The 72,089-nt window shown below is 45.2% G+C and overlaps 1 protein-coding gene across 1 annotated transcript; it reads left to right on the top strand.

The window, feature by feature from the left end:
- The first annotated feature begins 15,475 nt into the window (after positions 1-15,475).
- Positions 15,476-51,036, top strand: PTCHD1 (patched domain containing 1). Its single transcript, XM_055702938.1, has 3 exons — positions 15,476-16,455; positions 29,802-30,462; positions 49,326-51,036. The coding sequence occupies exons 1-3, from the start codon at positions 16,027-16,029 to the stop codon at positions 50,978-50,980; spliced, it is 2,745 nt and encodes a 914-aa protein (XP_055558913.1). The 5' UTR covers positions 15,476-16,026; the 3' UTR covers positions 50,981-51,036.
- Positions 51,037-72,089: the final 21,053 nt, after the last annotated feature.

Raw genomic sequence — 72,089 nt, 5'->3', positions numbered from 1 at the left:
TCTGCAGTTTGCATACTCACTCACCTTGTAGGCACAGGTTCCCTTGTGCTTCTTTGTACAGCTAACATCAAGGGTTTTTACAAGCTGGTTTCTCTTCACAGTCAATAACACTAGTGCTTAGTGCAGCCCACATGCTAACATATTCTTACACATTTTTAAGAGCTGCTGTGGACTAAGATGTGTTTCATGAAAAGAAAGAGGAGGAAAATGGGGCTAACCAGGGCTGAAAGTGTTAGAATATCGATATGAAACCATATCTGTAAATGATGGCCTTTGCTATTTTTAGCTGTCATTACAGATACAATGATGGATACCACCTTCCTACCTCAGCTCCTTACTGGCAGCTGCATCCCTTGTCCTTGTGCCTTTACCACCGCTGCACTGCTGCACAAGTAGAAGATTCTCCCAAGCAGACAAGGAAAACAGCAGCTGTGCATGGGACTGTGCCCAGTGATGTAGCTGCAGAGCTGCCACTCATTTTGCTGTCTTGCTGTACAGAAGCTAATTAGGCCCATTGAGAGTCAAGCTTTATTAGCCGAAGTGCGTGTTTGTTAACCTTATCTTACCATCCAGGGACACTGCTTGGCCAGCACAGCACCGAGGGTCTTTGCACCAGACACCTGCCTGGACATAGACGTGTCACATGTGCTGGTCCGTCCCTGATGCAGTGTGCTGCCCCAGTTTCCCCAGTGCAGCGGCCAGCTGGGGGAATGAGGGGCATGACTGACTGTTCCCCATTTCTTTCCCACCACTCTCACATGCAGGTATGGGCGAAGGCACGCATGCACCAGTTCAGCAGAAACAACCTTCTGCCCTATAGCTGCTGCTCACTGTAAGAGTAACCATATACACTCCTACTACAGTAGTGGTGCTACTTCAGGTTTGGGACTAAGCAGAGGCTTACACACAGTAAACATTGTCACCACGTACTTTGCACCTACACTCCTGTTATTCCAACTACAGTTTAGACCGCAAGTGCCAACATCAGTTACTACAAACAAGACTTGGGATGACTGGTGATGGACCAACCATGCTTTGAGGCACCTTGCCTGGCACCTGCCTCTCCAAACAGGATGCAGGAGACTACAGGCCCATAGCAAGGCACCAAAGGCACTCAAGCTTGCTGAATTACTCAGGGGCTGCAATAGGCCTGTTCTGGAGCAAATGCGAAAGTGACTGACAGTATGTATGTGCATGGAGATTAGGCTGGATGATGGCCATAGGCTCCCACTTACCCTGCAAAGGGGTGAAAGAAAATAATACCCGTGTTCTGAAGAGAAGAAACTAAGGGAGACAATTTGGTCAGAACCACACAGAAACACTGGGCCAGAGGCAAGAATCAAGGCTGTCTTGAGTCCTTGCTTAGCTCTTGTATTACAAGCCCAGCCTTCCTGCTCTATGCAGCATTTTGGTTATTACTGAGAACATGAAATAATGCTGTGCATCATCTTTAACAGAAATAGTGTTAGACCATGGTTCAGATAACCCAGGGCATAGGGAAAGAGTTCCTTAAGCCTTTTGGCTGCATCTGCAGGGTCATTTCACCTACAGAGGATTTTTGGACCCTGTACTGAAACAGCTATGCAGATCAGCACCCAGCCACAAAATCCTCTCCACGGCACCTTAAGCCTACAGGTCTGCTCGTGGTCTGCCTTCTCCAGCCATCCCTGGGTTTGGGTGAGCACAACTCTGCTGTGTCTCTAATAGGCACACTCTGTCTCTATGGCAATGAGAGACAGGAAGCGCCCAAGAAAGATGCTGCAGAAAGGACTGTGTCTGGCACCAGGAGGAGACAGCAGAATGTGCAGAAGCCCAGAGGGAAATGTTCCCTACAGGTTTAAGAAAGTGATGTGGCCATAGGCTGACATAAATGACCTAGAGGAGGATAGCAGTATGTGCCTGTCTCCTTCAAGCCAGGCTTTTCTTCCCACTAATGTTTTCATTAGCTCTTATTTATAATGGATTAAATTTTAACTATGCAGTACTACAAAAAATGCTTACTGCACATCACCCAGCTCAATCTTCATCAGACTCCTGTAAACTAGGCGTTGCAACCTTTCCAGCTTTCTAGTGCGGAATTGCACAGCATGTTATGTACTTGTAGCGCAGGAAGGGGTGTTACGAAATGACAAGTACCGCATAAGAGTACTTTCAGGTGCTCTCTGTATTTGTGTCAGGCTTTTCCCACTCCAGAAGAACTGCAGTTAAAAGGCATCGCATCAGCATAAAACCCATATTTAACTAAAAACATACCTACTATTCTGGTTTATGACTGATGATTCAGAACTGGAAAGGAAAGAAAGTAAAACCTTCTAATTTGCCCTTCCCTGTTTATTGTTTCCTTCTTAGCACTTCATTCAGACAAGAACAATGAAATGGCCTTGTCAGGCTCAGCCTGTGTTTATGGCTATCTTTCACTTCTCAAATACTAGTGCCATCTCGCCTCATATACAGAAACAAGGGAAATATGTTTAAAAATGTACATGTTTTAATTTTGTGGGGATTTGACATGTCACTAGAGAAAGTGCAATAAAAGTCTCCAAGCTTCTGCTATAGACTAAACTACTGGTCATGATCAAGACAATATGACAGGGATTCTTAGTCATATTAATTGTAACAATCCATACTCACAAATTAATTGTAATCCTGCGTGTACCTATTTGCTTTCAAAAAACTACCAAGAACAGAAAGGCCACTTTTATATTCAAATCCCTAAAAAGAAGCTATCTACAAAAGCCACTGCATTCGCCTCTATAATTTCAGGGGGTAGATTAAGGAACAGTGCAAAATTTTACCTTATTTTTACTTGCTTACCAAATAAAGTAAGAAGCAATTCAGCATGCATTTGCAAGCTTATTCACCTGTGCTGTATTTCTACCATGTGCTCTTTCACAGCCACCTATTCTCCACAAGTGAGGAGGAGTGAGGGCGAAAGTGGGAATGATGAAATACTGGGATGAGAAAGAAGTATATAATCCTGAAGTCACTGGGAAAATCAATATATAGGTAATATATTCCAAGTTCCATATGTGTGTATAAACAAAAGATCAGGACTTAGACATAAATCTGCATATGGTATACGGAACTTTTTCTGGAATGACTCCCTGAGAACACAGACTGCTGCCCTGCTGCTGTGGTTTTCAAAACTGACATCTTTTCTAAAAGGGAAAATGCACCTAGCAGATTCTAACTTTGTGTGGGTGTGTAACCGATTTGGTTACCAAAGAAACTAGTTGATGTTCTACAGCACTTAAAACTACTAATACTATTAAGAATAAATAATTTGAAGGAGAGGAAAGGAGGAGAGGGGAAGGGAAAAAAAAAAAAAAAAAAAAGCCATGACTGCACTGCAGATTTGTAACAACCAATTAATGGCCAGAGAGAGAAATGCCATAGCCCCTGTCACAAAATTTTCAGCCTCCCTACACCGACCAAACAAGTCTTTGCTTTCGATGCAAATATTTCAAAACCTAGCCTACACTGCCGTGTTCACGCACCACTGCACTGCCTACATGACGTGTTTTCTGCATAAGTGAAGGAAAGTTGCAGACATCTTGTACTGTTGCCAAGACACTCTGACACTTGCTCAGAGACACTCGTCTGCTGCTGCTCAGAAATGCTTTGACTTCCTCCACCTCGGCGCCGTACCAGGGCTGCCCCTTGCTGCTTGCACCTTCAGTCTTGCTTTTCCATGGCATTGGATTTGCCTTTCTTCTCTGCAGCAGTATCCGCCTGTGTCTGGAAGGTGACAAAACCCAAACAAACAAACCCACGAAGAACAGAACCTGACCATTTCTTTTGGGCAGAAATACCGTATGCTTCGAATTCGATATGCCGGCTGGGTAACGCCCACACGCTTAGAGCAGCCTCACACCAGCCGCACCGGCCGGTTTTTCAGCTGGGGAGCTGAAGGGTCCGATTCACAGATCCTTCCTTGCCTTCCCCACACGGCAGCAGCAGCCCGCCCGCCCCGCTCCCCCGCCGCGGCCGCCCACGGGAGGCACCGCCCGGCAGCCGCCGCTCCTCCGCACCGCCCGGCGCGCCCACGGCCCTGGCTGCCGGGCGGGGCCGACAGCGGGAGCCCGGAGCAAGGCGCTCACGGCTGGCCCGGGCCGCCCGGCTTGGCGGAGCCGAGGCACCTCAGGGGCCAGCACCCGCGGCCACGAAATGGCGCCTCGGCCCCGTGAGGCGTCAAAGCGCCGGCGCCTCCGCGGAGCCGTCCCTCGGCGGGGCAAGGCGGGCGGCCAGGGCCCTCAGGGCCGGCCGCTGCGCCAGGCAGCACCAGCACCGGCCCCGGCCCGGCCCCGCTAGGCCCCGGGAGCGCTGCGCAACACCGCCGCCCCGCGGCCGCCCGCCCTCCCCGCCAGCCCTTCGGGGCCGCGGTATCTCCCCGCGGCGGGAAAGGCGCGGCGCTGCCGCTGCCCGTCGGGGAGGCCCCGCGGCGGCCCCGGGCGGCGGGAGCCCGCGGTGGTCTGAGGGGAGGAGGTGTGGGGAGGGGGAGAGGGAAACCGAGGGCGGACTAAAGGAGAACAAGGGAGAGCAGCAAGCTCGGGATCTGGTACGGAAGCAGGGCACGAGGACGCCCCGTGCACCGGGCAGAAGCGGGGATGTTGCCTGGCCCCGCGGCCGGGACTTGGCCGACCGTGCCATCACGGCGCCAGCAAGCTCCTTCGTGGGCTCTTTGCAAGAACTGGAGGCAAGGGGAAACCACAACATCGCAGCCAGTGTAAATGGAAGGCACTGTTCTCTTTAAAAGAACTGACTGACTTTTTTTCTGCGGGTAATCCTCTGTGTTGACAGTCCACTGCATCGGCGGGCTGGTGGCATCCCCAGTGACAGCTGAAAGCAGCACAGCCTCAGCAGTGGCAAATGGGAAGAAACTGCGAAGCTTCACCAAGAGACAGCAGAGTTTCACGATCTCTGTCAACCCTGAACTCCACCTTACTGAAGGTTTCCCTTTCTGGTTACCTTTTTTCTCACATCTGTGAGCTTGACTGTGCCAAAGCCTGACCACTCTTCACGCCCTGCTCCCTTTCCTCCTCTCTCCAGCTGCAGCCAATTTCACCTCAGTCCAGGCCATTCCAAGCCACCTGGACCTCTGGCTACAGATCAGTGACCCAGGAATTAGTGTCGCTTATCTTGATTTTCTGTTTCACTCAGAGGATATGCCAGGCCTGACAAGAAGACAGAAATTTCAGAAGCCAAGGCTGAGTTCACCCATCTTTCTGCAGCTCTCCCCCACTCAAGCCGTTTCCTCCCATACATTTACCCAGACAAAATCATGTGTCCCAGCTGTCAAGTATCGGAGTCCTCAGGCAGTCAGACACAGCAGTGAAAGGCAAGGACAAAATCTGATTTGCAGGAGGGTATACAGCTACATAACTCGTGAATCTTTCCTCTTCTTTTCCTCTTTCCTCTTCGTTCCAATCACAGCTTCCTTCGAGCACCTACAGCAAATGACGCAGGGTCTGGCCTCCAGGGAACAGACTCATTCCATATGCAACTCTGCTTCCTTAATTAATCCTAATCAATTAAAAAATCCTAATCCTAAAAAAACCTAATGCATTATCATGTAAGTAAAATCTGTGTGCACACTGAGGCCAAATTAAGGTCATACTGGCATCTCAAGTTAGGTGTTTCTGAACATTTCAGTGCTCTGCAACCTGAATGTTCCTCAGATATAAATCTGTATTCTGGAACAGGGGGGGCAGGGGGTGTGAAGGGGGGAAGCGATTTTAAAGCAAATGTCTTCCCCTCCCCCACATGAATTCCTGCATGCAGTATCATCTCAAAGGACTGATCCGAACTCTTAATATATAGACTTTGGCCTTACAAGCTGAGAGGGAAACAAACTTTCCAAGGGAGGATGAAACACCGTTAGCTGTGATTGTCACTGCTTTTGTCTGGCAGCAGAAGAGACCCAGGAATACAAACTGGGGAGGTGGATGGTGGTGGTTACAGACCCATCTCTGTGCTCATTTTCCACTCTTGTAAGTAATGTGTTCCCCAAGCCTGGGATACACTCCCTTACTGTTCTATCCCACCTGCTGACCCCACTTCCCCTCTGCACCATTATTCCCCATCAGCTTCCTAAGATTTCTGTATCTCCATGAACCTCTGTTCATCTCCATTCCACTCAGACTAATTCACTTTCCATGATATCAGAGGAGGATGCATTGGAAAAAAAACCCCAACCAACCGACCAAAAAAAACCACAACCAAACCAACCAAAAAAAAAAAACCCAACCAGGAAAACAATCTCCCTGAACTTAGCAGAATTGCCAGGGACCAGAGCAGCCCCTGGCTTCCAAAAAAAGCAATTGCAAAGCCCCAAACTGAGCATGTTAAATACAGAGTGGTTTAAGCAGCCATCTCTTAGGAACCATCTGCTTAAGCGTGTGCAAATACTGACTTTTGAGATTATTATGATTTAGTGAATTTGGGAAGAATTTTACAGGAACAGCAAGAGGAGGTTCTAAGTACTACTGTGACAGAAATATTACAGAATAATTAAATACTGGTTTTAGTCTCAGGAATAACATTCATCTCTCATGAACCAAAATGTAAGCTTGCAGCAGCCTGGAGGAAAAAAAAATACGCTTAATGATTTCCTAAAATGTAGAGTAAATTTCACTGAAATATAAAACAGTCGTTCCTCGTATGATAGTCCCATGCAGTCAAAATTAAGTGTGTGCTTTCAGGTGCAAAGCCAAACTCAATTAGTATTATACACAAACCAGAATATACCCTGAATTCTGATCAGAGGCAAGCTGATGATTCATACTGCCATGGTCTGCACATTCGTATTTGCTAGGAAAGCTAGAGTACAGCTTGATAAGGGGTTTTGATCCAAAAATAGGCACATATGTGATTTTAAACATTTGCCTTAGAAAATTAGGTTTTGACACTCTGCTTTAATTGTGTGTCATGTAATACTGATGGGCATTTACCCGGGTAGAACACCAGCTCCTCAATTAAAATGTAAAATAGTATGTTACATTTACAGTAATAAGATAATTCTATATTCATGAGCAGAAAGTACTGCTTGGAATGCAGTTTTCATAGAAAGTAAACCCAAAAACCCTATAAAGATCAAATGTACATCATACAGTAGGATAATTCCCTGCTTCTGTTTTTATCTTAGGAACATCAGGAACAATCGGAAAATCAAGCCACTCCTATGAAAAGCATGTAAGAGAAAAAGGAATCTGATGTTTTCTTACATTGAATACACACCTGCTTAAATATCTAATGCTTCCGAACTGAAAATGTACGCCTTAAGAATAACTGCTCTCTATCAAATGCTGTATGCATTTCACCTGCTCGTAAAATGTACACCTGTGACTTACTGCCGTGGGTTTCTTCCAGCACCATACAGTCCGTGTTTTGTCATGAGAGATTTTTAGTGCTTAAAAATAAAACCATGCAGACTGTTGTATTGCCCTAAACACAGTCCCCAAATAAATCTTCAGCTACTGTCCTGCATATTCTTTACATGGAGACGTGGGGTGAGCAAGTAACAGGGCATTTTTAAGGGCTATTCAAGTAAGGCTGTGGCACATTTTTAGTGATCACATACAAGGGATGTATGAATGGCAAATCCTCCGCTTTAAAATAATGTGGCTGGTTTGTTTCATTTGTTTGTTTTGCTACTTAAAGGTCCTCTTCTACTATTTCCTCCTGATTGTAGCCAGTCCCTGACTTCATTCATGGGTGCTTACAGCAATGCAGGGGAAAGACATGTTTGTGACAAACAGAAAGGACAGCAGCAGCTCAAGGCACAGCAGAAAACCAGCATGGAGGTACATCCAAACTCATCAAGCACGTACCTGGTGCAATTGCCTGGTGTATGTTGAGAAAGCACTGGAGCAGGGCTGTCACAATGGCCATACAGGATCCATATTTTTGTGGGAAGCTGAAAATGGGCTGGTTAAGGAGTAATTAAAACTCACTTCCCCTTTACTTTTTATTGTATTACTTGGCCCGTTTTGACATTTAATAACAGCCAATAAAGCATAACAAAGCATAACGTTAAGAATGATCTTACAAATAAGGGTTCTCTGGTCTGAATACTCTACAGGTCCATGCTGGTATATCATTCTGTATTTCCTAAGTGCTGTTAAATTGCTGATTATGCTCATTCTACTCCCTGTGCGAGGAAGACAACCTTTATCATCCCAGTTTTAAAGATGGGGAAACTGAGGCAAGAGGCAATTAACAGTGAATTGCCTGTGACCATACAGCAGTGGTAGAACCTGATTCCTGCAGCTTTCAGTCCTTGATCCATTGTCTGTGCTACGTCCTGTAAATGATGCAAAACCTCTGTGATACTGTTTAAAATCTAGTCAATCTGATATCAGTTCATGTACACATTCTGAAAGACTGCAGAAAAATTAAGTTTTTTTAAAAAATGTCCTTTACTGAAGGTCTTTTACTTTATAGCCAACTACACTGTCAATATGACTCAATATGCCATCTAGATGCAGGTGGAAGAACGTGACAGAGCAGTATGAAGACGATTCTGAGTCAGAGTGTGCTGTCCCAAAGTTGTACATCCGTAATTTATATTTAGATAATTGTCTTTACTAACAGCTTTAAAGACACAAAGCCTAGCCAAAGGCTATAAATGGGACATAAGTCACAATATGAAGCAGCAAAACGGTGGAGAAATAGGCTGATCAGCCCTGTCTATACAGCTTGGCTCCTCTGCCAGGGACTACTACTGAATCCGTGTTTTCTCTTCTTGTAGGTGAGCTAGAGAGGAGCTGTCCTCTGTGCTCAGTAACAAGTGTCTCTGCATCTGCAAATCACAGACTATTTTTCTTATACTTTGTCAGATGTGGATCTGTAACACCTAACCTATCCTTTGGCTATATCCTAGAGTCACACAGACTGCTGGCTGAGAAAGTCCTCAAAGACTCCTAGTCCATTCTTCTACCCCAAGGTGGGATTAGCAATACTTAGGTCACACCTTACACATTTATCCAGCTTGCTTTTAAAATCCTCCAATACTGGAAAGCCTACACCCTTCCCAGGTGACCCTAGTGCTCCACATTACTATAAGAAAGATGTTACTGTTAAAAAGCTTTTTTAGTATCTGACTTAAATGTCCCCTGCTTTCATTTAAGCCTGTTTGTAAATATATATAAATAAGCGTTTACAGATATGCCATATATATATATGCTGTACATATACCCATATATGGGTGCATATGTATTTATTTCTAAATCTGAAATCAGATGCTAACCTACTTCAGTAGCTCCATGTGTTTTATTTTGCTTTCTCTTGTAAGCTAATTGTTTTGCCCAGTTTTGTATGAAGGCACATAAACAGAAAAGAAACATTCACACTATTCTAGGAGGTACACTCTGCCGAAATCCCAGTGTCTCCAGACATTTACTAAACTCCCAGTTAATGTTTTGTTTTATACTGAAATTTGTTTGTCTCTTAAAGCAGTGTTTTACTCTTTAAGCAAAGAAGCCATATATTTTATACACTTAACTGTGATAGTTGGATTATTAATTCCTATTTTTCTAAAATACTTTATCCATAAATGATATCACTTTTTTCTTTTGGTCTCTTGAATTCTGAATAATATAATTGTTTTTCTAGTATCATCAAGGTTGTTTTAATAAGAACTTTGTACTATGTACACAGGTTTACATAAGTATGCTTCTTCATTGGGTCACAGACTTTTTTCCTAAAGGATATATTACTTAAGTCTGTCCTCTCCTTCTTTGGACAAATTCATGATCTTGACAAATTTTGTGCATTTCCAAGTTTTTTAGGAAGCTGCATCATTCAGTTATCTGATACAACTGCATTCAATTAACATCAACCACACAGGGACAGCAGGCAGATTTATTGTGCTGTCTTGTCTGCTTGTTTTGTTTCTTAACATGTAGTATGAAAGCTGTAAATTGACTCGTCTGCTTATATTAGCTGTAACATTTCAGCACATCAGGACCATTTAGACTGCATTTCAAAATAAGAACTTAATCCACCTTTCTGCAAGGAAGGGCTTTTTTTCAGGCCATTGTTTTTTATGGTGAAGAAAAGACCCTTTCCAAAGGCTGACAGAAGTGTCAGCAATCACTGTTTTAAAATAAACAGGTGAGAGGCCATGATTAATCATCTGGTCAATCACAAATATCAGATGGCCTAGCCAAAAATATATCCAGAGAGCAATGATCCAAAGGTTTCAGCCTAAGAAGTAAATCTAGATATAACATGATATGGGAGAACCCTAATAAAAGCAGAGCTGGTTTTGTGCAGCCTATGCCAATATGCAAGGGAACAGAACCACCCTTCCCCTCTACTGAGTTTTCATACAAGCAGAGAAAATAAAGCACAGGCTCCCTGTTAGATTCCAGTTTGTTTTTTCAATCTGTTCATGTTAATGGTACAATCGGGGATCTCCAATTTTTGTGTCATCACTGCCAGCAGCAGGCTAATGGAGCATCTCAGAGAAAGACCACAGAACTGCAGTTCCAGCCACACAGGGCACTTCCCTCTTTTTATTACACTGTAAAAGATGTCTCACATGCTTTCTCTTAGCAGTCCTCATGAATCAGCAAAGAGCTGCCGAAGAGTGACCATTAGGGCACTCGGGAAAGAATCAGGTGCCAGCTGTCAAAGTATTTCTGGGTGATTTACATTCTTTTTATATATCTCTGTATCCAGTAGGAGGAACAGGCCAGCAAGGAGCTTTTACGTATTCACATTTTACAGGACAGGCTGCAAAAAAAGAGATGTTGTCATGCAAGAGCAGGAGGGAGGATTTCTTTCCTGTTAGCTGATGCAAAAAGCTACTCCAGTTCCTGTGGCTTCTCCCAAGATCTGCATTAGCAAGTCCAATTAGAGTATGTATGTCCTGTCACGGGTGGCAGAACGTCAGGGCACTGGGGAGTGCAATGCCACAGTGCGTGCACAGCCATAGCTTTTCTTCATCTTTACCTCTCTCTTCCATTCCATTTGGTGAACATTAGGGACATACTGAAGGAAAAATTTCAACGTGATTGATTCTGTCAGTAGCCTGTTTCAGGAGGTAAGAAATCAGCCATCCTGAATTCTGGCAATGAAATCTGTAGATGCAGATCACAAAATGTATGGCCATCCCTTGGCACAGTATTGCTTCTTGGTTTGTATGTTGGGTTAAGAAGGCGGCTATTGTTCAGATATCTCCATCCTTCATGCCACAAAGGACTTGTTCAGAGAGAGATCACACATACTAAAAATACTGCTTTTATCCTCTATTTTGTTTCTGCTTTCTCTGGTGGCAGAGTTTAAAAAATCACCTCAGTTTTGGGGTTCTCAAACTGTGACCATGCTGTTCGTGTTCATGATGCCCCACTCTTCGGTGTCATCCGAAAGAAGGTGGGACTGAGGAGGCAAAAAGAGAAAAGTGAACAGTTTCATTGTTTAAATATAAACTATTAACTGCACAGAGACTGGCTTACAATTTCCAACGGTTGCTTCCAGGAAGCCCTTTTCAGTACAAGAAAATTGCCATCCTTGTAGAAGTGTTGCATGTATCAGTGAAAGGAGTGATACTTTTGGGTAATCTTCCTACTGGGATGGGACACAGGCTCGAAATAAGGAGGAGGCCTCCTCCTGCTTCACTTTTCTGCTAACTGAAAATGGACAAAAGCTACAAGTTGTGAGGTTCATTCACCAATCAGCAATGGGAGATTAACTTCATCATTAACCTTGTCTGTGCCCTCACCAATTTAATTGGCATTGGCCCAGGTCCCAGATGTAAGGCCAAGAAATACAGAGCAGAGCTCATTCGGGTGATTCAATAAGAGCTACCGCACTCCCCAGCCATCCTGGGCTGGCTACATGTTGTTTTGATCTCTTGGCACAAAGCACAGTGTCTTTGCACATCACCAGCCAGACTTTCAGCAGGTATAGATGAGCATAACACAGAGAAATTAAGTGAAAAATGTTTTGCATCCCTTAAGAATCTAGCCATAATTATTAAACTCTCCTTGAATTTTTTTTTTTACAGTTCCCTTTAAAAAAAGAAGGTCTTTGTTACCCATCTCCTCACTGTGGGTAACCTCATTCTCTCCAAGCTCCAGCTGGAACCTGCATCACATTGCTCAGTGCTCTGTTGCAAAAATCATTCCACATTTGCAGCACTAAATCCCCTGCACACACTCCTAAAATATCTTCTCTGGTTCCTCATGCCTAACTAAACAAGGCAAAATCCTGATTCTCTGCATACCTCCCACAGCCATCCCAGCTGCTCCTGCCACCTTTTCTTTCCCCTAGGCCCTCTTCACTCATCTGAGGTTACTCATTAGGAATCCCCTCCTCCTATCACTTCTCTCAGCTTTTTCTTTCATTGGACCCCTTTTAAGGAGGTAGGAGGAAGAGGTTATTTTAAATAAAACCTTGTCCACTTCTTCCTTTCACAGTAGCTTTAAAATTCATTACTGTAACAAAATTCGAGCAAATGCATAGGGAGATGCTTGTTTCTGGATGTTCAAGGCATCCTGCTCGTGCTCACAAAGAGCTAAAGCCCTGTGGCGCAGGCTGTGGGGTGCATGACCCACCCAGGCTTTGCAGACCCCAGGAATGACAGCATGGCCTCATGCTATGCCACCGGGCCTGTTTGGCCTTGAGAGGTCCTGAGCATGGGTCGAGACAGTCTCTTTGCACAGGTCTGAGAGTCAACAAATGTTTCACAGTGCCGAGCAGACTTGAACCCTGTGCAGATGCTGTCTTTATGAGTCACGTCTTCCTCATCTCCCTCTTACACTCTGTCCCCAAAAGTAGCTGCCCTGAGGCATTTGCTTTGAAAGGACATAATTGTATTGTCCTCCCCCTCAGTATCCCTCCTCCCAGCATCTGCACCTCATTGTATGGTCATCTCTTCCCATCGTTCTCTTCTTAATTTAGTTTGGAAACTCTCTAGAGCAATGAGACATCATTATCTATTTTGTAAAGCACCATTCGGAGCTGTAGCAGAGCAGCACATCTATGTGATAGAAATCCTACCCTTCCATTTCCTCCACAAGAGAGGCAGAGCTGGTTAATGCTTAGGAGGCCAATGTGCACTGCCAGGCACGTGCTAACAGCAAGAGCTCCAGTTACTGGAGCTTTCCCCTAGAAGAGAGGTGAGAGCTCAGCCATGCTCTGCTGTTCACAGAGTACTGGTGGGAGGCCTCGAGCTGCTCCACTCCCGACAACCATATCACACAGAACATATTTTGATGCCAATTTTTGGAGTACCAGAGCGCTGACGGTCAGTAACAAGGTGACTTCACTGCCTGCAGAGTCAGGAGTAAGGAGAAAGTTTCCCCTCCGGTTTGGTAACACCCACAGGACACGCTCATGGCGTTAGAACATTCTCACTCAGTGCGGTTACAGCACACACAGCTGAGCTGTGTTTCCAACAGCACGTGTCAAACTGCCTCACATCCCACCCCTGTATGTCCCACCCCTACGGGCAACCCCACTGTCAAAGGCAGGGCAATTCCCTGGGCCAAGGGGAGGCAGAACTTGGTGGGGTGAAACCCCACGACTACCTTTGGAAAGACATCATTTCCACTGCAGCTAACAGTGCAGTCCGATGCTGGTTACAACAAGCCATAAAACAGGCCCCGGTCTGGGAAGACAGAGGAACATCCAGCAGAAATGCCGGTACATCGGTTTTCTTCTCTGCCCCCGCAAAATGGATATATTCTTCCTGGAGTCAGCCTGTAGCTTACCCATTAACGTGCTGAGAACTGGGCTGGATGTCAGGCACTCAAACTAGTTTTCCTGAGGTGCCCCGGGGAACTGCGAATCAGCTACTGGATAGTTACTGAAATAATTAATAATCCCCTTCATTTTTAATAACGATAAAATACTTTTAATGAAGACCAAAAAAAAAAAAATGAAAATACCAGCACAGATGATACTGTCAGCAGCAATGACAAAAGCCCTTTACTTGTTGCTAATGTCACAAAGCACTAGGCACATCCCAGCATTTCCCCTCCATACACACTAATGAGACGGAGCCGTGCTGCGGGCTGTGCCCTGCCGGCACCGGGCAGCACGGGGCGAGCACTGGGCTGGGGGGTGAGAGGCCTGGGCTCCTAGGCCCGATCCTCTCCCGTGCCTCTGCTTCCGCTTCCATCTCCATCTTCGGGGTTTTCTTTGAGTTATATTCAAATCAAATACTTAAACTGATGTAGGGCCAACAAGAGCAGTGGGGGGTCACCTCTGTGGGGGTGGAACCGGGGCACAACTGTGCCACAAACCCCGCGCCCCTCGGCTGGGCACTCCCCGGACGGCGGGCACAGCAACTCCCGCAGCGTTCCTGGGCTTGGGCTCAGCACCCAGAAGCACCAGGGGACACGAGGACCTTGCTGGCAGTAACTCAGCACTGCTTGATCAAGCCATTCGCTCGCTCGCCACATTCAAAGCCGTGAGACATGGAAAAAAGAGTTTAGCATTCAAGCTGTGTGACCTCGCTGCAAGTGAGGAGATGGGAGTGATGTCAGGGAGGGTTTGTGCATGAAGCGTCCGTGACAAAACATTAGCTTAGGTCAGACACCACTGAAATGCAAAAGGGAGGATGACTGTCAGCCAGTCCATCAATAACCCAAACAGGGCGCTGCCGCTGTTTCATGCGGCAACACGTGTAACCGCTGTCAAACAGAAACTTCCTTTTCGCCGATTTGTAAAACCACCGGCCTGGGCAGTAGCCGGGCTCCCAATGCCAACCGGGCAGGGCCCGCTGCCAGCAGCAGGAACCGGGGCGCCCCACTACGCCGCAGCCTCAGCCGGCGCGCCCACACGGCCATTTCCGCTCGCCTCTGTAACCGCCGGCTGTTCCACGGCGACGGGCGCCGGCGGGGCCGGGCCGTACCTGCGCACAGGTGGGCAGCGCGCTCGGCCACACGCCTCCGGGGCGGCCCCCGGCCGGCGGCGAGGACAGCGGCAGCGCGCTCCCCCGGCGGGGGGCCGGCAGCGGCGGCGGGGCCGGCGAGCGGCCGGGGCTCCCCACGCCGGGCGCTGCCGCGGCCGGGGCCGGCGAGGCGGGCAGGGGCACCCCCGCCGCCGGCGCCCGGCTTCCCTAGTGGGCATGTGCAGGCGCCGCACATGCCCACTCGGGCCGCGCGGGGCCGGCGGGCTGTGCCGCGCTGGCGGCGCCGCCGCCGCGGTCCGCTGCGCGGCGGGAGCGCGGGGCGCGCCGTCGGGCACCCCCAGGACGCGGCCCGCCCCGCCGCCGGGGGGTGCGCTCAGACCTTTCTGGCTGCGGCCCCCGAGCCGAGCCCCCCCCGCACGAAGCACACCCGCGTCCCCCTCCGCGAGAGGCGGCGGCTCCGAGCCCCCCGCCGCCGCCCGCCCGCCCGTCGGGGCCGCGGGCAGCCTGCGCTACCCGCCCGTCCCGGCGGCAGGCGGGGCCGGCCGGCAGCCGGGCGGGGCGGGGCGGGGCGCGCCGCGGCGTCCCGAGCGCGGCCCGCGGGGCGGCCCCGGCGGGAGGCGCCGCGCTGCGCCCCGCCGCCCCGTGCTAGGCGCCGCCCGGCGTGGCCCCCGCGCCCCTGGGCGGAGGGCGGCGGCGGCGGCGGGGGCGCCGCGGAGGGCTTTCCGCGCCCGCCCCGCCTGCCGCGGCTGGGGGATTAGTCAGCAGTCTGCGGGCACCCCCGCTCCCGCGCAAACTCCGCGGCGGGGGCGGGGAGCGGCGAGCGACGCCTGCCCCTTCCCCTTCCCGCGGCGAGGGGCGGTGGGGCCGCGGCGGCGGCGGCGGGGCTGCCCCCCCCCCCCCCCCCCCCCCCCCCCGGCGGTCCGCGCCGCCGCTCCGCGGCCGCGGCGAGGGGCGGCGGGTTTGCAAGTCGGGCAACGAGGCGCCGGGAAACTCCTCTCGGGCACGGCGGCGTTGCGGGAGGACGGGCGCCCGAGCCGCCCCGCGCACGCACACGGGCGGGCGGGCGCGCACACACACCGCACACACACGCACAGGCGCGGCGGCGGCCCCCGGCCCCCCGCAGCCGCGGCCGGGGGGGAGGCGGCGCCCGGCGGGGCTGCCCCATGGTCTTGCGGGGGCCGTGGGGGAGCTGCGGGGGCCCCGGCGCGGCGCTCGCCCTCCTGCGCGCCCTCCGCACTAGGATGTTGCGGCAGGTCTTGCACAGGGGGCTGGGGACGTCCTTCTCCCGGCTCGGCCACTTCGTCGCCAGCCACCCGGTGTTCTTCGCCTCGGCGCCCGTGCTCATCTCCATCCTGCTGGGCGCCAGCTTCAGCCGCTACCAGGTGGAGGAGAGCGTGGAGCACCTCCTGGCCCCCACGCACAGCCTGGCCAAGATCGAGAGGAACCTGGTGGACAGCCTTTTCCCGGTGAACCGCTCCAAGCACCGGCTCTACTCCGACCTGCAGACGCCGGGGAGGTACGGCAGGGTGATCATCACCTCCTTCCGCAAGGCCAACATGCTGGACCAGCACCACACCGATCTCATCCTCAAGGTAACCGCGGCGGGTCCCCGGCCCCGGGCGCCGCCACCCCGCCTGGCCCGGCGGCCCGCATCCCGCCCCGAGCCCGGTCCCCGCACCTGCCCGCCCGCCCGGACCCGCCCGTGCGCGCCGGCCTCTGCCTGCCCGCCGCCGGCGCTGCCACCGCAGCTCCCCGGTCACCTCCCTGCAACAGTTGGGATGCCTGCCCGCCGCGGGGAGCCGGCACCGCGCTCCCTGCCAGCGCCGCGGGCTCCGCTGCCTTCCCCGCTTCTTTTTAATCCTTTTCTTTCTCCCCTGTCTTGGTTTCTGTCTGCTTTGGGCAAGCGAGAAGGGCAGGCTGCGCGCTGAAACGATTTTTCGGCGCCGCCGTACTCGCCTTGCAGCCGTGCTCCCGAGTTAAGGCGACTCGGGCTTTGGTAAACTCAAACTTCAAAAACAGTTAGGTGCCAAGCTGCCGAGAATGCTTTTGGGGGGCTGCTGCTGTGTCAGGGCTGCACTTCTGCCTGGAGAGGGGTGGCACAGAACACACAGCCTCTCTCTCGCTGCTCATGAAGGCAAGTGACATAACTCTGCTGATTATTTTTAGCGGGTAGTGGTTTTTTCCCCCCTCCACTCCCAACCCACCGCCACGGAAAATGCTGGTTTCATGGGTGAAGAGAGATCCAGCTCGGCTCTAGGTTGCAGGCATGGTGTAGCCTGTGCTGGCGGTTCAAGTTAGGGCGGGCAGCGCCTTTCCCTGTCACTTGAGCGGCACGGAGCGTGTGAGTCACTGACAGGACATCTCACCGTACTATATGTCATAACATGTCGGAAATGTACATTTGTGGGAGCTGGTACTCTAGTTTACACCCCAGTAGTTTCAGACAATCTTGGCAGGATAAACAGGGAGGGCAGACGCAAAACCTGTGCGTTAAGAGGGTCAGGTTCACCCATGAAAAAGGAAAGGGACATTTGCAGATCACCAGACGTGTGGCTAGCTCAGCCCTGCACGTTTTTGCTGTTGCCTTGTGGAAACACTGGAGACTCAGCATTGCTCCCCCACCCCCACCCCCCACCGAATGTCAGACTGTCAGCCCGTACAAAAGCCAATGTTAATTCTTTCTAAGCGCTTCAGGGAGTGTCTCTTCTAAAATGAAAAAATAGATGCAGATACCTATTGTAAGAGACTTTGGGGAGACCTCACTCTTTACTGAACAAGGAAATAACTGTTACAGTGGATTTATTTATGGTTTAGTTCCACTGTAGGCACATACAGAACTATAGTACAGAGCCACTCAGTATTTTATGTTTTCCTTTTTTCTTTTTTCTTTTTTTTTTTCTGTTGACATACTACCCAACGGTAATGAGCAAACAGATTTAATGAGCATCGACTCACTAAGTACAGTAACAGGAATGTTACTGGCAAATGAGAAAACTCCAGAGAGATGATTTTCATTCCTTCATTTTCTTGTAACATGAATTGCATTCGCATCCACTATGTGCACATTTACTCGGTCATAGGATAATAATGGATAATGGATTTTTTCTCTGTTCTGCTTTCTGTAGAGATCTGTAGTTTTATCAATAGCATAGTGGCACACAAATAAATGGCACTCAGAATCTTTCCGCAACCAAACTTCTGCAGAAGATTTATCGCATCAGCGAAACAGCTATAACTTAGAAAGTTCTGTCAGTATTTAACACTACCTCATTTTTAATAAACAGAATTTACTAACAAAATGATTATTTTTCATTTAGTGAGATAATGGACACGACTACATTCAACTGTGTACTCTTACTGTTAATGTGACATTGTCAGGCATATTTGATGCATTATTTCCAGCTCTTTACTTACCTAATTCATTCCAGTATGTCTTGTGTGGACTAGATTATGTCCTTTGTCCTAATTATTTTTCTGTTTGTGGGCAGAGCTAGGCTCAGGCAGCTGCCTATCCAGCCCTGTGGATGGCCGTGTGGGTCAAAGCGCAGCAGAACAGGAGGGAGGGCTCCTGGCTCCCAGTATTGTTGCAGCTGTGGTGATGCAGGGCTACATCAGTTTGTGTCAACAGGGCTCACCAAGGGAAGGAGAAAAGACAAGGTGGCCATCGAGGTTTTCTTACATACGTGCAGTTGCATGAAGGGGAGAAGGGAGCAAAGGCAGCCCCAGCCCCAGTCGAGAGCCCACCAACTCGGCGCTTGTAAATAAGCGTCCTGGGTGAAACTGTGGAGTCATCCCACCTACTTCCCTGAAAATGCTGCCATGTAGGCACCGTCAGGCCCGGGAGCTGATACAGCAGCACTGGCTTATCTTTTCTAGAGAAGGATGACCTCCCCAAGGGAGAGGTTTTGCTTTAGAAGAGGCGTCGGGTCGGACACTGGCTCCTTGCGCATGGTTGTTGCTGCACCTCCACCCACTGGCAGGAGGGTGGGAGACCCGGAAGGATGGTTGTCCCAGGCAGGTGCCAGCTGCTCTTGCAGCACCTTTTCTCCATTTCCTTACCTGCAGTATCCCACCTTATCAGCCAAGGAGGGAAGGCAACGAGCCTTGCTTGAACAGCTACAGCTACCCTAGTCACATGGCAAGCGAAGGAGATTCCTCTGGCTGCAGCAGAGGGAGAAGTCAGCTTCCATTATTGTCCCCCTAGTAAAGGGATACAGAGTTTTGGGGTCTGAGCAGTTGAAATTGAAACATAGCTGGTACCGTCAAAAGTTAATCACTCTAGCATCCTAATCAATTAGTCAGTTAATGGAATAACTTCTTTAGTGGCATCTCTAAAATACTCTGGTTAGCTTGTGCAGTTCCCTGTGGGCACATTACCAGCCCGAGAAAGTTGCTGTTAACGCTACTGCACGATACCCTCTTGGCTGACTGGGAGGAGATTCAGGGAAGGGCTCAGCCTCACGACTGTCTCGGGCCCAGATCGCGAGTGGAACTCCCAGAGCAGGAGCTGCTCTCGGACCCCCCGCTGACAGCATGCATCTGCCAGCGCAACACTGGCTGCTCACACAGCAGTGGCAGGTCTTGCTGAATGTACAAGCTGTTCCACACATTTCTCCTGCTCATCAGCAGGGAGACGTGTTGCTGCTTTATATAATAGTTTTGACTTGGAGATGATACCGAGTACCCCCTTTATTTTTTTAATTTTTTTTGCTTTTGTATAAATCTCCATCCATAGTTCTCATAACTCCCCATAAATGCCTAAACCATTCTAGGCCTGCCATCCCGATGTTGTGTTTCCAGCTGGCACAGTCACTTGCAGAAGAAAGCGAGAAACCTAAGCATATACTGAATCACTGGCCTTGAATAGATGATCCAAGAACAAGCCTCGGTGAAGTCCTGGATATGCAAGAGGTGCATCCTGAGGTTGAGATGCTGTGGGAGGGCAATAATGAAATTTTACTCGCAGCTGTACATGCTGTTTAGCTGAGCACAGGGCACTGGCATCCCGTGCTGTTGGTGTGTAGGACCTTTCTTCGTCAGGATTTCACCCTTTTGAGAGAGAGGTAGGAAGTCAGAACACCTAACTGAAGAAAGTGTGCTTTTACCCCTGCATTTCCAAGTGCTTGGAGAAACAAAAATAATTGGGTATCTGGTACGGACCAGCATGCAGAAGTTCAATGATTATATAGAGTCTGTAGAAATTGTCTAAGCCTAGAGTCCCACCTAAAAATAGTGTTAGAGCAGCCCCCTACCATTTCGTGTTGGTATTTCCACGTGCAACTAGAAACTTCATAGGTTGAAGGCATACACACTGACTGGAAATACAGACCTAGCCAGATTTTTGAACCCTAGAGAATATACTGGTGATTTTAGCCGGAATTTGAGACACCCATCCTTTTGAGCCTCTTCATTCCTCCATACTTAAAGTGAGTTAACTGCGCTATACTACAAAAGACTTTTTTTTTTTTTTCTAAATGGAAGCTTTCATTTTTTTGCAGAAGAATATCCTCTCTTCCGTTTACGTTATTGTGTTTATAACAATAACACAGTACTAATATTTTTTTGGCAAAAACTCCACTTAAGATGACAAGATGTAAAGATGAAAAGGGATTGAAATGTTAACATGCCTTACTGAAGGGGATTGTATTTGCCGTTTGCCTTTATGAAAATCTGTAGATGAGGGTTTATTTTTTTTTAAAGAAACCTCTCCTAACTACACATTTTCAGGCAGTGCTTATACATCACCCTTCTCATGTAAACTGGTCATTAGTAGATCTAGATAACTGATTAAGTATCTATTTGAACATGCAAGCAAATAGTAAAATTAGGTATTTCTGTTTAAAGGACAGGTTTATTTAAGAACTGCGTAACTTTTGATTACGGCAGAACAGAACAGTTTAACTTCAAAATTTTGTAGACCTCATATTTGTTGGGGTTTTATTTTGACTCTGTACGCCCTGGATGTTCTGTCTATGGTCTTTCCAGATTTCCTCACTTAGTTCCTATGCGTAAGTAAACTGGTGGAGGAAACAACCGTATATATGTTCCCGTGTCTGTGGTATTTCCAATTGCATTGCTGTACAAACATGGCACACAAGCCATTATTTTCAAAGCCAGTGGAAGAGGGTTCTGGTTGTTCAGCAGAGCCGAAAGCTGGGTCTGTCGCGATCCTGGCTAACGTAAGGTACCCTTTATTTTAAAACTTTGACTACTTCTGAATGCCTGGTCACAGGCAGTCAGCTGTGGATCTAGCAATCGATATAGTAGGTCTCTACCTTCTCTAGGTAGCTGTGGCACTAAAAACACTTCTAGGGAAACAGTCAACAGAACAAACAGTGAATTCTGCCAACAACAAAAAAAAAAGGATGAAGTCATGTCTTTAGAGGAAGGCTGTAAGATGAGGGGAAGAGTCCTAATACAAGAAAAACAAGGGTGTGAAAGCAGCAGAAGTGCAAGCCTGTTGTCATAGCAGCACAATGCTGCAGGGCTAAAATGTATCTTATGCGAAAACAGATGAGAATTAAGATACGCAGGTAAGATCTGGGCACAGCCAGGGAAGAGAGAAGATAAACAGCATGCTGCAAGGACAGCGTGGAAGCATGTGCAGACACCCCCTTGAGCTCCTGGTGTCAGCAGCAGCAGCTCCTCGGCATGGTTCCTGCGGGCCGGAGGGTTTGATCTCTCCCACAGGCACCAGTCAGCGGCTGGAGCAGAAGTCCTGAAGTTACCCATGCCTGAGAGGACGATGCCATCCCTCCGGTCCCTGCTGCCCCCCTGCCCTGCTCCAGCAGCACCAGCCTGGCCAGGACAGGGCCCCTCCACTCTCCCTCCTGCCTCATGCCCTGGAGTGATGCTCCCCTGCACCCCAAGCTGCAGCCAGCCAGGTAGCCCATGCCCAGAGCACCCTGAGCCCTGCATTGCATCGCCTTTCCTGCCTTGCAAGGTCAGACCTCACCTCCCATCTAACAAATAGAGCGCACGGGGGACAGATTTTCTCAATGCATGGCTGGACATGTGCGGCGGAGAGTGGCACGCCTCCAGGTGACCCTCTGGGAAAGCGCAGCAGGCGGGCAGGGCAGGGCAGGCATCAGAGGCTGGGGACCTCTGCATCCCAGCCACCGAGCCCAGGCCACTGGTGCCCCAGGCAGTGTCGTGAAGCTTGAGGAGAGCTGCCAAGGCTCCCCAGAAACCACGTTTGGGCTTCCTGAAAGCTGTGACTTGGAGCTGCTTTTAAGTTGGGGTTTACAGCAGGACAATCCCCTCTGTCCTGTTGGAAGGGAGAATGAGTACCCGAGTTGTTAATTAACGCAGTGGGCTGTGAACTTGCAGCTACCGAGGTTTTCCCTGCAGCGAGAAAGGGACTGTTCATCAAACTTCTGCTGGAGGAGCCCTTGGAAAAAGCTTGTACCATGTGCCCAGCCCCCTGGGAAGCATTGTAGGGGTGGAGGGGTGTTCATGGAGAGGTCTGGGGCACATGAAGAAAGCCATCAGTGGTACAGCTGATGCAAGATCAGCCGCAGGAGCAAAGTTTTCATTTTTTTTTTCCCACCATGAAAAATCTGTCGTAGTTACACACCACGCTGTGCAGAGGGGTTTCTGTTGTTCAGGCATCCTGTCCTCTGGAAGCATCAGACCAAAAACCAGAGTGGGCTTCTCTCAGTGGGACAAATTCAGGCAGAATTACCAGGGTGATTTGAGAATTAAGACAGTATTGATTACAAAAGCATCTCCACTTCAGGTTAGAAAAAGAAAATCGGATCTGGCCATTTTTTGTAGCTACGAAGACAGATGGAAATGTAAAAATGCACACACATCTGCCACTTTGAGCACTACTAGTTGTCCTTCAGTTGATGACTTGTAGTTTGAACAATTTTTAGACTTTATTTACATGAAAATTGTTTGGAGAAAATATATTTCACCACGGTTTAGACAGCTGAAAAAATTAGTTGCAAAAATACATAGCTTGCATAATTCATATCTTAGCGTCTCTTCAGGAAACCTGATTGTAGGACCTCTAGAAAAAGAGCCCAGCTACCCGGAGCAGTCCTCGCTGTGCACTCTCCAGCTGCAACTTCTGATGTTTATCCTGAGCCGTTGGGACGTGTTGGCTTCCTCCATCAGCTGTGCGCACACCCTCATCTCTCAGCCAGACTGGTTGGGTCAGGAGGCTGCTGTGCAGCAGCCCCCTTAGAACCTCTGCCCTGGACCCACGGTGTCAGGCTGGCAGCAGGGCACAAACCCACGCAGGGGCTCCCTTGCATTCCCACTCTGCACCTTCTTCCAGTGAAAATACACTCTTAATAATTTAATTCTGCCCATGTCTGCAGAGCCCACAGTGTTTTCTTTCATGGATTAAGCTGGGAGCTGTGCAAGTCTTTTCCCTCTCATAACCCTTTTACATTTTGACTGAGGCTGTCTCTTGAAGTGAATAAAAAAGCACTCTGCAAAGATATGAAATGCCAGAGATTACTGAAATCATAGAAAAAGTGGAGAAATTTATAGCTATCCATTAAAGGCTTTTTCTCCTCTTCATTTTCCTTGGCACAAGTTACCTGTAAAAATTACCAAGAGAGTAAACCAGCCTCATATGAAAATGAAGCCTATATTTAAAATCATTGTCTTCATCCTGCTTTCTAGTTTTTCAGTCTTGAACACAAAACAGTTATGAGATTTTAAGCAGTAATATATAATGAGTTCATTCTTCGGTTTATTTTTGAGCCTTCTCAGGGTTTTCTCCGTAACCATGAGATCAGACATTTCTTTTTTTTCTGTATTGAAAACTGAGATTAAAAAAAAAAAAATCCTAATACTTCAGGCTCCAGGGCTCAGAGAAAAACCTGACTTGGTGAAAATGACAGTAAAAAAAATTGTAAGAGTTGGCAACACTGTCTAGAGTGAAGCCCATTTTGAATTTGGACCATCAGATGTAGACTGAAAGACTAAATAGAGTCAAATAATAGCAACAACAACAAAAAAAGTAGTAGTTGCAAAGTTCTAACTCCTGTGAGTAAAACATGTCTAAAACATGCCAGATCACTCGCAGTACAGGAGGCTATCTGTGTATCTAGCTAGCTTTGTCTAGTTAGCCATTCAACTGTATGTGAAGCAACAAAGCACAGTCAAGTCCTTACAATGAGTGATGTCCCGGTGTGCTCAGCACCAAACCCAAGCGTATTGTTGTGGTGTGTATACATATATATGTGTATATATATATATATATATATATGCATATATGATAAGCAGGAGGTAGCTGTACACACCCTTAATATTAAAAATGGTGGCTTTGACTCTGATCCAGCTCCCACAGTAGTCAGGATGGCTTTCCATGAGCTGGGAATAGGAGCTTGGCAAGACTGCAGCGTCCCGTTGCATGTTGCTGGCGCTGTCACGATGGAGTTTCCTGGGGAGCAAAGCTGTGCCGCCAGCATGGCGAGACCTGTGTGGGACACCAGTGGCCGTCGCTGGGTCCTCGTGCCTCATCCCCTTTGCCCGTAGTTTTGATGGGGGTAGCAGGTTATGTAACATGGTCTTACTGCGATTGGACCATTTTGCAAATGAATCAGCAGTTTCTAACCCCTCCCTGCTGGGATGGGATCTGTTTACTTCACAGGGAGGCTGCAGACTTTTTTGTTACCTGATTAAATTGACAAAATTTTAGTAATACCTGCTCTCTTTTGAATTGAAGATAGGACTTCCCAACAAAGCAAAGGGGCTGGAGGTTTTCTTCACCCCTGTTTGTAGCTCCGTGTGTTTTTTGCATGGACTTAAAAACAAAACCAAGCTTTCCTTTCTATCCTGAATATACATCTCTAAGCACAACACCTTCGCCTTCAGGTTCAGCTTTGCTGCCACTGCTGAAAGTTGTGCCAAGCTCTGTACGGGGAAGAGCTGTCTCGTAGAGCCCGGTGTGGGGGCTTGGCCATCGAAGGCAGCCAAACAGAGCCTACCGGGGGCTCTGGCTCCCAGCACCAGCCTTCCAGTGCTGATGGCAGAGGTAGGGGGCCCAGCAGCCAAAAACAGCTTGAAGAAAGCTTTGCAGCCGCAGCTCTCTGAGGCCCGGGTTAAGTGAAAGGATTTTAGCTTCATGCTTCCTGGCATCGCCTCCTGAGCCCACGGGCAAAACCAGCCGGCAGGGCAGCGTGATTTCACCACCTCTCATCTGTCAGCTGTGCCACAGGCTGAAACGTGGCTTGGTGTGGAGGCATGAGACCAGTACAGCCCTCACCTGGAGGTATTTGCAGAAAGGGATTTGTCTCCCGGTTGAAGCCATCTTTCCTCTCTGTCTAAAATAAATAACCCAGTGAGCACAGGACTTAGAGTAAACAAAGATCAAGACCAAGATGTTACAAAATGCAAATGACTAAAGGCAGAAGGAAGAGAAAATGCTGTTCTAGAAATCTCTGGAGTGGTGTGGGACACACATGAACAGCATTTCCAGAAGGGAGAAGGGAATTGCAAGTGATGGTCGCTGTTTAAACAACAATGAAAGGGAGAGGTGGAAGTTATTACTTTGTGCCTGAGCGCTTTCAGGGACAGTGTGCCACCATGGCAAGGGAGCTTAGGTGATGCTGTGCAGTTCTCATGCTGCAGTGCTCTGGCATCTCAGCAGTAAACTGCTTTTTTGGTTCCTTGCACTGTTAGCTGGCTGAAAAAGCTGTAAGTGACGAGCAAGCAGGGCATGTCTCCCTCAAGAAAAAACATTTATTCAGCTTTTTTTATTCCTTTAAATCTCCCTTTCTCCTAATGGGAACGGTTAGGGTAAGAAAACAGATGAATAAATGAGAATCTGGTGGTCAGTCATTTGTCCCAGTACTAGTGCCAGGTTTATTCAGAATATGGTTACTTCCTATTAAAATTTGCTGCACCGAGGAGCACAACGTGCATTATGCATTAGCATATTGCTAATGTTGTCCCCAACGCACAACAGCCTTTACTATCTCCTGTTAACAAACTGAAGTTTCCTGGGGGATCTCCTGGTGTACCATAGGCAAGCCAAATTGCAGACTCTGTAATCCCTTGAAAACTTGTAGGACATACCCTTGTAAGCTCTTGGACCTTCTGTTCTCTGTGGAAGTCAGTGACCTCGGACAATGGGTCTGCACTCTGGATTCAACTGGAAAAATCTGCGTGGCCACAGTTGAGTGCCCAGCATGGCAGCAGAGAGGAGGGTGCTGTGGGACTGCAGCTCTCAGCAGGGAAGAGGTGGCAGCCTGTGCACCACAGTGGGCAAGCAGAGGGGGAGAGACAGCCTGCAGCCATTCTGCAGCGCACCCCTGCCCTGTGCTGAGGGATCAGAGGGGTTTTTTTCTAGGATCTAGTCTGAAAAAGCAAAGTGCAGGTGAAGTGCTGTGTTTCTTTTAAGGATGAATCTTGAGTCAGGCTTTCCACAATCCTTGGGTGCGCTGGGGCAGTGCTGGGCATACTTAGCTGGGATGGATGGAATGGCAGGTTTTCCTCCTCTTTGGCTGTTTGCCTCCAATTCAAGACCAAACGTTGTGGCCACTGGCAAAGCTCGGAGTATGTCTCATAGCTGCTCTAAACTGCTGGAGCTTGCAGCCAGCTCTGGGGCATGCTCGGCTGCTGTGATGTGCCAGGACGCAGAGCTGCCTACCTGCTCCCCTCTCTTTCCCAAACCCCATCACTGGGAGGTGCGATGAGCAGGTCCCCCCACATGGTGCCTGGCCCAGCCCAGCACAGCATTGCAGGAAGCACTGGGCCACCACTGCAGGATGGGCTCCTCAGTCTGAAATGATCATTTCCAAGAAGAAATCAGTGTTTTAGGCATGACATTTAGCTTCTAGCCTTTCGCTAAAGATGAAGTAACAGCTGTGACAGATGCAGTTATTTTATAACCTAAATATTAAAAGAAAGTGCTTAAGGTGTAGAAGGAAGCAAATGCAGCAGTGAGGCAGGGTAGGAAATTAGCAACACACGTTGTTTGGCAAAAGTTGCATCACAGTTTAGTTTCTCCTGCATTGTGTCACTCGATGGATCCTCTCTGAATGAGTTGTATTGTGAATCTAATACAGGCAGGAGATTCCTTCTATTGCTCCTAATTGTCCTCAGCTGCACTTCTTTATATGGCATCTGATTTTACAACTGTTGTCAATGCAAACCATACAGCTGCAATTGTAAAAAATTTAAAATCAAATATCTGTCTTTGATTCAGTAAATCAGGCCATTTTCCCCAAACTGTAGCGATAAACATTTGAATTTGTACCCCGTAAGAGCTCTTGCAAAGTGGAGCTTTGCAGACACAAACTGCAAAGAAGAATTCGCCGTACAGGTTCATTCCTTTAGCACATTCCTGCAAATCTTTTAATTTGTTTTGTTTTAGAAGAAAGTTGTGCAAAAGCCCCTGATCTGTTGCACAGACACTTATTTGTTCTCCCACCACAACAGAGAATTTTGCTTCTCACCGTAGCCACGTATTGTGTTCTCACAGTCCTGTGAAAAGATTTGTTAGTTCAGTTCATTTCTCAAACCTATCTTTCTAATGTCAATATTGAACTGTTGGTCTATCAAAAATAAAAACTACTCAGATGCTCAAATGTGGAAAAATACAACCCCAAGCTGCTGGAGGAACAAGTTGATAATATAGGAATTTTGTAATCTTTGCCTATATGATGTCATATCATCCTGAGGAACGGAGGCAACATAACTAAATTTATACCCAGCACAAATTATGCAATGTAATCACAAACCAGTCATATTCATAGTATCATATAAATGTGGGGTTTTTCCTGCAAATAGGTCTGAAATACCACACAGAAGTCATTATGACTTTAATTTCAACAGACGCGGGATTTTAGCCATGTTTATTAGACATTTTGTCCATTGCCACCATTGCCACCAAAGAAGTATATAAGCTCTGCTGCTGGCATCTACCCTATCTTCTATTTCTTAAATCTGTTTTGTCTTCAGAAAGGAGCTAATTCCATTAAATATCACCTGATCCCAGCCTCTTTACTGGGCATAAGAGCCTCCTGCCCAGTTTGAATTACAGCAGAAACCAGCACATGCAAGTAGAAAAAAAAAGGGATCGTGTCCCCATAGCCAGTTCTCTGTGTGTTGCTTCAAAACGTGAAGGCAGAAAATAAATATTCCCCCTTTTAAGAAAAGGTGTTGGGAGTCATCATTAATTTGGGCCTTTGGCTTTCTGGAAGAGCTGTGCTCTCCTGCTTTGCAGGTGAAGGAGGCTTCTCCTTCTCTTTTATCAACCCTGCTTTTCTCACACCTTTGCAATGCATCTATGACCATTTCCCTTGGTATAAAAGGGACCAAAGGATAAATCCATGCAGTTCCTCAAAGCAGATCGGGTGATTTGCTCCCCCAGTGGCAGCAGACCTGGCCACCCAAGTGACCAGGCTGCACAGACTGCCACATCCACAGGCTCATTGGGACCAGGCAGCACAAAAGGTGCAGGCCCCTCTGTTTTTTCCCTGCTCACACCTCGAGAGAATCCTGTACCTCACTGAGCCATGTACAAAGCATGTACGGAGTGGTGTGCAGGGACACCCAGCTTCTGGGATATTGGGTACCCCCTGTGCCACCTAGAAAATAGCAGAGGGAGCCCCTTCCTGAACTCTGTGGCTACCTGCTGTGAAGAACATCACAGCTGCAGGAAAAGTCTGCTCAGGCTTCTGGCATTGGGTAACATAGTCTTGGCCTCAGCAGCATCCTTACAGAAGGTCTTGGTACTCTCTACACAGCTAGGGCGGCACAGAAGGAGTTAAATGGTGATGGCGGGGGGGGGGGGGGGGGGGGAGGCCTGCATGTTTTGCAAGGAAAATGTGCAAAAAACCCAGCTTGCTCTTTGCTAAGGCTCCCAACACTGGCAAACTCAGTATTTTACTTTTGAAAAATACTGCAACCCTAGCCTGTTAGGGCTATTCCCTTTCCATCTTTTAGATTTCTTGCTTCTTATGTGTTGACTAAAACAGATTTAGAAAATGTTGCAAAAGTTTTCTGTGATTTTTCAGGAAGAGAGGGTAATTCCTTGCTTCTTATGTGTTGACTAAAACAGATTTAGAAAAAGTTGCAAAAGTTTTCTGTGATTTTTCAGGAAGAGAGGGTAATTCTTCTGACTTTCTGATGGTCAAAAATAACTGAATGCACATTGGGCCAGAACTCAGGCATGTCAAATTTCAGAAGATGCAAAACAACTTAACAAAGGAGACTGCACTAAGATCTGCTAGACCAAGCAATAAGTAGTAATAACCCACAGGCCCTAAAATTAGGCGGCTTTACTGATTAACAGAACGTCTCGGAGAGAGAAAGAGAAAACCCGTGGCAGTCTCTGCCATTGCTTCCCACTCTTAGACTTGCTGAGGATGTGATGGGGGAAAAAAGGAAGGGAAAAGAGGAAAAAATTAATTATTGCCAGCTATCTTATTCCTGCTATGCTGACAGCCTTTGCACTTAAGACGTGCAGCTGTGGTTGGCCCTTTACTCCAAGTGAGTGCTAGTCCCCAGGCTGCCTGCACATCCTGCACAGGTGGCACCCCTGGTCACGTTGCTCTTCTTCCTCCTTTACCTGAAGTCTGTCTGTCGAGAGAGTAATTCTGCAAACCCGAGCACAACAGTGTCCCCAGACACTGTCAGGCAGTAGTTCTCCCTTTTATGTTCGCCCAGATCACTTGAAAGTGGAGGTCTGGGCCTTTTGAGTTTTGTTTATTTTAGAGAGGCCAAACGGCATATGCACATGGCATGGATGCGAGTTACTGGCAAAGGGCGTAGGGGAATAATACTGCTGTTTTAATGCATGTTTCCTTTTTTTGCAATTATTCTGCTGTTAACACTGCAGTCACCAGAAATTTTGTTGTTGTTATTTACATCAAATAGGAAAGGGACCAAGGTGAGGAGCCGCTGTTGTTCTGGCTGCTACTGTGCAAGATGAACTGATGAATAACGTGTGTGATTTCTCTTTCCCTTGTAGTTGCACTCTGCTGTGACCAGGATCCAAGTTCAAAGACCTGGTTTCAATTACACGTTTGCCCATATATGTATCCTGAACAATGACAAGACATGCATAGTGGACGACATAGTGCATGTACTGGAGGAATTAAAGGCTGCTCGTTCTTCTAATCGAACTAATTTTGCAATCACTTATCCGATTACTCACTTAAAGGATGGCAGGGAAGTGTATAATGGGCATCAGCTTGGTGGGGTTACTGTGCACAGCAAAGACCGGGTGAAGTCTGCAGAAGCCATTCAGCTCACCTACTACTTGCAGGCAATCAACTCCTTGAATGACATGGTGGCAGAGAAATGGGAATCCATTTTTTGTGACACTGTTGAACTTTTCCAGAAATCCAACAGGAAAGTCAAAATGTATCCTTTCACTTCTTCTTCGCTGAAGGAGGATTTCCAGAAGACGAGCAGGGTGTCAGAACGCTACCTGATCACAAGCTTGGTCCTTGTGGTCACCTTGGCCATTCTTTGCTGCTCCATGCAGGATTGTGTCCGCAGCAAACCCTGGCTTGGCCTGCTGGGATTGCTGACCGTGACCCTTGCCACCCTGACTGCAGCTGGGATCATCAATCTCACTGGTGGGAAATACAATTCCACCTTCCTGGGAATCCCCTTCGTCATGTTAGGTAACTATCTCCTATCTCCTCTCTCTTTTGTGTGTTTGTGCCTCCCTGACGCATTTCCCAGCAGGCAGAGAACCATCACTGCATGGCTCCCAGTGCCTCCTCCCTGCAATGCTGCCCTGTGCCAAATCCACACAGCCTCTTCTCCTAAACTGTTTGTACCGTGCCAGGACATTAAAATCATGCCTGGGGCTCTGGTGTGGTGTAGCACCCTGCCATAGGATGTGGTGCCTGCTCGGTAGCAAGGAACAAGGATGTGCAAATGCCATGCCTTGTGCAGAGGGGGAGCCCAGCTGCTGCTTTTCTGTGGATGTTTGATTCTGGTTTTGGTGTCCAGCCTGAAGGGAACCCTTTGCAGAGGTCCCCATGAAGCAGTGCCAGCGTCAGCTGTGCCAGCAAGTCAAAGGGGCTGCGTGCTTTGGGCATTTGGAGAGTGCTGGTTCCTTCAGAGAGCAGAGCGGTGCTGTCCTGGCTTGGCAGATGTCTGTCCATGGGATAAGGGCAGTGGTCAGTTCTGGGTTGTGTTTCTGTTGAAGCCCCTGTGTTGGCTGAGTAAGCGTAGGTAGGGTTTCACAGCCCTGGAATGGATAGATTTGCCTCCCCCGGTGAGGAATGGACCTGTCCGGTTAGCACCAGCGCATCCTGCAGCGGAGGGCTGCAGAGGGAAGTGGCATCAGCTGGTCCCAGGCTCTGGTGCCAGCAGAGGCGTCTTCATCTCTCTGGTTTTCATACCGCCTTCACTCACTGTGGGGTACAGGTACAGGGTAGTTTTGTTTTATTTTCCTCAAGAGTAGGAAAGAGGAAGAGAGAAGGGCGGTCAGCTTGCTCCCGACCGAAATCAGTGCCTTCTCATGCTGGCACCAGGAAGTTTGTGGGGATGCCGTGCATTGTATCCAAACAGGCAGGACTTCATGGAGACAAAATGAGAGCTCTGGAGAGTTCACAGCCTGTTTGTTTGTGTTTGGTTCATAACCAGTGTGAAAAGCTTTGTGCGCTGTAGGTGTTTAATATGTCCTCATTCACACCATTATTCATTTGTGGAGAAGAATACATGCATTGATTTGATCACAGCTTCCCCTGCTGAAAATCAGTGCTCAGTAATACTTCAGGTTTCAAGTGTAAGATTGTCTCCCCTGACTTGGTAACATCGTGTAGTGATATGACATGTTTCAGCACAGCTATTTTTACATCCAGCACCGGGTTCCTACGCCATGCGCGTACTGTAGCTGTGGTATTGTGGCACTTTAATTAAAGACTATGCTTCAGTGCATCGCACTACCAGTTAACATACAGAATATATTCAGTGACAAAGAGAATTCAGCTACATTACTTCGGCTCTCATTTTCAGATGACATCCATGAAAATTAAACTGTATCATAATCTAGAGGAAATGCAGCACAAGAAAGTCAGAGTCAAAAGAAGGCTAGCTTTCTGACTTGAGTCTTTGGTTTCTTTTGTTGGTTTTTATGCCTGTGCATGTGTTATAAAATGTAATTCCTCACACTAAGTAGTGTATATTACATACAGTATTACATAGGAGGGTATTTCCAGGTGTGTTGTAGGAGTAGTTGAAAATCAGTCTAAAGTCCAGTCATATGAAATGAAAGTACCTGGGGAGAGCGACTCAAAAATATGAAATGTCAGCTGTGTTTAGGGATCAAAGCATCTGCTCACTGGGACAACCTTTCAGATCTTTAATTCACTAATAGTGACTACGCTGAGACTTGAAATCCTTGAAAACTCACGGATAACTGTGAAGAGTTTAGTGCTTCTTTAACTGCTGAGCTGTATGGCCAACTCTGCTTTTCTTTGCCTTTTTTATTCTGGGGTTTTTTTTGGTCTTGCTTAGTTGAAGTATTCCCCTCTTAAATGGAGTAAATTTCAAATATGCAGCTCAGCTCTCACTGTGAACAAGTCAAGACAGCAGCCAAGTTCATGTGAATCTAGCCTGCTTCCCCAGCTGCATAAAATCTCTCCCGAGGGACAGGAATATCAACAGGTGATACAGGTGAACAGCAGGCACTAAAGACATTCTGTAGTTTCTGATGAGAACTGTTTTAAACCGGCAGATAGCTAGAAAGGCAGGGTTTCCTTTTTTTCCCTGCAGTATAACAGAAAGATTCAGCATGCATTTCAAAATTTATTTCATGCCTACATGCTGTTTTGCTTATAAAGGGTCGTTTAACTCAAGGTATCTGAAGGCTAGAGACACAAACCACTCTCCATTATAGCCTGCTGAACTGCTTCCACTTAATTTCAGTGACCATCAGATTAGATCATAGATTAACTGACCTTTAGAAAGCTAAAGGATTTCTGGCTAACAGTGTAGCCCGGTAGCTATTACTCATAATCTCATGGCTAAAAGCAAAAATTAGGAAAAATGATTGCACTGGACACATTTCAGGCAAGGCCCCTTTACTGGTATAAATCATTAATGAAGTTCCCCAGTTTATAACAGCTGAGGATTTTTAGCCTGTTGTCAGCATTACAGAGCCGGGGGGACACAGTCTCCAGACATCATCTGCCCTCTGCGGCAGGGCAAGGTTATGTCTTTCTTAACAGATACTTCTCACCATGCACTTTGTCTCCTCCTTGGGCCACTTCCCCCTGCGTTTCGCTGCACTACCACTACGGCATCTGCATTTTGTCTAACCTGAATTCCCCTTCTGCAACTCAGCAGTCCTCCTTGTTTATCCACTGCATCTGGAAAGCAATTTATTTTCTTTTTCTTTGCATGTTTGGGACCATTCTCTCTTGCCTATCATCCCAGGTCTCCTCATACTGTGCTTACCAGACTTCCAGCAGTCTTCTTGCTTTTAGCCGCTCCACATCTTCTGTGGAGTGCAGTGCCTAAATCCGGGTGCAGGATACAGGCTGAGGCTTTCAGCAGCCAGTAGAGTACGAGGATGATTTCACACGTCTTACATATGGCAATCCTGTTCATACATCCCCATATGACATTCATTTTTTTCTCAGTAGTATGAAATGGTTGGCATTTGATTGGTGGCATGTGGTAATTCACAGATCCTTCATGTCACTTTCTACCCTGTTTGCACAATCAGTTATTCCAACCAGCATGTAGAAGTTTGCCCTTGTCCTTGCTGAAATATAGCTTGTTTATCTCACACCATTTCTCCTCTTCTTTAAGTTCATCCTGAGACCATCACTGCCCTTCCAAGGTGCAATAACTGAAGTTGGTCAGCCATGTTTTGCGATTACCCACTTTTTCATATTTTCAGGAATTACTTTCTGAGTAGTTCAGTTTATCCAGTCAGAAGCCCATTCTAATGATTTAGACAGTGTGTCTGCAAAATACTCCGTTCAACATGCTCTGTAATACTGGATTTCATTCATCCCATTTTCTGTGATATCCCTTCTGCATCAGCCATTTCCAAGAACAAACAAGCTATAGTGAAGGGTACCAGCCTCTGTAGGTGTTGAATCCTTAGCTTTTGCGTCAATAGGACAATCTGAAGTTAGTAAATTACCGTGGCTTTCCAAGTTGCACTCTTAAGCTCAGGTTGCGTAAGTGTAGGCAGGAACATCTTTTGCCTACCCCACCTGTTAAAATATGACATTCTGTTTTAACCACATTGTGCTTTGGTTTTAATCACCTTCATGGTAGTTTATTCTAATTTGTTTTATTCTTTAATTAAGGCAGGTTACTGTAACCTAGCTCGTGAAAGGTAACTCATTAAGTCAGAATAACTCAGTCATTGATGACTATACACATACAGTCTGAAGTATGTTACTACCGTGATGGTTTTTATGTTGCGGCAGGTTTCCTTTTAGCCCTCCCTGGCAAAAACTGAATGCCAAAAACTGAAGCCAGGAGAGATGTTCCCAGAGACCTCCTGCCCCAGCAGGAACCAAAAGAGCAGAGGTCCCCTTCGGTGCCCAGAGGTCCAGCTGTGAGTGCACAGCAGCGGGGCATGCGTGGCGATGGCTGGAGCCCCTGCAGAGGGGCTGCACGGGGACAAGCTAGCAAAGAAGGGCAAGCTGGCTGCAGCTGCTCTTTTCTCTAGGGATATCGTGTCATGTCAAACTGGTAATTTTTTTTCTTCAGCTCTGGATTTATGCAGGTACTTCTAATGTGAAAGTGAAGCCTAAAACCTATGAAACTTGGCAGGCTCCCACCGTTCATCTGGGCATATTTTGAATTAGCATATGCCTCCGTGGCTGTTGAAAACTATCATCCACATTTATCAGTGTGTAAACAGGTAATTTAAGGACAAGATTATTCACATGTCTAGTTCATGTGGAACACTTTGCTGAACTAAGGATATTCATTTTTGACCCTAAGAACCAAAAAATTAAATTCTCCAGTTTGGTTGAATTTAAAATAGCTGACTTACAGTGTCAGCTGAAAATCAGAATTAAAATTCTGATTTTCTATTGCCTGCTCCATTAAAACCTACAGATGTTTGGTCTGGCACAGATGCTAACATATCCATCATAAGTTTCCCTTATGCATTAAATGCTGTTTAATAACTGCCAATCCTTCAAAAATACCAGTTTCCTCAAAAAGCCTGGAGTGTTACAAAACAAATCACTGGACAATAAGCAGCACTGGCTGAAGAAGTTTTTGGCATGACTTTTTTTATTTCCCAGACGTGGAGCACAACATTTAACTTAGGGACCTAAAAGGAAATTGCAACATTGCCCTTTGCACTGAAGAGAAAACTAGCAATCTGTTTCCTATTCCTTCAGAAACTCCTACAGTTTATGTGGGGAGAGGCAGCTCTCTTCAGCTGCCAAGTTCGTGAAAAGCATCGGCTCTGTGAAATCATGGTTGAATGCCAGGCACTGCCAGATACGGGCAGGGATGCAGGGCCAGCTCCACGGGCTTATATTTAGCCTCTGATGCTGGCAGGGGAAAACCAGTTAGCAGTTACAGGAGTGGCTTGAGCTTGCAGTGTGCTGTAAATGGAAATGATAGCCAGGCTTGTGTGAAACTCAGCAAAACAGGGATGACTGCAAACAGCTCTTCTTACCGCCTCCCTCTGTCCTCCCATCATGTCCCTCCCTGTTAGTATGCCCTTTCTGGGAAGAGAGAAGGGGAAAATGGTCAACAGAGCACGTCCACACAGGGATGACTGGGAAGGAGCAGGTGGAAGTGTTGGGTAGGACTCAGGCAGGGTCCCCCTGAGGTTCAGTCACGGGTGGGGGGAGAGTCAGGGGGAGAAGCAGACTGCATAGGGCTGTGCCTGGCAGGAGGGGGCACAGGAGCAGAAGAGGTGCAGAACGCTTTGGGAGGTACCTGCAGGTACCCGAACTCTCAGGAGCACCTCACAGATGCAGAGAAGTGCCAGTCGCTTCTCAGAAACATAAATTTGTTGGATGTGCACACCTACCACATGGCTTGCCTGGTGGAGAGTTGCAGTAGGGGGAGAAGTGAGCTATCTGTACAAGGGCTTTATAGATGCAGAAAGTTGGAGCAGCAAAACTGGGATCTGAGATCAGAGACAGTTGGGAAAGAGACAGAAAGAAGACATTAGGAAACAGAAGAAGAGGGGAGGTCAATGTGTTTGATGATGGAAGTGAAAAGCACAGGATGGCAAGTGAGAGAATTGCTGAAGGTTAGCGACCATGAAGGCAATGGGTAGCTAAACCAAGCAGAGCAGCTGACAACTGGCACGAAAACCATGAGAGGATGAGGGTGCGCAGGTCAGGACCTGCCAGCACACGGGGCTCCCTGGGTGCATCTCAGTGCCAGTAAGGTGCCCGGCTCAGCTCCTTCTTCAGTTTTCTGGAAGAATGTGCTGGTAGGGAATTGCAACATAAGCCAGTTTTGGATGCCCTAAAAGCCTTCATTATCCTCCCTGTCAAGCACCCAAGTATTTGCTATATTCAATAAAACTGAAGTGTCAACTTTGGTTACGTACAGAAAGTTTCAAAGAGAGAGAACCAGTCCTTCCACAGGTCTCGCCGGTGCCCTTCAGTCCACACACAAAGGTAACACATACACACACAAATGTTTGACTTTGTAAAGTACTTTCCCACCAATTTTCCTGTTGTCAGTTAACAGAAATGTGAAGTTTACTGAGTCTCTCTTGTATTCCCTGAGCTAAGCTTTCTTCTTCCCCCTGTCCAGCTGCCCCTCTGCTGCCTCTTTGTGCCAGGAAGCAGCATGCCTTCCCTCAGCTGGCTGCCCCAGCTTGCTGCCCCCCTGCCCCTTTCTCCCCTCTCATCCATCTCATGTGCAGGCTCTGGCAGCCTCCTCCAGCAGGTCTCACCTGTCACCCTGCTCCAGGCCACAGCATCACCTTCCTGATGCCTGCACAGCTCTCAGCATCTTTTGGTCTCCCAAATCTTCATCTTGTATCCTGTTTTCCCCACTCCTGGCAGTGTGTCCCCTTTGCCATTTCGGTTGTTGTTGTTTTTTTTTTTAATTTCTCTCCCGTCCTCCCCTCTCCTCAGCCACAACTGGGCCCATTGCTCCTACCCTTTTCCCTATGTTCTTCAATAACTTCCTTGGCTCCCAAACAGGTCCTCACCATACCCTGCAGTTGTATCTCAGGTGCTTCAGGTTTCCCAGTGATTTCCACCATTCATCCTTTGCTTTTTTCACACTGCCAAGTGACTCCAAGACTGTCCTGGAAGTACACGGTTTTTTTGTCACTCCATCTGCTCAGCTGTCCCAGTTCAACCTTGCGCAGCTCAGTCATAGTCTTGAAACTTTTTGTGTTTTGTTCCTTTCATTCCCCTTCTAAGAAATAAATAAAACTACATGATTTTATCTAACCTGAGCAGAATCCCAGATATGTCACTTCCCTCATCGTTCCTTTTTTCCTCTCTTTTTTCTCCCCTCAGTCCCTCAGTCTCTCCCTGAGCAATCTCCACAGCCATGCATCTTCTGCAGTCCCTCAAGCATCACCTGGCATTTCTGTTCCTCACAGGGATGAGCAGAAGGGGGCCCTCAGGCCCCTCTCCTCACTCAGTGTACCAATGAGTCCTCACCAAAGTCAGTGGTTTCTGCCCAAAGGTGAGGTAACTAACCACCTCCTCCACCTGCTGGTCTCCTTCTCTCCAGTTCTCCTGAAGCCCCTGGAGGAACCCAAACACCAAGAAGCCACTAATGCATGGGAAGCAAATAGACTTAAAACACAAGTGGTGGCAGAATATTTTAGACACTTGTGCCAGCCCTTTCCCGTGCAGTACAAAAGCAGCAAGTAGAGCTTGCAGCCGGCCAGCATGTGATGGCAACACAGGCAATGTGTGTCCACGTTCCCCCCTCACCACCACAAACACCAGTGAAATCCTTGCATGCGTACATGCTTCTTGGCTTCAGAAGAGCGGGATGACTCAGTAAATATAATGCTTTTTGGAAAAGAGGAGCTGTATCTGTAGGAAGTCAGTCCAGAAAACAGTTTAATATTGAAACCAAGTGTTGTATAGTCATTGAGAAAGGTCAGGCATTTCCTCTTGACTGGTGGCGCTCCAATGTACACTTGTTTCATATGAAAAGTGTGCTACAGGTGATGCAGCACATTTATTGAGCATGCATTTATGCAAAAAGTAGCAGAAGGACTGTTACTGTCTGCATTCTTTTTGCTGCAGAGGAGTCAGCATGTGTGATGGTTTAATGGAGGGCCTTGCCCAAGGAGGCCCAGACTGTCAAAGGGACTGAGAGTTTGGCTCTGACATCCCAATTTTCTTCAAGTAGTGAAGTCCCTCAAAAGAAACTTCCACATATATGAAAATATATTGGAAGTTCAGAAATTAGAGAAAAGAAACCTTTTGCTACCTCTGTATATACAGGTAGGAAAAATAAATGTCTGTGGTATGCTTTGCATACAGGACCTGGGTGGTCAGTGAAGACCTGGGGAAGGGCAGCAGGAACTGACATGACTTGTCATTTTAGGTCTTTCTGTGAGAGAGACGATGCACGTTTGGGGCTTCTAAGAAATGACATGCCCCACGTAGGCAATAGCTGAGAGGCACGGGCGGCAGGGAGGGGACCTGCCATTTTCAGGTCATGAGACCTCTGCATTATGGCAGAGGACACTGGCAGAGATGGATTAAGTTAAATTGGAATAAGTTAAGTCTGGGTGCTTGGTGGAAAGCCCAAGCTGAGTTCCAAACTCATAAATATTTTTTTTTTAATCATTAAAAAGAATTGGTCTTACATGCTTTAACTGAAGTTTTGCAACTTTTTAAACATTGTGTTTCATGTATGGATGACCTATGTATTATGAGTGAGGGTAATAACAAACATTGCTTAAACAGGACAATTTAAGGGTATGTCAGATATTTTGGTTGCAGCTTTCTCACCAGAAAAGGGGAATTTGAAGTGTGGTAAACCAATCCATATTCTGTGGGCCCATATTCCACTAGGACAACACTCCTAGAAGCAAATGGTATTTGCTTGTGGTGTTAGAAATTTAAAATAGATTTAAAACATGTTTTTGCCCTATATATAGTCACTGTGCCTTGGTCTTCAGGAGCTGTCATGTACTGTGTGTCACTTGGCTGTTCTGTAACACGGTAAACATTAGCCTTCCACAGGTGACTGCACATGGCTTTCATTTACCTCAAAGTAGTTTTTTTATGCAGCATGCGTAAAATCTGTCAAAAACTTACTTTGTGGAGAAAATCAGTTTGCAATTTTGTCTGCTGATACAAATCTAAGCATGTCATATGTAAGACAAGCCCGCTGGTCCTTAACATGTTAACTCTGCATCAAACCACCTCCTTGACTAGTGATATGTGGGGTATGTGCGCTGGAGGGGAAATTCATCTTGCCAGCCACATCTGTCATTCCTTTACTATCCTGGCATCAGGCTGTCCCACCCTGTGCAGCTCCCCTGGTGCAGAGGGTGGTCCTGGCTCCCCCCGCACACCCTGCAGTCTATAGCCCATGCCAGCAGCGGTAGCGGGAAGCCACAGCCCTGTGCCCTCCTCTTCTTGGCATCCTCCATGCGGCAAAACTAAACCCTTCTCCCTGTCTCATCAAATAACAGCTTAGTCAGAGTGCTGTGCTTCCTGGGGGATGTTCTGATGTTTCTGAGTTAAAGACAACTAAGAGGCATCCCCGGGAGGAGCAGGGGACTCTCAGGCAGGGAGACCCTTTGAAGACAAGTGGGAGTTTGGTGCTCCCCTGCTGTTTGCCCCAGAACCACAGGCTTGCATGTATGGCACAGGTTAGGCTCAAATGCTTTTGGTTTGGATCTGCACAAGGGCTGGGTAGTCGGTAGATGAGCGCGCTGTGCAGGCATAAATATTCCAGCAGCTAAAACCAGGTTTCACTAACGCTCAGCTCCTTCTGTCATACTGAACGAAATACGACTTTTAACTTTTGCCAGGTCTTTCATGAAAACAGAGGAGAGCAAGTCAACATGTTTAAACAGAGCTGACAGCCTGCTATTTAAACACCAAAACAAGCCTTTACCGATTCTTAAGTGGAATTAGATATTCACTTTATACATAAAAGTAGATTTTGAACTATAACTTGCTTTGCTTATCTTCCTTTCTCCAAATAAAGGAGCCACTCAGGTTTTCTCTCAAATGTATTTCTGTTTTTAAAATGTGCTTATCTGACATTTTTGCTATCACTATAACAACAAAACCTCAAATATTACATTGGTTCAATAGTAAAAAAGGGTGATCCAAGGAAAAACTGCATTTTCCCAAAGCCTGAATCAGTAGTTTTTACTCTATTGAAATCAATGGGACTATTCAAGGTTAACCACGTATGTGCTAAATTATCCATATAATCATTATCATAAAATGCTATTGATTTGAATTGAATTTGGTATGAGTTAAAAAAATAATTTGGAAATGCAATATCAAGTGAGATGATGATTTTTTTATAATGAATAGCTTTAAAATACACAGACTCCAAAAATAAAAAGTGGTGAACCATGTTACTGCCACAGCTGATTAGGGATCACGGTGAGGACTAGGACTATGAATACTGAGGCATTGTTTAATCCTACTTATTTAAAATACTTCTTCTCCTTTCTTTTCCCCTTAGATAGGTAGAAAAATGACAGGAGTGTCTACATGTGTCTTGCATATTTGTGTGTGTTTCTTCAGAGCTAGGGATTTATATGTAGAATGATTTTCATTGAAATAGTGATATGTAGTTCATGCTCTTAAAACTAGCTTGTGATTCGTACCGTTTTCTAAAACATTGGCTTGTTGTTGCTTGTTTGCCATGAGGAAAGGTTGTACTGGGGAGTTTATGATTGGGATGAATCATGTACCCCGAGCATCGCTGACTGTGTCCCGACCACTTAGGGTGAGACCAAGAGCATGAGGGTGATTCCTTTTTCTCAGTGCATTCACTGTGCAAATGTGTACTTTTAACTCAGAAGGGACTACGCCTGACCAAAACAGACTAACAGGAGAACAGAGAGCTAGTCCTGTGCTGCATTTCCAAAAGTTAAGTTTAGGAACATAAAAAATGTAGGATATTATGGCAGACATCCATTGCCAGAAGACTGGGATCAAAATGACTGTGGTGCAGCAGATCCATATGAGTCTTAGGAGGAACCTAGCCCCCTTTTAAACTGTGCTTGGCAGCGCTACACGAGACATAAATGAGACATCAACCTTGTACAGATTTCCAGGCGCACCCTGTTCTCCTGTCTGTGCATTAAGCAGCGTGAGCACAGGCTTCACTGCCCAGAGAGTCTTTCTGAAGGATCTCTAACTAAAAATAACATTGTGGTCTCATAGCATGAAGCTCTGAGCACCAGTTGAAAATTTCTTCTGTGCAGGCACCAACCGATACAGTGTGTTGTATGGGGACACTTTCTCTTCAGCGGTGTGTGTCTGTGGGCACAGCCACCCACAGCTGTGAAACACAGCAGATACTGGGAGCGTATTATTAAACATTGCGGTTTCTCTTATTTTGTTGCCAAGCAGATACAACACAAAACACAACTCTCTCTCTGGAGACTGTGGCAGATTTTTATTTGTTGTGAATGCGCCAGGATGCTTGTGGTTTTGATCCTGGCAGCAAGTTGAGGAATACATGGGCATGCCTGGGGCTTTCTGACTGGGATGGCCGGTGCTGTTGTAAGCGTGGTTGTAGAGATCAGCCTTACAATTGAGTGTGAATAGCTAATATTCAAATGTAAAGCAATCCCAGAGATTAATCTGCTGGTATAATGCCTAGATGCCTAACACGCTGACATATCTAATTTCAGTATGTTTCTCTGTTGGGAAGATCCCAAGTCGGATGTTAATATCTGCTGGCATAGTACACCTTAGTGATATATGTGTAATATTTAGTAGTCTTTAAAACAATAATTGCAAATACTGAACCTACCTGACAGCATTGTTGTCATATTTAAGAGGTATATTGTCATGCCTGTAGTTCAGTTACGATACAGACATGTAGAGTCTGTGTTACAGGAGGTAAAGAAAGTGTTGCAATATGTGCAGCCTGTGCTTACACCAGTACATCCCATCCTGTATCACTCTTTGTGTGTTCTTCTTAAACCAGGTACCACACCTGCATGGAGCATTAAGGCTTTCTTGAACCTGTGCTTGGAGGTATGAAATGAAGTCAGACTGTGCTTGGGCACTTCACTCACTTTAAAAATGAGGATGCATTTAAGACTAATCAATGGTCTACAGCCCTCAGTCCCCTTGACACTGTTCCCCTGAGACAAACACTGCTGCCTGGAAACACAGTTGAGAACAGATAAGTACCTTATAGGGTATTAGTATCCTATAGGATTTTACCCTACACTGTGAACTGGGCTCCCAGAAATACTCAGGCAAGTGTAGGAAAAGCAAGTAGGGTTTGCAGTGCATTTTCTTTGCTCAACAGAAATGTTTGGGACAGGCAAGACTGCCTGTGGGATGCCCAATCATACACACGCTCTCTGAGATCTGACATTCACGCAGCAAAACTGTAGTATTCCAGGGCCCTTTTTATGGACTACGAAGATGCACAGCGGTTAGAGTAACCCACAGTGTGTTGCAACAGCATGCTAATGATGATTTAACTGTTTGGCACAATGCATGCCACTAAATTGCTATAAACTCAGTGAAAACTGTGTCAGTTAGGCTTGGTGCTAGTTCTGTCTGCATGCTGAAGGATCTTGGCTTGCTGCAGTATTTTATTATTTTAGTGAGAATGGGGTATGAAGCCAGATGTTTGCTTCAACTGGATACAAATTCTCTTGCTTTGCCTGTGTATTCAGTAGCACTTTGAACCTGCTATACATTACAAGTTAAAATCGTGCCTGCTGGGAGAGGCCACATGGGTCAGGTCACGTATTTAGCCAACAACTGGTTGATTGCAACTCCTGTGACAAAGGGAGTCCGGATTAGCAGTTTCACTTGGCTTTTCAGAAGATGGGAGCTGATGAGCTCATTGGTCTAGCTGGAAAAAATAAGTCAGCAGGGGGAAATTATCTCAGCCTCTTTGTTGACATTACTGTTGAGTTGGGCAGTGTACATTGTTATTTTTAATACTGTCTGTTAGGAAAATTCATTGCACCTTCATTATATCATATGTTATTACAGGTATCATTTTGGAAAGTGCAATTCCTGCGGTATGATTCTGATCTCCCATGTACTAATTTTGTGCAAGTGCAGTTCTTGAGACATTGCCTGCATTGGCAGCAAGCTGGGATATGAATTTATGTTATCCTAGCTATTTCATGTTAATTCATCCAGTGTTTGTCTCTGTGGATGATATTTCACTCCACTTTGAATGAGAATCAAGCTGTCCTTCACAGATTTCCACAAAGAAAGCTGGTGCAACATAGCTAGGCCCTCTGTAAATTCACACACTTTTTCACAGCACACACAGTTCCTCTTGCAGGCAAGTGCTCCTATTCAGTGGGATGATTCCAGGCTTAAATCAACCTAACTGAGACAGCATTTACCCAGCTGAGCTGATAGTATTACAAGGATGCAGCCATTACAATACAAGCAAAAACCTTAAATCAAAATCCAGACTTAACCTCAGTAACTCTGTCAGAGCATGCTTCCACTTCACCCAGTTTACAAGGCTCCCTACCATGACTCATTACCAGTTTCAGCCAATCTTTTGTGCCATCAGTGTCAGGAAAAGGTTTCAGATTAAAAAGTAACCCTCAAAAAAAAAAAAAAAAAAGGTTGGTGATGTTCCTAATCCCAGCCATTCCTGTAGTAGGCGAATTAGTAGCGATGAGAGAGCAACAAACTTTAGTAAGGGAGGGGAACCAGTGTCTGAGAAGGGGGAAACACCCCTTATCCCAGCTTTGTTGCTAGAGAAGTCTGCCCCCCTTTGGAAGGCAGTTTAGTACTTTATTAGTCTTAATTCCAGCAGTTAATGGGCAACATATGCACTGGTGCAGCATTCAGCTTCATTGAGGTGGAGATCAATCATTATTAGTAGTGTCTTGTGTGCCACTGCATTGAAATAGGATGAATAAAATTAATTACCCTGAAAATGTGACCTTCCACACAGAATGCTCTAACTTCCAACGTGTAAGTGGTACTTTATTCAGAGACATTTTACTCAAGCATCAAACACACGCAGAGACATACAACCTTCAAAACAGAAGAACAAAAAAATGAGACCCACGGTGTATTCTCTACTTTCATAGATGGGTAAAACTGCAAGAAGATGAACCAAAACCATGTTCTCAGTCATTCCCCTTACTTTCTCTTACAGAAGAAGTCTATTTGAATACCCAAACCTCATCTTATCACGATAAAATCAGAACCTCACATGATTTTAGTGGAAAATTCAACATATCTCTCAATCTTTACAAAACAAAAGCAGAGAGCAGCCTTTGTTTTAGGGAAACAGTTAAGCTAAGCTATTAGAGAACTGATCTGTGATTCCAGTGACCTCAAGGTCACTTCACTGCCCTCTCACAGGCTCTGGGGCTGCTTTAAATCCCTTCACCCCTCTCTGCTTCGGTCTCGCTGTTTGGCAGGCAGGAGCAGAGCCAACTTTAAGCCTAGGCTGACAATGCCCATTCGTAAAGGCCTCTTGCTTGAACAACCACTTAGCAGGGGAAAGGATGCTTTTTTTTTAGAGGTTTAAAAATGGTACTAAAGAGAACAGTTTATGTGCCTGCACATAAGTAGTGTCTAAAATGAGGTAAGTAATTTGATAATTTTAAACAGAAAAATTTCCCTTAGTTTTTATAACTTCCTACAAGTGCTTTTTTCTCTCATGCATGCTCTGCATGGATTTTGCAAAGCATGTGTAATTGCAAGACTTGATCCTGAAGGAGGCAAATGAAACTTTTGATAGCATTTTCAGGCTACTCATAAAAGCACTGTATTTAAGCTAGGCATAATATATAGGGTTTTTTTCTTGGTATCGTTGCTAGCTTCTAAAATTAAAGATAGCCCACCTCAGCCTGGTAAAAATTTAAGCTCCTCAATTAACAGTGACTGTCTCCTTCATTTTCTTTGGCTACAAAAGTCAGAATTTCTTTCCCATCATCCAAGACATGTAGGAGTATCTCCTACAAAGCAAAGTAGTAGAAAAAGAGAATAAGGAAAAAAAGAGTTTGGTCCCCATTTTGTCCAAAACTTTCCTCCTATTCCTCTAACGTTTTCCTTTGCCCTTTCAGAACCTCTTTTCTGTAAAAAAAATCCCATCTTCTTCTCAGCTCATGGTTGTACAGCCTGACTGTAGGGCACAACCAGTGAATCATAATAGCAAATGTCAACAGGAAAAAATCTCCAGTAGCCCATTAGCTGTTCGAGTTCATATTTATTATTTACTGAATGACTGTGAATAATGAACAAATTGCTCTAAATCATGACAGATTTGTGGCTAAATCTCTATTAAAAAGGGAAAATTGGTTAAAGCAATTACAGAATTTATTTGCAAGGAAAAATTTGCTGCCTTCTTGTTAATATTACATAGAGTAGACATAGCACCAGCCAGAGGAATAGAGGTAATTGATGCAAATCAGTTAGGAATGCAAAAAATGGAAACTCTGAAATGACAGAAAAGTAAAAGAAATTCTCACAAAATGCTTCCATGGAGCTATCTGCCCTAATGTCTGTGGGTTAGACTTATATGAGCATCAGTGAGTTAGAAAATATTGGAGATTGTCACCCTAAGTTGTTCTTGTAGTGAGTATTTAAGTATTGAGAGCAGTCCTGTGGAGCAGGACTTGGGGGTTCTGGTGGACGAGAAGCCCAACATGACCCAGCAATGTGTGCTCACAGCCCAGAAAGCCAGCCCTGTCCTGGGCTGCATCAAAAGAAGCATGGCCTGCAGGTCAGCGGAGGTGATTCTCCCTCTGTACTCTGCTCTCATGAGACCCCACCTGTAGTACCGTATTCAGCTCTGGGGCCTCCAACATAAGAAGGACATGGACCTGTTGGAGCGAGTCCAAGGGAAGCCACAAAGATGATCAGAGGGCTGGAGCACCTCTGCTATGAAGACAGGCTGAGAAAGCTGGGGTTGTTCAACCTGGAGAAGAGAAGGCTCCATGGAAACCTTCTAGCAGCCTTCCAGTGCCTAAAGGATGCCTGCATGAAAGCTGGAGAGGGACTTTTTACAAGGTCATGTAGTGATAGGACAAGGGGGAATGGCTTTAAACTGAAAGAGGGTAGGTTTAGATTAGATATTAAGAAGTTCCTTACTGTGAGGAAGGTGAGACACTGGAACAGGCTGCTCAGAGGAGCTGTGGATGCCCCATCCCTGGAAGTGCTCAAGGCCAGGTTGGATGGGGCTTGGGGCAACCTGGTCTAGTGGAAGGTGTCCCTGCCCAGGGCAGGGCGGTTGGAGCCAGATGATCTTTAAGGTCCCTTCCAACACAAACCATTCTGTGATTCTATGATTCTGCAATTGAGAGGACTAAATTTGGTTAGGTAAATCTCATTCTGGCTAAATAAGGCTGATCTTTGGACTGCCGTGCTTAATTTGTGCATGAGTTTGGGCTTAATCTTTTCCTCAGAGGATACTGGATCAGGTCAGTAGTACCACTGATGCAAAAAAAGTGCAAGTTTGTCGTTTGGGGTTGTCTTCCTAAAGGTAAATGAGAAATTTTTAGCTGTTATACAAATGGACAGAGAAATCACAAATTGTACAACTAAAGGAAGATATGAATTCCTACCATGAAGATTGTGTAGCAAACAACTAAAGGAACATATCTTAAAAATAGGAGAGTATCTAAATTTTTTTCTGTTGGCTTTGTGCAGCACATGCGGTGATGCCTCTTCATGCATTTACTTGAGCAGTTCTCTAAATTGGATTCCTTTTTAGGGTAGTCTCAAAGATTATGTAAGGGCAAATCATGGTTTTATGTTTCCTGCTTAAAGAAAATATGTGATATAAGGAGTCATGTTATCAGATATTATCCAAGATCTTATACCTGTTAAAAAGCCATCTCAGCATCATATTTAACTAGCTCTAAATTCTTCTCTTCATCGCGAAGTCAGGCTTTCCAAATTAATGTGGCTATTTGAGTACTTTTAGGCAAGAGCCTATTAACGTGGAAATGTTTTTTTACAAAAACATGGTATAGCTAAAGCTCACAATGGAAGTAATTTGTAATATTCAATGACCTCATTTTATTCTGTTTTGCTCATTCCAAGCTAATGCATATGATGCCATGTGAAATTCTCAGACGAGCCTGTCTGCAGGACTTATGGGAGCCATAAATGGATTAAACCTCTCACTCCCTGCTTTGGCAAGTGATCAGTTACATTTAAATAAAGGTCAGTCTGTCTTTACAAAGAACACACTGAAAGCAAGCTTAATAGCTTTCCCTACTGAGCCTAGAACATAACTATTTGAAGCATAATTAGCAATAGGGTGCCAGTCACTGACTGCGCTTTTTGCTTGATTTTACATCTGGGGAGTTCCAGCATTCCCCATAAGCTTTAAGCAGGGGCACAGTGCTAGTTACTAAATTGACAGTCTTGACCTGGCCTCTGAAAGCAGCTGTAAAATATTGTTTGGGAAAATTAAGATGAATGCCAAATGCTATACCAAACCCAGGACTGTAATATTGCTACAAATTGGACATTCGTGGCTCATGCCATGACTCCAAATAACAACACAGGTAAGATAATCTGATAAACATGAGAGCGTGGACTTTAAATACCAGATGACCATGATAAGGAAATACACCAGCTGTCCTATTGTCTCATATTATGAGCTCTGTATTTTGAACTCTTTATAAAATACCCCATACCTACTCGTTTCAGCAATAACAGTGACCAGCTCTGCAATCTGTTAAAATAGGGTGGAGTGAATCAGCTACAGCTGCCCCTACAGTAAAAAGTACTGACCCCAAAAGGGGTGTTTTGTCAGAGTAATTAAATATTTAGCCTCCATGATGCTTTAAAAGTAAGCATGATCATCGAATCATGGAATCGTAGAATGGTTTGTGTTGGAAGGGACCCTAAAGATTGGCTAGTTTCAACCTCCCTGGTATATTTTCTGGTTTTAGGGTTTTCTGGTCCTTCAGAATGCCTCATTTGTTTGGGGGTTTCTTCACTGATGCTCATAGCCCTTGTGGCAAAAGTGATAATCATCTACAGGTGGAGAGAACAGAGCCAATACAGCAATTTTGGTACTCTGCAGACAGCCTGAAATTCTAACAGAGATCTGTGAATTAGTTTGACCAGCCTGACTGGTCAGTGTCATCAGCAACTAATTCAGCACTGATCATTTTATCTAATGTTATTAGGGAATGGGTAAGAGCAAAACACCGTGGACTGGCCTTTGGGAATTTCTGAAGATAATGCAAGAGCAGACCAGAGAGGCAGGCATGGGACAACAAAAGCAGCAGCAGCAGAAGTAATTAAAAGGCAGCAAAGCGGGGGGGATTCAATGGAAAGGATCTACTAAGTTAAGAACATGATATGAATTATTATGATAAAATATTACAGTCTTACATTTTAGGTGCGATACAAAGACTATATTTTCCTGTTCATCTCTGTAAAACATCAACCTTCTTTTATCTCAGCCACTCTCACCTGATAGATGGTTGAATGGCTGCATTCCCAGCTTGGGTCCACCATGAGAGAGCAGAGGTCTGTGTCCTCCAAATGTGCCTTCATTATTATTCACAAAATAGAAACCGTAAGAGGAAGATGACCAACCACGAATTAAAATAAAACCATGTACTTTTCCCAATTTATCTGCACTTTGGGGTTAAACAGATGATTTTAGGTCTGCAGGTCTTTGTCTCCTTTCATGAATGCTGAGTCCATTGTAAGAGTTAATTAATACATTACAAAATGTAGGAACTGCCAAGAAAAATAGAGATGTATTTGGGTTTACAAGCCCTTAGATACATTAAAGTAAGGAGACCAATGCCTTAAGCAGTTCCATACCAGTTCTAATATTCTATATCGCTAAGATTTATTTGTGCTTTTTTTGTTTGTTCCATTTCTAGGATTTCTTTTTCCTGATGGAAAACTTGTGTAGGAAGTGGAGAAATCAGTGACTGATTTAACTGACAATTTTCAGCTTATATGAAAGTTTCATTTTTTACAGATTTTCTACAAAGCATTCAACTAATGCTCTTCTTCCAGCATAGGCACTTCAAGGTCATATTTCTTTGTTTTTGCCACAGGTCAGATCCCGTCACCAGGAAAAACTAATCTCAAAGCATCTTCCATCACAGGCACTCTGAAATAATGAAACGAAATAGCCAACCAGAAAAAAAATCCTTTTTTCTTGACCCACCAACCCTGCGCCAGCAGTATGGAACTCTCCTCAAGCTCTGGCAGTAAGGTTTGCTAGTCAGGTAGCGAATGTGCTCCTGGGGCTTAGGCCCCAATAATAATTTCTTTCTTCTGCAGGACATTTACTTGAAGCATTGGTAATGGCCAGCTGTGTCTCCTTTGAGTCTTTTAGCATGTCCACATTACGTTTTTCCACACATTGATTCGAGTACTTTAAACGATCGCTTTGTTCTCTATTGTAGGTCATGGGTTGTATGGGACTTTTGAAATGTTGTCCTCCTGGAGAAAAACTAGAGAAGACCAACACGTTAAAGAGAGGACTGCAGCTGTATTTGCAGACTCCATGCTTTCGTTTTCTCTGACCACTGCCATGTACCTGGTCACTTTTGGAATAGGTGCCAGTCCCTTCACTAACATTGAAGCAGCCAGGATTTTCTGCTGCAATTCCTGTATTGCAATTTTCTTCAACTACCTCTATGTACTCTCCTTTTATGGTTCCAGCCTGGTGTTTACTGGCTACATAGAAAACAACTACCAGCATAGTATCTTCTGCAGAAAGGTACCAAAGCCAGAGGTATTGCAAGAGAAGCCTGCATGGTATAGGTTTCTTCTGACAGCCAAATTCAGCGAGGACACGGCGGATTCTGAGGAAACGAACACTTACGAGAGTCATCTTTTGGTGTGGTTCCTGAAACGCTATTATTGTGACTGGATAACAAACACTTACGTCAAGCCTTTTGTAGTTCTCTTTTACCTTGTTTATATTTCCTTTGCCTTAATGGGCTACCTGCAGGTCAGTGAAGGGTCAGACCTGAGCAACATCGTAGCGACTGCAACACGGACTATTGAATATACGACTGCCCAGCAGAAGTATTTCAGTAACTACAGCCCGGTGATTGGGTTCTACATCTACGAGTCGATCGAGTACTGGAACACCAGTGTCCAGGAAGATGTGCTGGAGTATACCAAGGGCTTTGTGAGGATATCTTGGTTTGAAAGCTACTTAAATTACCTTAGGAAACTCAACATATCTACTGGATTGCCCAAGAAGAACTTCACTGATATGTTGAGGAACTCCTTCCTGAAGACCCCTCAGTTTGCCCATTTTTCAGAGGATATCATCTTTTCCAAGAAATACAACAACGAAGTCGATGTTGTGGCCTCCAGGATGTTCTTGGTGGCCAAGACAATGGAAACCAAGAGGGAAGAACTTTATGATCTCCTGGAGACCCTGAGGAAGCTCTCTCTCACCTCCAAGGTGAAATTCATTGTTTTCAATCCATCGTTTGTGTACATGGATCGTTATGCCTCTTCAGTGGGAGCCCCCTTACAAAACTCCTGCATTAGTGCTTTATTTCTGCTCTTCTTCTCTGCATTCCTGGTGGCAGACTCTCTGATCAACGTGTGGCTCACTCTAACTGTTGCCTCAGTTGAATTTGGAGTTATAGGTTTTATGACCTTGTGGAAAGTGGAACTAGATTGTATTTCTGTGTTGTGCTTAATTTACGGAATTAATTATACAATTGACAACTGTGCTCCACTGTTATCAACCTTTGTCCTGGGCAAAGAGTTCACAAGAACTAAATGGGTGAAAAATGCCCTGGAAGTGCATGGGGTAGCTATTTTGCAGAGCTACCTCTGCTATATTGTTGGTCTGATTCCTCTTGCAGCTGTGCCTTCAAATCTGACCCGTACACTGTTCAGGTGCTTGTTTTTAATAGCATTAGTCACCTTCTTTCACTGCTTTGCCATTTTACCTGTGATACTGACTTTCCTGCCACCGTCCAAGAAGAAGAGGAAAGAGAAGAAGAATCCTGAAAACCGTGAGGAAATAGAGTGTGTTGAAATGGTGGATATGGATAGCACCCGAGTGGTTGACCAAATTACAACAGTCTAACTTGTTTGTTTGTTGCTTTTTTATACTAGGTCTTACTGAGGGAAAAAAAAAACCAACGAAAGAAACCAGTACTGACTAAATATCTGGGGAGAGGAAGGGGTTTGGAGGTTTTCATTCCCCCCTCTAAGCTAAATCCAGGAATATTGGGATATATTGATAAAATGATGGGAGAAATTAAAAATAAATTTTAAAAAAGAGCCAGGGAATTGTACCTTGCTCAGCTCCTATAACAGGTATTATGAGAGAATTTGCACACACATGCAAAGAGGGGTTGAATTTTAGAGACATGAAGTAAGATTTAATGAGGGAAGTTGGGTTCCTAAGCAGCCGTCTGCATCGCCTGTACTGCAGATGCTGCAATTATTGTGGCTAAACCCAATCAGATTGAAAGGTCAACTGTCAAGGCTGAAGTAGCACTAAATGTTTGCTGGATGTAAAGGCTTTACAAACTTTCTGCACAGCAATAACTCAAGTCAGTGAGTCAGCTCTTATAGGTCTTAGCCATCACATTTAATTTTTCTTTTCTCCCCTAATCTAAACATTTATGCAAGACTGTATAAAAGATAGCAAACTGTACTGGGAAAGAAGGCAGTACACAGCAACCAAATGCTTTCCAAATATTTTTATGTTATAAATCACTTTTTTTTTTCCTAAAAATATCATTATTTTAAAATGTAAATCATCCCTTGTAATATTTTTAATCATGGTTTTATAGCTGTTTCTTTTTCTTATAAAAACAAAAAAAATGAACAAAAAAAATGAACAAAAAAATCCCAGTGACTCTGTCACTCTGGAAAATATATGATTCTATTTTATACGTCTCGCTACTAGTTAAATATGTAATCTGCTTTACCAACTGTAATTTTGTTAGCACTCTACTAACACATGTGAGTGGGTCTAGCAGCAGACAGAAGATGGTGTACTGAATATTTCAGCACCAAAATCCATGACACAAACCTCAAATACTAAACTGTCATCAAGAAAGTGAATGTTAGGGCTCTTTTAGAGAGAGCCTATTTCAGGCCATTCACTGGTAATGCACACTAAGAGGATTAGTGGGTAGTTTTACATAATGTATAACTTAATCCCTCAATCTCCTAGAGTACCTGTAAAGCAGTAGACCTTGCAGCTATGGGCTCTTCCAAGAGACAGTATATCGTGAGCATTGTATGGAACAAACCAAAGGTTGGCAGTTTAGCAGCAGCAGGTTTAACAACTTCCCCAAAGAACCCATATCTATGGGGCCTATTGAAAACATTGCATCTGAGGGAATTTTAAAAAAAAACAACAAAAACAACTTTAAAAGATTACATTACTGAGTCTTTTTGGAGCTGTGAGTTCTAAATCAATAATTCTGTCAGCATCTGTGATGTGGAGTAATACAGATAAAGCAGCATCTCTTTCCTCCTCCACCCCCTCCACCCTTAAGAGTGACAGGCTCATTACTGTAAGGTTTTATCATGCAGTTGAACCCCAGTAGGGATACGTAAGCCAATTCTGTAGGTTTTGCTGAGAGCACTCTGACTATACGTTGCCTGTGAAAACCCATTTGCAGGAAGCTGGCTGGTGTGTCAGATGGGCTCATGAATACGTGGGCTGTTGCTTTATGGTGCAAGGTGAACGTATTGCAACCAGACTCCTTTTTACAGCTCTCCTGGAAGGGGGGGTTACTTGGAAGGTTTCAGCAGTTGGCAGTGTTTGCCTCAAGGACAGTATCTGGAAGATGAAGGGATGTTGCAGGAGCCATGGGGCTTGGACCACTGGGACCACTGGGAGCACTGCAGGTGTCACCCATATGGTGATTAGCATATCCGTGGTCACAAACCCAGGGTGTGCTTCCTTGCATGAAACTTCCCTTTAGCATCCAATCCCAGTGACCCCTGCAAATGCCCTGTGCAAAACCCGTAAATACCACCTAGTGAATATTCATTTTCAAGCAAAATTATTGTACTTCCGAAGCTTCCTCCCTGCCAGAAAATAAGATAAGCAGGTATTTTGCCCTGAAGCAAAACGTTACGCACTGACTAGCAAAACAAGTCAGCGGTGCAGCTGGCAACATTTACCTTCCCCTGGATAGGTCCCTTCTCTTGAAGACAGCCAGATGAGTGTGAAGCTAGGAGGAAGATCTGTTTTCCCTGTTTTCTTTAGACTCAGGCTTGGGGCTATGTTTTCCAGCAAAAAATCATTCCTTAAATATACTTCACTGTAGCTCTTCTGTGATGGTCACTATGTCATTTAAGTAAGAGTCACCCTATCACCTGGCTGTTCAACAGGCAGCTGCAGTGGCTTTTAAACTTCTGAGAGCGTTGGCAAATTAGTTGAGAGTTACAGCGGAATTGCAAACCACTTTTGGCAGCAGTAATCTACTGGCTTGTGGGACACCTGGAAATGGGAGATGTGTGAAAGAGGTTGTTTGTACACTGCAGAGAGGAATACGTGGCAAACACTGATTTTACACCTCTGCTATCCCTGATGCTAGCACTTACAAACACCAGACGCAAAGATGGCTACCATAAACTTCTTCACATCTAATTGAAATGCATAGATAGGAGAGCCTTTAAAGAGATGCCCAAAGACAAGCTTCTGGTTTCACAGATGTCTCATTAAATCTCAGCATGTGAAGCCTTAAGAGATCTTCAAGGAAGGTGATAAAACCAGTGATAAAATTATTCCTCTGTCTCCAAACCTGTCAGAAAAAAATATGTGGAGGCAGTCCTGTGGCAAAGTGCCTCAGGATGTGCTTGGGTGTCCACAGAAGACAGGGTGAGAAGTCATGCAGCCCACCCCCTTGCCCCAAGGCAGAGCCAATCACATTTAAATCATTTCTGAAGGATGTTTGTCCAGCCCATTCCTAAAAATCTTTTTAAGGGCAGATTCTTCCACTAGCAGTTCCCTCCAGTGCCATGTTACCCCACCAGTAACTAGAAACTCCTGGTGGCCACTCAGGACTGGGAGCAGGGAGAGGAGCCGTGCCCCTATCTGCACAGGGAAGGACGGGACAGGCAGGAGACAGTCTCTGAAGCATCCCAAAACGGAGGAAACCCAAAACAGCGCCAAACGCAGCTTACATACATTTTTCACCGTGTTTCATCTCAAGCAGCTACTACACTCCCCACCTCCAGGCCTGGCATGGTAAAGCCACGAAAACGTCCAAGGCATACTCAGCCCAGGTCTGTGACATTTCTGCCTGAATCTTGATGTGTCTGAGATGCACCAAATAGTCCTTCTCCACAGGTAACATGAATACCTCAACATGAACCAGAAATGGCATGTTCTCAAGGTTTCAGACTATGCTAAGCCACTTTGGCCTTCCTTCCCTTTGACTTTTTCCTCTGGAGCAATTATCTTCACCAAAGTCGATTGGTCCTTACTGCGCCAATTGATTAATAGGTGCAGATGCTCTGTTCTGTTCTCAGTCCAAAGCACTCCCAGTGGCTAACTGTGCATAAGATTTTATCCTTACTGGTGAACCTCTGTGTTGGAAGACTAGCTGGGCATAAGTAGCTTTTTGTCATAGTCTTAAGTGACTTTTTAGCCCAGATATCACTGTGGTTTTGTTTGCAATATAGATGACCCGACTTTTTGTATAAATTCAGTGAGTAGAACAGAGTATTACACGCTATCAGGCACAGACTAAAATGTAACAGCAAAAATTTAGCTGAGGATAACAAGACTATATAGGACTGTGGCTCCCTGAGCACATATATCTTCTACAAACATTAAAATTTCCATACAGTAAGGTATGATGTACAGTATATTTTTACACAGGGTAAGCATGGGGGAAAAGAACCAACCTAAGTGCATATGACCATCAAGATCAGTCCAGTTTTCTTGTAACATAAATCTTAATGTTGTCTCAGCACAAGTTCATTTTCAATTTGCAAGTATTCTAACTGGAGGAAAAAATGAAGAGAGAAAAGTTGGTATAGCTGGGATAACAACAGTGTAAAAATTTATTGATTAAGCCAGAATTTTCTGCCCAAACCTTTAAGTGAAAATGTTCTCGTTAGATTAAAATTGGAGCTGTGAAATTTGAGAGAAACCTGTCTGGCAAAGGAAAAGAGCTTCTTTTCCGAAGACAAGCAAACACACTTAATCATGGTCAACTGCATGAACCTGGAGGGAAAACAGTACCAAAGTGGCCTGAGGTTACGCTGCGCCACGTGAGGACTCGCATCTGCTCTCAGAAGCTGAGCCAGCACTGAATTCAGGTAAAACGTGTACTGTAAATTGAAAGGTGTACTTTTAAATGCTTTTCTCGAGGCTGACTGTCCTCCTGTGAGCCACCAAGTCCCACCTCAGCCAACACCTGGTTTATTTTTATTCAAAGAGAAAACAACAGAGTGGCAGCACAACTGGGCGGAGTTCAGGAGAGGCAGAAGGAAGACTGGAACTTCCCTTGAAAACAGTGAGAAAGCCAGAAACAGCTCTTTGCAAGCAGGTTTTGTGGGAGAAGAACTGGTTGCCTCAAAACTTAGCAAGCTGGTGTTGCTTTTTGTTAACTTTGGAAGGAGATGGCACATTCCAGGAGGTGCAGGGAAGGGAAGCAGAGTTAACCTTGAGTTTGCTGTGGACCCCCAATTAATGTAGCTGCTCCCACGTGGTCGGGAGCCGGCAGCACGATGGGAGCGCGGGAGGGGCAGGGACAGCTCTGCTGCATGGGCTTTGGGGACACCAGACCAGGCACTGCAGGGGGGTCCTTGCCCACGTCCCCGTCCTACAGCCCGGCCCAGTGGCTGCCAGGGGTGTGCACAGCCCGCAGCGTGCGGAGCTCCTTGCTCTGAGAGAGCAAGGCTCCCGTGCACACACGGCTAGCTCTCGTGTGCCTCACATTATGACAGCATTGCTGGGTCCTGCCAAAGCAGAGCTTCCGTGGTAAGGCGTGAGCCCACTGGGAAGCCGCTTTTTGGAAGACCTTGGTCAGAAAGGATTACCCAGAGCCTTTTCCTCCCCTGCCTTTGCAGGTATTAAAACCCAAATCCATATAAATCAAATAGTACAATTAGTTACGTAAGGGCAAAATACTTCTTCCATGGCTTTATCCCTACATTTATCACCAAAATTACTTGTCATTTATTTTCTTACAAATATTTTGAAATAAGTAAGCCTTCCTGGGGTGCGCACAGGTCTGATGAGGAGGGCTCATGGAGGGGAAGGAGCTCCTTTCCCTCCCCAAAGGTGGGCAGCTTCTTCCACCCATGGCCAGGCACCACACCATCACTGCAGGGCACCCCAGGGACCCCAGCCCAGTGCAGGGGCAGGGGAAACCTTATCCCCCATCCTCCCCCTCCCCAATCTCATTAGAGAACAGGGAGGAGTTTTAGCTTCAGATTGTGGTGGTTGTGGGCCCCCAGGAAATGCATCAGCTGCCAGGAGAGCACAAGGGAGAGCTGCTGGGGGGATTTTTTCTGAGAAGGACATGGCAAAGGCATCCCAGAAGGGGAATTCAAAAACTTCTTCCTTCCCATGGCACATAGGGGCAGAGTGGCATGCCCCAATGTGCCACCACTCTCCCCACTGTGGTCCTGGCACAGCTTCCTGCCTGGAGAGAGGGCACCTCAGCATCACCTGTGGCTGCCTGGTGCAGCCACTTCTCAGGCATGAATTGGTCTGATGTCGTTGGCGTTCTGCAAGTCATCACCTTTTTTTTAATTTGGGAAAAGGAAAAAAAAATCAGCATAAATAATTCTAGGTTATTTAAGCTCCAAGAAGTCTTAATCTGTGCGTCAAATAAATGGCTTGCAAGATGTCAGGGGGTTTTGTTTGGGCTTTTTTTAACCTATTTTTACTATTTTTGTATTAATTTAGGGAAAAAAAATTGTACAATGAATCTCAATGTATAGCATAAGCCTAAAATAAAATGGCTGTCTCTCTCTTTGCTTCCTGTGCTCCCAAACTGCTATAGAAGTCCCATGCCATCACCAACCTAACAAACTGATTTACCTGGCCTAACCCAAACAATTAGGCTGTGCGTCCTCCCCAGCTCCCATCAGAGAGGGGTGGTGGAGCTGCTCAGGGGCAACTGCTGCAGCACAGAGCCAGCGGCATCCCAAAGATGAAGGGCACGCTGCTTCTCCAGTAGCCTCTCTCGTTCTGGGCTGCACACTGCTCAGCAGCAAGCACAGGGGAAATGCATTTGCTTCACTTCTATTCATTTCTATGTTACTGGGATCCAAATCCTTTTTTTGGAGGGGTTCCTAGCTAATCCAGCAGCAGAACCCCAGCCTGAGCAGGCAAACCAACAGCTAAGGTAAAAGTCTCAGTCTGATTTGATCAAAAATCCAGAGTTATCTGCTCACACAAAGAACTAGACCTACCAAGCCCTAGTAGGTAGACTTGAAGTATTCCTATTGAACAAAACTATTACTATTAAAATTTTCTTACCAGCACCTTAGCATCGACAAACTTAGGTAGCCCCATCATCACTGAGAGACCCACACTCCCCAGCAGAACTGCAGCCACTGCCCCAGGATCTTCCCATTAATGTGGTCCATTGTCCTCTTCCCACACCCAGGAAGACCACCCATTTACATCTTTTGCCAATGTTTTGGGGAAGGGGAGCAGCACCCCCATAAGCCCACCTGGACTGACTGCTTCGATGAAGGAGCAAACCACCACGCCAAGGGATGAGGGGGAGAGTTACAGCTGCTCTGTCGTACCTGGTTGCAGCAATGAGATAAGAATCAGTTTGGTATAAAAACAAGGTGAGCCAGACCCAAGCCTGAGTCACCACAAACAGTGGCAGGCCTGGGAGCTGGTGGGGTTTTGGCTGCCAAGGGCTTTCAGCTGTTTTAGTGGGAAGTGTGGGCTGCAGCTTACAGGTGACTTGTGTCACCTGGTAGGGCTCCTGGCCTTGTCCCTTCCAGTTGCACTTTCTTGCATCGCCTAAAATTCGGGATCCATGAGCACTGTTGGCAAAAATTCTGGCTGAAACAAATCATCAAATTACATCAGTTTTCTAATTGCTTATCTAATGTAAGAGAGGCTACATCTAAGCATCACAGGGAACCCAAAGAGCAAAACTCCTGTACGATGTTGGTGTGCTTCGTTTGTCTGTGCTAGCAAGAGCTCCTTGGTGCCATTCTCCATAGATCAAATTTACAAAAATCAGGCTTTCCAAATGTGTAATCAATATGTTTTATTCTGAAAATTTGTCTGTATTTATAGCTTCAAAATAGAGGCAGGTTAAGCCTGATTTTTTAGATTATCAAGGAATACAGTTGAGCCCAACAAACGCTGACGAACGGCATGTCCGAATTCTACATGCAATTTTTACACTGCTGTGTACAAATCAGAATACTGTCATTCCAAAATACCACATTTCCTTATTTGTATAACTAATTTGCGCACAGAAACTAGGCAGGATTACGGACTCAAAATAGTGAAGCGTGCTTATGTTTACACTCAGGCTGTAAGTGTCACTTAAACATGCAAAAGTTAATGGCAATATAGAACTTGCTGAGGAGAACAGGATTTGTTTTGCTGATTTCAGTTTACTGACAGAGAATAACTGAAATATACGCCAAGCACCTAGGTAGAAAGAACCAGGGAATAAGACATCTAACAGTCCATCAGCAGAAATAAAAGTTCACTTGAAAATATATGGGAAATGTAAGAATCATCCTAAAGACCTTAGCAGCTGTGTATCCAGGCTATATCTAATAGAGTATGTTATAAACGACTGCAGAATGTTCTATTCTGATTCTCTTTGGCCACATTCAGACCCCTTAAATATGCTCTATTCCATGAGCAGGCATGCTTTTGAGAAAGGGTGACACTTATCTTCCTAGAAATTATTGAGTTGCACAGGTGAAGTTTGCTGGAAACAAAATTTTAAATGCATACAAACAAATTGATGGCAGAAAACACAATTTGCAAAAAATTTGCTTTCACATACTGATTATATTTCATAATAAGCAATCTGTTCACTGATGCTGCAAGTAAAAATTATTTTATATTTGTCAGCTATATTCAGAAAAAATAGATGCCCCAGTAATGTATATATAGTGCATACACCCCCATACCAATTATGTGTGTTTTATGCGCCCAACTCAAGTTGGCTCCATATAAAAAGGAGGAAAAGCCAACCTAGAAACATAGTTGAAAGCTGCTAGGAAGAATGGTTTTGCTCTCCTGAAATTAGTAATGAATCAGCAAGGGAGGAGCAACAGAGAAGTTGGTAAAGAGTTTAGGAACAAAGAAGCTAGCTGCAGAAGTGCAGAGCTGTTGAGAAAGGAAAATGCTCAGGTTTTATTGTGGCAGGTGGATGGGAGAGAAATGATATAAAAACTTCTGAGTTGCAAAGGGAAGGAAGGTCTAAGGTAGAGTGAGGAGTGAGCAAAATGATATGTGCATATCTAAGATTTGCAGCTCTAATGTATATTAAGGCTGTCTAATAAGACAGGGTCTATCCATGTAAGGAAAATAAAAATTCACAGCTGCCTAATTATATGAATTCAAATATAGATTCAGTACCTCATTGCTTTGGAATAAAAGCTGGATATCATTCACAATCTAAGCTGGAGCCCGGAGCTGGAGACTTTAGCATGATATATATACAGTATCATACAGAAAAAGAGATGAGTCAGATGGATTCTGGCTCATAACTTACTGAAAAATAATAAATGGACCCTCACTCTTTTTTTGTACCACTCTTACTTAGAGAAGAGCAGCTGACTTTTAATGTTTCTGAAATAGCCATACCTTCCTGATAAAAATACTTATGTGTTGGACGGATTTTTTTTTCTTTCCTTTTGAAGAAGCGATCAGTTTTCTTTCTGGACAAAGTCAGCCCTCAGGCACATTACCTACAGCGAGAAGTGGGAAATGCCAGCTGCGTTAAGGTGATTCCTGAGACAACAGCATCTGCAACTGAATTCCTCTCTTTTTCTTTCCTCTCAGCATGCTATTGCAAGCTGTTCCAGACTTGTCTATTGACAGTTTTGCCAGTCAGTCTACCATACCCTTGGTGCAAGGGAGGTGCAATTCTGCTGAGTCTCTCCTGGTGTTGGCTCCAGAGGCAGCAGCCACATTATAATTTCAGGATTATTCCTGCTCTTTAGCCCCTCTGATGAGAGCCATTTCTGTCAATAGCTTGGATCTTGCTGGAAGGATGGCTACAGCAGCTATCACGGGAAAGCCAATGACATTTTGCTGCTCTGACATACCTCTGATACATATGAGGGGCATAACATATATTATTAGATTTAGAAAGGAGAAGCATTCAAAGCTCAGTGTCAGGACATCGTATGATATTTAGTATCACCATCTGTGGGGGTGTTATACAACAATCTTGTAATATGCAGAAATGGGGAGAGTAAAGAGAGAGAAATACCATTTAAACTACTCATTCGGCACTCTCCAAACCTCTCCATCAAAGGGATGGCTGTTGCCTCACAGTCGGTGGTGACACTAAGCCTGAAGAATCTAATTAATAGGAAAGGGTTAAAACAATTGAGCTTAGAAAGGGGAAATCCGAAGGTGAGATACTGTCACTTCAGAATTATGGAAAGGATTGCTAACATTGGTGAGTTCCTTTTTTTGCCCAGCGTGTGCTTCAAAAGCCAAGATCTCAGAATACAAAATGTTTGAAGTGAGAAGCAAATAATAAATTTATGGAGAACATTTCACAGGTAGAAATGACAAATCCATATTGGAAACTGGAAAGTAAAGGGAGACAAGAAGTTTACTTGGATAAGAAATGCCTAAATGTATTGTAGAAAACTCCATAAAAACCTGCACAGGAAAACTCCCAAATGTACTCACAGCCCTGGAGAGCTCTTCAGGTGATCTTTTCCAGCACCAGACTGAAAACAAGGTAAGAGTTTGAAATTATTGACAACTGCAACCAACAGAGCTTTAAACTGTGGAGCCTGGGTAAGGGAGAAATGGAAGAAATGAAAGAAATGATGGAAAATACTTTAATGATACATTCTGCGTACATCAGTGCCTCTCCACAGACTTCATGGGAGTTATAGCTAGTAACACTTGTTTAAAGCACAGCCCATCATTTTCCAGATGACTGTTTTCCTCTTCCCCTTGAAGCCAAAGGCCGAGTTTTGTTTTGTCAGTGGGCTTTCTGAGGGCAGATGGTCCCTCTGACACTGCCCGAATGACCAAAGACCTGGGACACAGAGGTGAGCATGGGCCAGCATGGGTGTAAGAGGACACGAGCCCTACCCAAGCCACTGTGGGGCAAAGCTTTATTAATCCTTCAACAGAGAGCCTTGCACAAAGGGGCATTCATATTTTTAATATTCTTTACAAGCTGATAAGAAAAACTGGCCTCTGTGGTACTCTGTAAATGTGCTAAGGTGTAGATGTGCTGTGAATGCCATCCAGGCATGCTTACGCTTGTGTTTTTCCAGCGCTTGGTAGCTGTCAGCCTTTGGTTTCATGCTACGCAGCCCGTCTGAGATTCATATTGCAGGTTTTATTGAGATAACTGTTTGGTGAAAGAGACCTTGTTTAAATCAAACTCATTTTTTTAAATATGAACTGTTTTACTCACCCCAGAAGGTTTTCTGCACCTGTTGTCTCTTTCCTCTGTTAGTTCATTTGGAAATGAAGGTGGCCACAGCAGGAAGGAGAAAATTGGAAAGCGAGTAAAACTCCCATTATTTTTGTTAAGTGGCAGCTGATCTTATGAGGGTCAATTACCAGTGATTGTGTGAGCCTCATTTACCACTACCAAATTTCAAAATGTGCTCAATATTCCACTCCTAAGTGAGGAAGAACTGTAGGTTTTCCATATACTCCAAGCAGAGTATAACAGCTGGCTTCAAAACATGTTGCCCAGTGGAAATAAAGCACTGGAAAGGGGAGGAGAGGAGGACAGAGTTGCTGGATTTGAAATTTTCAGCAGCAAATATTGTTTTTTCCTTTTAAAAAACAGTAGTTCACATTTTAATGTTTGTTCTGATAGCAAAGCCTTACTGCGTCTGACAAATTCAGAGCACATAAAATCACTTACGGAAACTTCTGTGCGGGAGGGGAGAGGTAGAAGGTGAGCTGAGAAAAGACATACCTTTTCTGTCTCACTTCTATAATGCCTCAGCCTTGTCACAAACCCAGGTAACAGCAGTACGTCCAGCGTCAAAGCAGTGGGGTACCTGTGTTTGGATACAATCGTTTTATGGAACACTAAAGTGGTAAATAGCTCCCCAGGAAGGCGGATACCCATCAAGCTGATTTCAAAATGCTGCTGAAGGGGACGGAGATACTGAGCTCTGACTCCACTGGCTGGGGAAGATGGGGCAGATGAACTGCAAATGAGCAGCACTTCACAGGAAAGCAGTAGCAAATGCTAACAATAGAAAACGTGGTACTTCTATGGAAACAGAGATTTGAATGCAGAATCAGCTAAATGTTACCAAAAACCCCCTGCTCCAGGAAAAACAAAGACAGGGAAAGATTGTCAAAAGTCCGAAACCTCTCCACAGTTTTAACTTCTTGTTATGGCTTATGTGCAATGTCACCAGTTCCCTGGTGCTCACACCATTCAAATCCGTAATTGTTTCTTTAGACATAGTTCCCATTAATCAACATTAAGTCAGCCAGTGAGCAAATAAACCATACTTAGGTGGCCAGTCGTAGGTCTCAAGTAGTCAAGGGTCATCCTTTCAGCTATCCCCGTTCCTAAAATACACGTGAGATATATGTATTTCACAGAATAATGGGGGAAATGTATACAAAATTCTAACCCACCTGAAAACAATAATTTGCTTTAAACAGGCCAAATAGGATGAAAAAATTGTTTCCAGCAAATACCTTTATAAGCTCTAAATGTGAAGGTAAAGTAGCTCTGTTTGAGCCTTCTGAAGAGAATTAGAGAGAATGAATGTGAAAAAGCACATGGAGTGCAATTTAAAGAAGCAAGCAAGCAAATTATGACCAGAGTATGTCTATAAAACCTTGGCAGTTGACCTTCACTGGGTGAGGATGGTAAGTAGTTCAGAGAATCAGTATTTCATCAAGTGGTTGAGTATATTTTTACCCTTATCAAAATATGAACCAGCTCTTCAGGTAAAAACTGATCATGCAAGGTTTGTCCATTTGCCTGCTCTCAGTGAGCATGAAAAAAAAAAATCATATTCCTAAATGAACCTGTGATCTCTGCTGACTTTGATTACTTCAGATATATTTCTGTTAACTGCTAAGGGGAAGAAAATCAGAAATAAAAATGCTCCAAAGCTTTAATACTTTTTCTTTTCTTGAGAATCTATCCTATCCCTCCCACGAGCTTCTTCTTTTGCTATGCCAGACCTCTCTTATGAAATTCCCCGATTTCAGCCAATTGGCTCAAGCACTCCCCTAATACACTCTTGCAATTGTAAGCACTCAGGGGTTCCACTAAAAGGGTGGCTGGATGCAGCTTCAGGACTAATTGTATCCTATGAGTTATAGAATTATGCACCAACAGCTAAAAGGACACAATTACAACAAGGTGAACTATTGTGACACACACTGTGTAATGTCATACAATCAAATGCAATGTTTAGTAAACATGAACCTCTTTGTCATTTTGTATTTATTTATACAGGTTTAAAAAAAATAAAGCACACATTTAAAAATATCCCTTTCTCCATTGTGTCTCTGCAGCATTATGCAACTTCCCAGCGAGCCTGAGGGGTAGGAAACGGCTTGGTCAGTGCCTGGGGGACTAGGCAATGAGTAACGAGGAATGTGCAGTGCTTGTTTGATTGAATTACACCTGCAAAGAGAAAGCTACAGCCTTCCAGAGAGTGGGAGAGAAAAGGAACAGCTTACCAGGGGTTAGCTAGGGACTGCCTAGGCGGGAAAACCAAATCTTTGCAGATGTAGGAGCCTTAACTAGGTCACTGCTTAAAGGACTGCATCCTTCCAGCAATGTGTTTACGGCCCATTGTGCCAGTAATGACACACCAAAGGGTTTCTAACGCCTGGGCTCCCTCCTCAGCCACAAAGCCTGTGGGAAAAGGAAAGGGGACAAAAATCTTCCACATGGGGTTGGAGAACAGGTGAACCTCCAACATGCCCTGAAAACACAGCGGTGACACGCAGCTCTGCAGAAAGCCAGGCTCCTGCCAGTTTGCCCAAGGAACCATGGATTGTCCCCCCAAGTCTCCAAGACATGCGAAGGCACTGCTTAGACCTCCAGCAGGACTGTCCCCCTCTCCTCTGGGAGTGACAACACACATTTCCAGACAGCTCTGTCTTTCTTTAGAGGAAGGTTTTCCTGGCACCTTGCCCTCCCACACTGCCATTCTCCTCTCTCCTCATTTATTCTCATCCTCATTTATCTCACACACACGCACATAAGATATTCCAACGCAAAAGGGTGATCTCAGCCCATTCGTCTCCAGCCTAAGCCAACACAACTTCCATTGGCAAAGGAAAGCAATCTGTAATTCTGCCAAAATGAACTTTCTGCTTTCCTCACTAAACCACAGAAACAGAGAAAGACAAACTAACGACTGATATCCAAACTACTGCTGAGGAAGCCAGGGGCAAACGTGCTACTAATTTTTACAAAAAATGTACTATGAGTCTAGTATAAGTACAATGAGTGCTAGAATTATGTCGTATTTTTTTCAATGGTTATGGGATCACAGTATTGTTTGTGGTAGCAGTTTTGATCTGTGCTTTGAATACAAAACAACTACAGTGTCAAAGGGCATTATGTGGAGGGGGAAAGTAACTATAAAATTTTATTGTGTTCAAATCCCAGAGTTATTATGGCACAATAGGAATAATCCTGTCAAATTTCAATTCCATCTCTGTACTCTGTCGCTAGACATTTGCACTGTACATGTGTGTATGCATATATTTTGCGCACTCAGTGTTACCCTTAGCAGTCACACGAAAGGGAGATCCCACACGGGATGTCCTGGGCCAGCTCTATTCAACATTTTCACCACTACCAGCATGGGTAGTGGAAGGGAAAGTCTGTTAATAAAATATTGTCTGCCTAAGGAATTGCAAAGGTTGAGAACGGACATCAAAATGCACTTGACCCATTGGAAGAATGACATGAAATCAAGAGTGAGAAATTCAGAAAAGCCAAATCCACAGGGGAAAGAGGAATCAGTGGTGCAAACACAAGATGCGGAAAAACTGGTTAAACAGCAGTTCTGCAGAAGAGTATCTGAGGTTGCACTTGGTCACTGCTTCACCATGAATAAAAACTATGGCAATGCTACAAAGCCACCACATCTAATACTTACCCAATTTATTAAAAGAATAACATATAAAAGACATAGAAGACTTTCTTTCCTGCTCTCCTTGGAGCTGATGCATCTTCAGGTGAACAGTGTGGGCATGACACTTGGAAAGAGTACAGAACTGAATGAGAATGAGGGGTCAGGAAAATACATCTTCTGCAGGAAAGCCGACCCTGTCTGGGAGAGAGGAATTTGAGAACCACCACAGTAACACTTTTCTGTATGAAAAGGATATATGAGAAGAACAGGTATCAAATGTTTCTTGTGTCCCCTGAAGGTGGGACAAGACAAAATCAGTTTAATTTGCAGCAAATATAATTCAATTTGCATATCCTAATTCCAAGAATAGGCATGCACTGGGAATATGCTGCCTAGGCTGGCTGTGGAACCACCTTTAGGAGGCTTTAAAGAACAGGTTACACAAAAAACTGCTTGAAACAACCTAGATACTGATTCAGCCCTTTTTCTACAAGAATCCACTGTTTTCCCCACTTGAGTATGGTACAGCGATTTAGGTTGCCCCAAGCTATGTCCCTTTAAATTGGCTCAAATTGGGTATTCAGAAACAGAGGCACCTAGAATTGCTTGTCATATTACTTAATGTAAAAGCTGGATTCTTGGCCTGTAGAGGCTGGGATGTGTTTAAAAAAATGGGAGATTTATGTATCTGTAGCTAATACTTTAAGTATGGCAATTTAAAAATTTGTAGCAATTCAGCCACAAGTAAGTGGAGAAAATGTGATGTCTTCTACTGTTTTTTGATGCACTTTAAAATGTTGCTGTGAAATTCAAGCTCGTTGGCTCACAGCAAAACTCTGCCGTAAAACATTCAGTAAGGATGGTCCAGGAAGTACAAAATAACAGTGGAAGAAAGAGACAAGTTCATTTGCTGGATAGACAATTGTTGGAAGCTTTGGAGAAGAGAAATACCAAACTAAAGACTTCCTCTGTTTCTCTTTTACAAATTGGTCTTTCAGTGTTTAATGAGTTCCTATCAGCCTACCCAGTTAATTCACAATGAATAATTTATCTGATGTTTTTTTTCTGTTTGTGGAATATCTAAAAGCAAATTGGTTTCCTCTCACATATTCATTATTCAAAATTATGTTAGCACAGCTTTAGGTGAGTGCGTTTTCTCTGCAGTTGCTTTGCTCCACAATTCATACCACCTGCCTGAGGCAGGTGTCCCACCAGATTCCTTTTATCTTCAGTGCAAAGATTCCTTCAAGCTGAATTAGGGTCCTGCTTTCACAAAGCTCTGCAGGATCTCTCTCTTCACTGATGCAGTGGAGGGGGCTAACCTCCTAGCCTGAGCATCTGATTTAGATGCAGGCATCTGGATTAAGTTGGCCAGTGGCAATTACCGCTGGTGCCAAACTAGGCACCGTCTTGGGCTCCCACTTTCCAGATTAGCTGGCTGAAGAGAAGCAAGATTAACCAGGGAAACAGAAGAAACACTTCTCCAGGCATCCCATTTCTGCCTCATATATGTGCCTCATATCTTCCATAGTTTTGGCTGAGCTGTTCTCATTCACCAGTATCATACATGCATAGAATCATTTAGACTGGAAAAGACCATTGAGTCCAACCTTGAATTATGTATATGCTTACACTTGGTTTCCACATGAGTGGTAGGAAAAGGATTATGACCTTAGTCTCAAATCTCATTTTAATAGTCCCTACCTAAGGGAAGCTACCACCGTACTGGAAGGCTCCCTCATTTTGGGTCAAAGAGGATGATAGGGTACGGTACATGGAGCAACAGGAGGAACTCTCCTCCCGCTCCTTGGAACAAAGAATTAAATACTTGTGTGGAGAACTTTCAATTCACCTCTGTCAGGAAATTTAGGGATGCCAGACAGACTGGGTGACCCAGCAGGTGTTGTTTCTTTTGTGTAACACACTGAGGGTGCCAAATGATTGCAGAGAACTGGCAAGGTCCTTCAGCAAGCAAATTCTAAAGAGGCAGGAAAGTTTAAACAGGACTACATTTGTTTTTCCAGATGCACTCAGATCTTTTGATGATCGCATTACATGGAAGTAGTTCTATACATTTCCCTGTGACTTCAGTGGAGCCAATTAAGGGGTTCAGTAACTGAACACTATGAAATATTTGTGTTGCAAGCAGCCCTTGATAGGAAGACCCACTACATTAGATGCTTAATGCATTCAGCTCCATCAAACGCCTTCTTTAAGCATGTCTTCTTTAATGTTTTAAGAATGGAGAATGTCATATACACCACATACAGCATTTGCCTTTGCAGAAGCCTCTTCCTCACAAGCCCACCTCAGACTTCTTTTTTCACCATTTCAAACTGCTAGAAAAAGTCATTCAAAGTTATTAAGAACATTTTTATCCACAGACAGAAAGGCTCATTTTCTTTACTGCAAAAGACAGGCCATCTAAAACAGCTGGCTGTTTGTGGCTGACCTATTAACATAAAAGTGGGAGAACTCGCATGGTGGAGATAAAAAAGGGCAAATGAAAGCAGAGAAAGCATGCAAGGAGAGAAAGGAGATTAACAGAAGAGGGAAAAGGAGAGGCAAAGAAATAAGTGGAATGGGAAAAAAAGCAGAAAAAGAAGGCAAAATGTTGCTTCAGTAGAAAGAGCAGTGGAGAAAAAAAAAGGATATTGGGAAAATGCAGGAATGATACCAGATCTTAAAATAATTCTGAGAAAACAGAAAGTGATGTCAAAATCCCTGTAATAGATTTTTTGCCTTGAAAAGCCAGTGACAGCTTTGCTTAAATGTTTAGCCACACAAAATCAAACTCCAAGTCTCTGACTGCATGTCTTTCTCAATGAAGTCAATGAGAATCAACAGCAAAAGCAGCATTCAAATCTATATTGTTTTCACTGCAGAAAATGTAAACACAATACTCTTTCCATACCTGCACCATTCTTCCATCAATTTGTGGCCTCAAATGCACTCCTAATATATGTCTATCCCAAAACCACTGTTGTTAGCCTTCCTCTATCGGTGACATCCCGCTGAAAAGAAGCCAGAAAGGGAGAGCTCACATATTGTCTGTTCTTAATAAATAACAATTAAAAGATAGATCGGCAGCACCGTAGCATTCTCCAGCACTTAGACTATTTGCCTTGAGTCAGCTGCTCTGTATTTTCTCCCTACTCTTGCCTAATTGAATTCTGCATCTTACCTTTTTTATCTGCACAAGGAATGCTCTTATCTGAAAAATATTGTAAACTCATTCAAATTTCATGAATCCACACTGGTCCTAATACATCCAGAAAGCGGTACAGAAAAATCAAATAAATGAATAAACCGACACCTCTCCACTACCCATCAATAGTTATTTTGCTGTCTAACTGCTGCCCAGCCCTGCCTAGCCTCCCCCACCCCCTGTGCAAAGGACACTGAAAAATTTACAAGTAGCCAAAATTTAGTCAATCATTCCATCCTCTTCAGACTGACAACATAAAGTGGGTATTCAAATGCTTGAATCATCACACTGAGACCACGTTTCTTGGACCATTGATGTTTTCATCCATCCACCTGACGGGTCTGATAAAACAACCTGCAAACAGGGGCCAGACAAGGTAGCACTAATGTCACACAAGAGTTGGAGAAATGCTTCACTGGTGGCACCAATTCAAAGATTTCTTGGCAGTTTAGACAAAAAACGAACATCGCTATCGTAAGAGCAAATGAGCAAGTAGATCTCCTTTCAAACAGTGGTGAAACTGAGGTGGTGGTGTGGGTAACTCAGGTGGAAGACTGTGGGTAAGCACAGGGGGACACAGGGTCACAGGGGCTACGGGCAGGGAGTTGATGAGGTCCGTGCCAATGTGGAGGGGCTGGCAGGTGGCCAGGTGATTTCTGGAGTTTGTGGGGATGCCCATTTCCCACCTTCCCGTTGACCTCGCAGACACAGGTGCACAATCTGGTCTTTTGTTTTATCTCTCTGATGGGGTGCTGGTCTATAGCAAGGGCACAGCACAGCACCAGATCCCAGCCCTGCTCCTTCAGGGACCTCAATCCCTGCCCTCCGGTGGAGGGGGTCAGGCTGCCAGGCTACCCTTGCACTGCCCCATGCCAGTGATGCAGCTGCCAGAGGGGAGCCCTGCTTCTTCCCAGATACATGTTTTCCACCAAATCGGCTCAGGTGCTCCACGCGGAGAAGGGGACAGGCAGGGGCACTGTGGGCACCACTACCGGCAGGCTGCCCAACCGCCCTGCCTGGCTGCTGGCACCTCAGAAGGTCAGCGCGTTACACCCCGTGCATCAGCGTGAGTGAGAAACACTAATGTTTGAAAGCACGCCCTAAAACGTAGTAGGCTTGGGTCTTCAAGACGATATTGTCAGTGCAAAAGCCTAATGAATCTTCATTTTAACGTTAGTCTAGACACCAGAGCCACAACAACCCACAGGGAGCCATCAGGCTTGTAAGCTTCTCTATATGTCTCATTTGGGATGGGAAGGCAGATAATATACAATCATGTTAATTAGCCAGAAGGAGTGACTTACAGCCTCATGTACTGTGTGCTTTGAATTCTGACCACAGCTAAGCGAGGGAACAAATTCATATATGTTCCTGAGTGGCCTGTACAATCAAACATATCTATATCTAGACCCTAAAACAGGAGGAGGATTTGTGTCCCTTTTAAAAACCACAGTCCCCAAGCACATAATATCAAAGGAAAGAAAACTTAATATTTCCCTCTAGAAGTCTTCTAGCAAAGCAATGTGTCACAATGATGTACAGCACGTAGGGCAAGAAAGCAAATTTGATAGAATAAAAAAACTGAATAAAGGTTATTTTAAAGGACAGTGTCCCATAGTATTTTTGGCTATGATGCAAAAGCATATCTTTGATTTCCATGACATGAGCCCTTCCAGATATACTGCAGCAGTTGTAAAATGCCGGGTAGTAAAGCAGAATCATCCATCAAAAAGCAGAACTAGCAGGTTTCTTATTTAGAGAGGGATAAAGTTCACCAAAGCTACGAGGTCAAGTGAAATGAATAAGCAAAATTCTCTGGACTTTTCATTCACTGAGGTTGTAAGAAAAACCCTTTTTGAGTTTTTCCCATTTATGAGCCCATTGTGTACCTGTGCAGCTCGAGGTTTCTCGCACACAGAAAGCAGGATACATTAATCATGAGGAATGGCGGGCCTCGACCTGCAATGAACCACTCCACGTGAAAAAACCTCTAAAATATGCTAGTGCCAGATCTGCTTGGGCTGAAAATTATGTACTGTTCATCATGTTGCATCTGAAAAGAGTAAAATTAGTTGTATGCTCTTGGAAAATTTGCTGCACATCTACTCCCACCTTCTTTCCATTTCTGCACTATTAAAGCATTGCAATTTTGATCTCTGCCTTAAGCATGCTCCTCCTGTATCTTTCACCAGACCTACAGGGTCCCGCCTGGCTTTCTCATGCAAGTTCCTCTCAGTGTAATTACCAAGATGAATAAGGCAAGCAAGATTTTCCCATTACCTCATGGGGAATTCATCTGTTGAGGCTTCATTCTCTGAAATGTACGGCTTCTGTTCCTGGCCTCCTGCACGTGGTTATGCACCCAGGCACGATCACAATCTGAGTTTTTGATGCACTGCTTTCTCTTCATGTACACCTGCCAGATGGTGGTGTGTTATTAGCTCTGAAGGCGAGCACTAAGCAATAAAGCCTGCTTGTTGTCATACTGGAGCAGGAACAGCCTCGGCCACATTCCCAAGCATTTACTCTTTGTCTGGAGTTCCTCAGATATTTCAGTGCCAGCCGTACATCACAACTTTAAAAGCTGAGGTGACAATTCAAAATATGAAAATCATTGCAGAGTAAATGAAGCAAATGATAGTTTTTGACAAATGCACATGAGTGTGGCACTCAGAAATCTGGCTTGAATGTCTCTAAATAATTAAATTTATCTACCTCAGTAACTACATTTGAATTGCAAATTAATTCTCCAACTCAGCCCTGCCGCCTATGTGTATACCTACCAGTACCTGAGCTCTTACTGGCTGCTCTCTCTAAGGTGCATGAGCACCTTTGGGCAAATATGTTTCAGTGCAGAGAGCACCCAAGGAAGAGGACACTTGGCACTGCTCAGCAGAAGCAAGCGAGCACCGCTGCATGGCATTTTGTCCGACACCCTCCTTGCACTTTCCTTCAGTGCCTTTAGCCGAGCGCTGCATTGTGCAGCACACCCAGAACCCCAGGAGCAGCTGGTAGCGCCGAGCACAGGGCTCCTGTGTCAAGGCTGCTTTTGCAAACCTGGCCTAGCTCCGTCACAGGAGTGTTGTGGTACCCTTTAACTGCCTGGCCATAAACTACCCTCTCCACAAGGCTCCTGTCCTTCCTCTTTTTACACAGAGTACAGGGGGCATGACTCCTCACTGGAGGAATGACAAAAGAGCATCCAATGCTGTTAAAGTTAATTCCCTAGGTTGTTTCCATCTTTGGTGCTCCACCAATGCCTCCCTTGTTGCAAGTTACTCAAATTCCATTGTAAGGACAGAATTAACCATGTCCCTACATACTTCTCAGCATATGAGCATTTTCTCAAAAATGATGAATTTGTTTTCCCAAATGCCTTGTGAGATGAGACTTCCTTACGTCCATTTTACAAATAGAGGACTGAGGCTAATGTTAACAGGGCTAACTCATTTGAAACGTTTACAGTTTGACTTTTTTAGGGAAGCTGGCATTTATTGCACTGTATTTCTCCAGAGCAAAGCAGAGCTCTCCAGGTCTCCATTGGAAACTCCAAGTGTTCTTCATTTCATTTCAACAAGGCTGACTGAAGGGCTTAGATAAGAAATCGAGAAACTGAAGAACACACAGGCATCACCTGTGAAAAATGTCAGAGAAGTGATGTGATTTAAATCCCCGTGGAATTTGGGTAGCGTCAGGAAGAAAATCAAGTTCTCCAAGGCAG

The sequence above is a fragment of the Falco cherrug genome, chromosome 2 (assembly GCF_023634085.1).
Source record: "Falco cherrug isolate bFalChe1 chromosome 2, bFalChe1.pri, whole genome shotgun sequence".
Classification (NCBI taxonomy): domain Eukaryota; kingdom Metazoa; phylum Chordata; class Aves; order Falconiformes; family Falconidae; genus Falco; species Falco cherrug.
This window is presented reverse-complemented; position numbering and strand designations above follow the sequence as displayed.

Bases quoted from the DNA above. Each gene is read 5' to 3' on its own strand.
- PTCHD1 (XM_055702938.1), top strand. From the start codon at position 16,027: ATGGTCTTGCGGGGGCCGTGGGGGAGCTGCGGGGGCCCCGGCGCGGCG. The intron at 16,456-29,801 runs GTAACCGCGGCG...TTTCCCTTGTAG, and splicing joins ACACCGATCTCATCCTCAAG to TTGCACTCTGCTGTGACCAG. The intron at 30,463-49,325 runs GTAACTATCTCC...TCTCTATTGTAG, and splicing joins AATCCCCTTCGTCATGTTAG to GTCATGGGTTGTATGGGACT.